The sequence below is a fragment of the Saccopteryx bilineata genome, chromosome 8 (assembly GCF_036850765.1).
Source record: "Saccopteryx bilineata isolate mSacBil1 chromosome 8, mSacBil1_pri_phased_curated, whole genome shotgun sequence".
NCBI classification, from domain to species: domain Eukaryota; kingdom Metazoa; phylum Chordata; class Mammalia; order Chiroptera; family Emballonuridae; genus Saccopteryx; species Saccopteryx bilineata.
Window position 1 is genome coordinate 58,871,049 of NC_089497.1, and position 55,320 is coordinate 58,926,368.

The 55,320-nt window shown below is 42.4% G+C and overlaps 1 protein-coding gene across 1 annotated transcript; it reads left to right on the top strand.

Annotated features, from left to right (window-relative positions):
• The first annotated feature begins 4,576 nt into the window (after window positions 1-4,576).
• LSG1 (large 60S subunit nuclear export GTPase 1) lies at window positions 4,577-44,783 on the top strand. Its single transcript, XM_066241069.1, has 14 exons — window positions 4,577-4,739; window positions 6,283-6,409; window positions 18,369-18,489; window positions 18,634-18,720; window positions 19,191-19,277; window positions 23,764-23,824; window positions 25,041-25,217; window positions 30,341-30,754; window positions 33,096-33,197; window positions 33,579-33,722; window positions 35,887-36,010; window positions 39,598-39,677; window positions 40,937-41,101; window positions 44,246-44,783. The coding sequence occupies exons 1-14, from the start codon at window positions 4,641-4,643 to the stop codon at window positions 44,423-44,425; spliced, it is 1,968 nt and encodes a 655-aa protein (XP_066097166.1). The 5' UTR covers window positions 4,577-4,640; the 3' UTR covers window positions 44,426-44,783.
• Window positions 44,784-55,320: the final 10,537 nt, after the last annotated feature.

Sequence of the window (55,320 nt, forward strand, 5' to 3'; positions counted from 1 at the left end):
ATTTTCACAACTCTCAGCCTTATGCAAACTGCTTTAATGTCTTTGTGGAAGATGGTGAGTGGGAGAAGGGAGGGGCAGGACTGCAATCTTGCCTTGGAACAGTTTTTCTGCCACTGACACATTTTTGGCCAAGGGGTGGAAGATAAAACAGAAATTCCACCCACTAGCGTTTCTCCTTCCCCGGACTGATGTACAGCCCAGAGCCACAACAGTGTGGAAAGTTACTCCAAGGTTTGTTCCCAGGTGTGGGTTGCAGGACTTGTAACTACATTTGTTTAGCCATAGTAAATCAAGTATGATGCAACATCGTAAATGAGAAACACTCTCTGTGTTGCTTTTTGGAAGCTGGATAGGAGGCTTCCAATCCTGAAATCAATGCAAACTCTTTCAGGGATCAACCGTTTACAGAATTCTGGCTTCAGCAGGGGGGTCAGCTATGTCGGGAATTGGGAGGATCTAAGCAGTCTTCCAGATACAAGCCCAGTAGATGAGCATTTTCACTGTCGTGACAAAGTGTTGAGAGGAGTTTGGCTGGGTTTTGTTGTTTCCTGAATGAAGTGTGTGGGTGGAATGACTTCTACAGCTGGAGGGCAGGGACCTACGCTGATTCATCTTTGCTACCCCCTCACTTGGGCAGCAGCCACCGCCTTGCTCCACCCGTCACCATCATCACTTCCCCCTCCTCATTCTCACTTCGTTCCTCTGAACATGGATCCCATTATCTTGTCTCATCAGCACCTTCAATTCCCTTCTTCCTTGCTCTTCTCAATGAACTAGCATCATAATCCCTCAACATGGGTCAATAATAAGTCTGGATTATCACCTGCATCATCCAGTTGTTGGGGAAAACTTAGTTGAGCTGTGAAAACTGGTACCCCACAAGCTAGTAGCAATGATCTCACAGCATTATTGCATTTGCTACTTCTGCAGGACAGGAATTGTTAGTCCCAATAACTATATAAGAAAACTGAGGCTCAGCTAGTTCTTTTTCAATTGCAGATTTGAGGAACAGTCTAGGGGAAATATTAAAATTATTGGCCCTGGCCGGTTGGCTCAGTGGTAGAGCGTCGGCCTGGCGTGCAGGAGTCCTGGGTTCGATTCCCGGCCAGGGCACACAGGAGAAGCACCCATCTGCTTCTCCACCCCTCCCCCTCTCTTTCCTCTCTATCTCTCTCTTCCTCTCCCGCAGCCGAGTCTCCACTGGGGCAAAGGTGGCTCGAGCGCTGGGGATGGCTCCATGGCCTCTGCCTCAGGCGCTAGAATGGCTCTGGTCGCGGCAGAGCAACGCCCCAGATGGGCAGAGCATTGTCCCCTGGTGGGCATGCCGGGTGGATCCTGGTCGGGAGCATGCGGGAGTCTGACTGCCTCCCCATTTCCAACTTCAGAAAGATACAAAAAAAAAATTATTTATGACTTACATATTAGTCAGTTAAGAATACAGTAGTTGCTGCTATTTTAATCTTAACAATGTCAGTGTCTTTTTGATTTCCCACAGTCTTGTTTAAATTACCACTTTATTTGATCAAGATATTTTTGGAGCCCATGAGAATGACTATAAAAACCCAAAGTGACCTGACCAGGCGGTGGCACAGTGGATAGAGCGTCGAACTGGGATGCAGAGGGCCCAGGTTCAAGACCCTGAGGTCACCAGCTTGAGCGCGGGCTCATGTGGTTTGAGTAAATCTCACCAGCTTGGACCCCAGGTCGCTGGCTTAAGCAAGGGGTTTCTTGGTCTGCTGTGGGCCCGCGGTCAAGGCATATATGAGAGGGCAATCAATGAACAACTAAGGTGTCACAATGAAAAACTGATGATCGGTGTTTCTCATCCCTTTCTGTTCCTGTCTGTCTGTCCCTATCTGTCCCTCTCTCTCTCTGTGAAAAAAAAAAAAAAAAAAAAAAAAAAAAAAAAAAAAAACCAAAAAACAAAACACCCCAAAGTGTTTGCTTTTTCTAACTCTCTCACGGTGACAATATCTGGAAAAGGAAAGGAGGGTGAAGACCCATGTTCCTGACTGAGCTCTAGAAATGAGATGGCAGGTTTCTTTATATCATGTCCTCATTATTGTCATTAGCATGTAGAAGTCATTTAACCTTTATAAATTGGTTTTATCTTTAACTGCTATGCTACAAGAGAATGCCAGGAACTGTTTGCTTATTCTCTTCTGGATCTTCTCCATATTTTACTTCTGGAGATTATGTTCAAGTTTGTTTTTTATTTGTTTGTTTGTTTGTTTGTAATATATATAAAAAGAAACTTTTTCTGAGTTGAGAAATGGAGAAACCATGTTCTGGTGCTTCCTTTGCTGATCTGTGACCACTGCCTTTCCAAAGCCTATGTATTGAATAGTACATAGTGGGCTTGGCAGGCAACCCAGAGATGGGTAAATGACATGGTCCCTGTTCTGCATGCCCTTAACTTGCTATGACTGACTTGTAGCCAGTATACGTCAGTGTCATCTGTATCAGAATGGAGTAGACTTATCTTGCTACTCAAAGTGTAGCCCATGAACCAGACCTGTAGCATTAGCATCACCTGGGAGTTTGTTTGAAGTACAGAGTTCCTGACCCCATCCCAGACCTTATTAATCCATCTGCATGTTGCAGAGATTTCCAGGAGGATTCACATGCACACTCAAGTCTGAAAAGCAGTAGGTTCTGAAATACATGTTAACAGCTCTTATTCTCCCATTTCTAGTCATGAGATTCAGCCGGTTTGCACCAGCTCAGCAGGACTGATACCTAATTTTTTTAGTTCGGCAAACCGGTTGTTAAAGTGGCACTTATAATCAGGGTTCTCTCTAAGGTGGGCACCTGCGCATCTGCCCAAGGGGGAAATCACAAATTTACATTCCTCGCTATCTTAACATTCATCTGCGCAAGAGCGTATTCTAAGCACCTGTAGTAATGTCCATATCATCCATAGGTGAAAAGAATTTGACAGAACTATGTTTGTAATATTTATTTATTCATTTCCTAAAACTCATTATACCTTTGATGAAATGCATTTTAATTCCTTTGCATTTGTTACTTCAGTAAACAAACATGTAACATAAAGAGAAAAAGTGCCAACCAGAGGGTGACAAACTGTCATTGGAAATATCTTAAATAACAGTTTTATTGTTTTATGTCAGGTGTTATTTAATATTTTTCATTAATATTTTAAAACTCATAACAATCTAGTTTTGTGTACCTCTTTTATTGTTCTTAAGTATTAAATGCATGAAATAATGAACTACCTTTTGGGAACTAGTTGTTAAATTATTTGAATCCCACCACTGCCTCTTTCCCCAGAGCATATAAGGTAGCTCAGTGGTCCCCAACCCCCAGGCTGCGGACGGGTAACTGTCCCTGGGCCATTTGGTACCGGTCCGCAGAGAAAGAATAAATAACTTACATTATTTCTGTTTTATTTATATTTAAGTCTGAACGATGTTTTATTTTTTTTTAAATGATCAGATTCCCTCCGTTACATCTAAGACTCACTCTTGACGCTTCTCTCGGTCACGTGATACATTTATCCGTCCCACCCTAAAGGCCGGTCCATGAAAATATTTTCTGACATTAAACTGGTCCGTGGCCCAAAAAAGGTTGTGGTCCACTGAGGTAGCCGATGAGACTGGGGCACCTCACGTGTCCTGACACCTCACATGTCCCACCTGACTTGAGCAAGCTGCTTCCTCGGGGTAACCTCACACTGAGGTGGTCCCCCCATTAACAAAACGTAGGTAAAATGCCCAGCACCCACACCACTCTACCAGACTTTTTATATTCACATTGCAGGACATTAACGGTAAAGTCAGGAACAAAAGCCCAGGCCACAGAGCAGAGCTACCTCACTGTTTTCCCTTTAATTTAGAAAAGTTTTAATACAACTGTCAGTGGAACTTTTAAACTTTTTTTAAAATTATAGTTGACACTTAAACAGGCGGGCGGTTAAGGGCGCCAACTTCCTGCGGAGTTGAGAAAAATCTAGTTGAAATAAAGCTTTTCAGTCAGAACCTGTTGGCCTTCCCAGCAGTTTTGCCAAGCTCTGGAAACATTAATCATCCTTCCATTCCTATTTCCAAACCAGTCAGGGTTTTATTGTCCCCAATTCACAGCTCGGGAAGACTAAAAAAAAACCGAAGAGCTATTTAGTTGTTGGGACTCAGCAGCGACGCCCTACCTCGGGACACCCGCTGAAAACAAGAGCCAAGAAGCTGCGCCACCCCGCGCCGGGTTCAGAAAAGCCCTTCCCTGCAGTCTACATCTTCTCCTGACGGAAAGAGCCACGGGGAGAGGGGCCCAGGAGTCAGTACCACGAATACACGTGGCCATGTTTTTTAGCTCTCCTACTTCCTCGCCGGACGCTAAAGACCGACGCACAGATATGGGAGGTACCATTCTTTGATTCAACCACTCTATAAAAGTTATTAGAGATAGCAATAAAAAGGTAAGTTACCAGAAAATTCTTAGCTTTATTTTCTATAATAATGTACAGTTCGAGTTATAATAAAGCAGCTTTGATTAAGTTACTTTCTTTTTTTAACACGGCCTTCACTACATGGGCTCGCTCATACGTCACTTCCTGGGATCGAGCGCTTGAATACAGGAAAACGTGCGCGTTGGGCAGGGAAAGTTCGTATCGCTGCTGTGTTGCAATGGGCCGGCGGAAAGTGTCCGGTGCTGGATCCCTCGGCCGGGCACTTATTCGCCATCAGGCTCAGCGGAGCCGTAGCCACCGTCACACCGACTCCTGGGTAAGACAGACGTTGTCATCTTAGCCTTTCTACCTGGTTAAGAGTGTGACTATTGCAAATCCTGGGGTCAAAGGCCACACGGAATTTTGAGGAGAAAGTGGCGCCCAAGCAGGGTTTTGAAGCATGAATATATAGCTTTCTGCAAGGCCGATAAACAGGTTCTCCTGCTAGGGAGGATGGATGACACAAAGCTGGAGGCTTAAAAATAGGACTGTTGTGTTGAGGTTGGTGTGAGATCTTGAAGGTCTTAATGTCAGAATAATGGTTTGGTCTTTGTAAGCCAGGAGAGCGTTTGGAAGTTATGAGCAAGAAAGACAAACGAAATAATTCTTTTTGTATTAATTTGTTCAAAAGAATTGACCCTCCAAGAGTGGCTGGTTGCTGCTAGAATTACGTATCTCTAATTCCTACTTCACCTTTGTTATTTCCTAGTAGTGTCACCCAAAGATGAACAATAAATCTCTAGAATGTGGCCGGCCTAAAATTTACCCAGGCCTAAGAACAGTCACAGTTTTAGGACCCTAGGTAAATGAATGAAGTAGTTTGACTTGAGCTTGTTATTTTGACCATTCATAGCCCTAGTTATGTGAGACTCAGTAAGTTCTCAGTGAGAATCTGCCAAAGTCAGAGATATTCCTGCTGCTAACTGTCCATGTCCCACTATCGCCATCTGATTTCCATTCATATAATAAGCAGCATTCAGGACTCATTAATATTCATCAGGTCAAAGTTACTCTGGACATAAGATTACTGATCATTTCAATTGATTTTGAAGCAACTTGTTATTAATGTAGCCTTTAGGAGGTGGTGCAAAAATTGAATAAATATCTAAAGAACTGGATTCTAATGCTTACTTTGATTTTTGCTGATTTATGGCGTTGGGCAAACCTTTTAACCTTCAGTTTTTTTCATTTATTTGTACATGTACTGAAAATGTACTTAGGATGGTGTTTATCAAACTCTGGGTTATATTTAGAAATCAGTTAAATAGATGGCAACTAGCAGTTTTTTTAAACTAACAAAAAAAAATTTAGACTATCAGGGTGTTTTACATATTGTAAGATAACTTTAAGATTCTTTCGTTAGCATTTTACTCTACTGAATAGTACACAGTTGTATCCCTGTGTGTATCACAGCATTTGGGTCACTGTATAAAACTTACTGAGAATCTCCATCAAAATGACCAACTGTGGCTGCCAGGACCAGAGAGTCTATATTCAAATTCTACCTCTTATCACTTACTTAGCTGCAACTATAGGCAGTTTACTTGTAATCTATTTAAGCCTGTTTCCTCATCAAGCGAAATAGAGATACATTAAAATTTATTTGAAAGATTTTGAAAATTAAATGAAATAATAAATGGAAAGGGCAGATCATGACATAAGAAAGTGTTTGTTTAAATGTTAGCTATTATTAGTATTGACTCTAAAGGTGCTGACCTCACACTCAATATCACAGAATAGTTAGTTCTTTGAGGAGTTCGAGTTTGTTTAGATGTTGAGCAAAAAAGAGTAGCTGTATTTTTTGCCCTGTTTATTCACAGTTGCATACAAGCGAACTCAATGATGGCTATGATTGGGGTCGTCTTAACCTTCAGTCAGTGACTGAGCAGAGCTCCCTTGATGACTTCCTTGCAACTGCAGAACTGGCAGGAACAGAGTTTGTAGCTGGTAAGTTGTTTATTGTTGAGTGCACATGACATTGGTCACATGTCCACCACATGGTCCATCTTTGCTGACTAGATACACAGAAATCTAAGAACTGTTTTGCAGACCCTGCTAAACTCATAAATGAGCTGTCTTTAACCCAAAGGCATATATCCCAGAAACATTGTCAGAGGTTCAGTGTTACTTAAACTGTGAGCTACAGAATGTGCCATGGTTTTAAAGTTCAGCTCTGAAAAACAAAACCCACAAAAACAATTTATGCAGTATCATATTAAGTACAAGAAATTCAATCTCTCTAAGGAAAAAGACCAGTCTACATTATGGTGAACAATACCAGCTTTTTCCAGAATGTTTTCTGATACCATTGTTAGAAACAAAATTCTGGGCCTGCTGCTATTATTTAGGCAATTTGAATTGTAGTTTAAAATACTTGTCAACACATTACAGTGAAGTTTTCCATTCATGCAACTTGTTTTAGTCATTTCTCTTCCTTGTTTTCTTGTATGTGTTTCTGAGCACTCAGAAAAATACCTGCACAGAAATAACATTATAAACTATTATTTCTATTACTCTTACTTTGTAAATGTTACTAAGTTGTTTAGCAAATTCACTTACTTGTTCAAAATGCTCTTGTTGAGCCTCAGCTACTCTTAGGTATTGAACTGGCTATTGAGAGTACAATGTTGAATAACACATATTTTGGTTCTGCAAAAGTTTGTTTTAGGTGCTATGAAAGAAGTCTGTAACTGAGAACAGGGTCATAAAGGATGGAGTTAGTTATTTTTTATTTATTTTTTTTAGATTTTATTTACTGATTTTTAGAGGGGGGTGAGAAGAAAAAGACAAAGGGGGGAGAAGCAGGAAACATCAACTTGTATTAGTTACTTCCTATATGTACCTTGACCAGGCAAGCCTAGGATTTTAAACCGGCAACCTCGGCATTCAGGTCGACACTTTCTACTGCACCACCACAGGTCAGGCAGTGTTCATTTCTATTGGAAAGAGGACGAGGACTGATCAGGGAAAGTTTTACCCTGGGGCTGACTCTCAAAAGATAAGTAGATGTTAGAAGGACAGGTGAGATGACACAGGATGTTATACTCACAGGCAGGCATAGGACTCAAGCTAAGATGTGAGCAGCAGCGTCCATTGTTCAGAAAAGGGTTAGAAGTTTGGCCTTACTGATCCTTAAAGTGCAGAGACAGGGTTGGACAAGCAAACACTGGGAGGTGGGCAAGGGCCAGGTCCAGGCGAGAATAAGAGCTTTAAAGGAGTCTTTGAGGGGTATTAACAAGTATTAAACATAATTTAATATATATATTAAAATATTACTGTAAATTTTAGGAAGATCAGTTAGGAGATTTGTTTTAGTCCAAGAGAAGCAGGTCAGAAATGAAATAGTAATGGTAGGATGGTGAGGAAAAGAGCAGAAACAATATTATTAGGGAGCTAGAATAAACCAAACATTGGTGAGGGTGGAGTAAGTGAAGAAGGACAAGGAGTGGTAGAGCCACAATTGGGGGTGAGAGAAAGGAAGAGTAGAAATAAGAAAATAGAGTTGATGAGTACATCATATTCTTTTGAGGTACAGTAGTACCTTGACACAAGCGCTTGAAATCACGAGCAATTTGAGAGACGAGCAGTCACTCGCGGGATTTTTTGCGTTAAGTCACAAGTGGATATTTGAATCACAGCCTCCGCCACCCTCCACTAGATAGCCTGCTGAACATTCGGTTTCACAGGTTACACAAGGCTGTGTCATTCAGCTCACATGTTTATCTGGCCGTGCGAGCATCTGTATTGAATTGCTATTGCTTTGTTCTTTGTTTTCATCTCTATTAACAGTTTTTTGGCAAATATCTTAACTTTTAACCATGGGTCCTAAGAAAATGAGTGCCAAGGGCAATGCTGAGAAGAAGAGAAGGATGATGTTTGTGGAATTAAAGCAAGAAATCATCGAAAAACATGAGCGAGGTGTGCGTGTTGCTGACTTGGCGAAGGAATATGATCGCAGTACATCGACAATATGTACAATTTTGAAGCAGAAGGAGTCGTTAAAGGCTATAACGCCAGCCAGGGGTATTAAGATTATTTCAAAGCTCCGGACCTCTGTCCATGAAGAGATGGAGAGGTTATTGCTCGTCTGGTTGATGGAGAAGCAGCTCACAGGAGATACCGTGACTGAGAGCATTATCTGTGAGAAGGCCCGAGAGATTTACGGTGATTTGGTGAAGCAGACACTGGAAACATCGGTGGACAAGGCATCACAAGAGTCATTCAAAGCCAGTCGGGGATGGTTTGATAACTTCAAGAAAAGATCAGGCATTCGCTCCCTCATCGGGCATGGTGAGGCAGCAGGCGCAGGTGAGAAGTCAGCAAAGGCTTTCACTGAAACCGAGAGGGACTTTGAAGGATTCGAACCTGAAGTGTCAGTGGTGGAGGAGATTGTGTCCCTCAGAAAGTCCATGGGCCTAGAGGTAAATGAAGATGTTGACGACCTTGTCGAGAAGCACAGCAAGGATCTGACAATGGAGGAATTGAAAGAGTTACAGCAGCAGCAGCAACGTGTGGAGGTTTTACAGGAAATTAGCAGGGAGGAGCCCAAGGTAGAAGAAGTAATCAGTACAAGTGAGATTAAGGAAATGTTGGGGAATTGGGAAAAAATTAAACAGTTTATTGAGAAGACACACCCAGAAAAAGTTGTAACAGGTCATGCCTTGGAGCTGTGTAACAACACTTGCTTTACACATTATCGAAACGTTCTGAAAGGGAGGAAGAAACAAACTTCCATGGAAAGATTTTTGATGAAACGGCCTTTAAGTGAATGCGAGGAAAGTGTGGCAACAAAGCCAAAAGTCAGTGAAGAAAATGGTTATGATTAAGCAAAGTAAAAAAAATAGCAGTTAAGTTTATTGATAAAGTTACATATCATACGTAGTGTGTAAATTAAATTTTGCAATAAATGTAGTGTTAAGTGTATAGTGAGTAAATTGATAAAATGTACATACATTATCATACATAGTGTGTAAGGTCAATTTTGCAATTAAATGTAGTGTTAAGTGTGTAGAGAGTAAGTTATGTTAAGCTATAGCCCAGGAAATGCAAACCTCTGCCAGTCTCCTCCCTCTGCCAGCATCTTTGCCTGACCTTGATGGTTAATAACATTTCATAATCCAGTTTATTTCTTTACATTCTCTTATTACATATGTATATATGTATTTGTTATTTATAAAGTACATTTTCTTATTTAAAAGAATATAAAAGAAAAAATCCGTGTGGTTTTAGGGGGCCAGAACGGATTAATTAAATTCCCACTAATTTAAATGGGGAAATTTGATTTGACACACGAGCAAACTGAGTCAAGAGCTTGGCCATGAAACGCATTAAACTCTTGTGTCAAGGTACTGCTGTATTTGACTATGGCAGGGCAAAAGTGTGTATATGTGTGTGTGTTAGAGAGAGAGAGAGATCAAGGTTAATATTAGCATGTACATAGGTTATGGTGAGAGCCATTACAGAGAGAGAGGTTGAAAATACATTTCATTTGGCAGTAACTATTAAATTTTTAAAATGCATATCCTGTGCCCAGCATTTCCATTTTTTAGTAGCTATGCTAGAGAAATGGTTCTCAAATTTTAGTGAACATCTGAATGACCTGGAAAACTTGTTATACAGATTGCTGTGCTACTTTTCTGGAGATTCAGTAAGTGTGGGGTGAGCCTTTGAGAATTTGCATTTCTAACAAATTCCCAGGTGATGCTATGTTTTAATAAAGACTACTTGTAAACAACCTAAATGTTCAATAGGTGGGAAAACGGCTAAATAAAATATGGTATAGGGATGCTATGTAATACATAATATACTCTTTGGAAGTTAAAAAGAATGCAGTAAATTTCTGCATACTAATGGGAAGGGTCTCCAAGACCAGTTGTCAGATGAAAAGACCATGCTGCAGGATAGTGCATCTAGTATGGAACCATTTGCATTATAAAAAGAAAATCTGATACTTTAGTCAGGGTGGCTGAGTTAGTAAACATAGTACTCACCTCATCACACAACCACATCAAAATACAGCTGAACTGCAGAACAGCCATTATTCAGACGAGATCGGGCGCGTTCAGGGTAGTATGGCCGTAGACAACAGCCATTATTCAGAACCATCTGATATTGAGCTAACTGGAAGTCCTGCAGCTAGGGAATTACAGAGGTCATCCTGAGACTAGTAGGAGGGGCATAATCATGGAATGATCTGGTGCCATACTCCTGTGTAGCACATAAAAATTGGGAGTAATATCTCGGCTGTAAAGGTACCCCCTTAGGAGCACGGGTTCAGGTGCCTGGAAGGGAAGTCCCCATAACTTCTGGCTGAAAAAACCAGTGGGATTTGAAGCTGAGGGAGAAGGAGGCTGCTGGAATCACAGGCAGTTCCTCTTAAAGGACCCACACACACAGATTAACTCCAACTCTGTCTCTGAGCATCAGTGTTGAGGCAGCAGCTTCAAAAGCACTGGAGCATATGAGAAAGAACTGAATTGTCCAGCACCAGGACCAGAGCTGGGAATGGCAGCTTCTTCCCAGACAGAAGTGCTGGCAGAGACCATTTTTCCTTTAATGAGCTCTCCCACCACACAGCCCATATCAGAGACTTAACCTGGCTAACACTGTTTTCCCCACCCTGGTGATTCCCTGAGGCCTCGCCCTATACAACTTTTGGGCCCCCCAAGTTGTTTCAGTGACTTTTCCATATGAGTGGCCTATTTTGGCTCATGCTTCAAATATTTCTAAAATCTCACAAGCAGCATCTGGCCTCAGTGAGCCCCTTTTGCTAAGTGGCCCAAGGCCCAGCACTAGTGGCATCCAGCTGTGGTTCACAGCTTGGCCTCACCTTTGCCTCACCTGGGCACCTCTAGGCACAGCACCCATTTGCAGATCACTTTGTAGCTATTGCCGGCTGGCCCCATGCAAAACACAAGCAGTGGTTGATGTTGGCCTGCACCTGCCAGGGGGCCCCAGAGCCAGTCTCTCCAGTTGACAGCTTCAGACCATGTTGAAACACCATGACCCAACCACCTACATAAGCAACACATTCAAGAGGCAGACTCAGAGGGCACCTGAGCTCCACTGAAGGAAATCCTGCTCTGTGGGGTGGGTTCCTGTACAGCTGATCCTCCATGGGTGGTAAAGGTTGGTGGTCAGTGGTCATAGCCAGTCTTTTCTCTGATGGCCTGAGAGGGTAAGTCCCTCCCACTGATATGCCAACAGCAATCAAGGCTCAACTATAACAGGAGGCTGTATGTAGTCCTCATGGGCAAGGGGTGTTAATGCATCTCTGAGTTCCCAGCCTGGGTGATTGGAGAGGTTGTGCCACTAGACCCTACAGATCACATATTGTATTAGACTGCCAAGCTTGGGACACCTAGCAGTCTGCCTAATAGACAGAAATAAATGGAGGGAGGCTGCCAAAATGAGGAGACAACCCTGGCGGGATAGTTCAGTTGGTTGGCACATTATCCGCACACATCACGGTTGCAGTTTTGTTCTTTGCTCAGGGCACATACAGGAATCTACTGATGAGTGCGTTTTCTCTCTCTGTGTCTCTCCTTTCTGTTTCTAAAATCAATAAATTAAAAAAAAATTTTTTTAACCCACAAAATGAGACAAACATGTCTCAAATGAAAGAACAGTATAAAGTTCCATAAAGAGAAGAACAGAATGGAGACAAGTAATCTACTAGATGGCACAGTTCAAAACACTGGCTATAAGGATGCTCAATAAATTTAGAACCTTAACAGCATAAAAAAAGAACCCGTCAGAAAGTAAGGACACACTAACAATGAAAACTAGCATATAGTGCAGGGGTCGGGAACCTTTTTGGCTGAGAGAGCCATGAACGCCACATATTTTAAAATGTAATTCCGTGAGAGCCATACAATGACCCGTGTACATTACGCATTATCCAATAAAAATTCGATGTCCCAGAGGACAGCTGTGATTGGCTCCAGCCACCCGCAACCATGAACATGGGCAGTAGGAAATGAATGGATTGTAATACATGAGAATGTTTTGTATTTTTAACATTTTTTTTTATTAAATATTTGTCTGCAAGCCAGATGCAGCCATCAAAAGAGCCACATCTGGCTTACAAGCCGTAGGTTCCCGACCCCTGATATAGGGAATCGACAGTATAGTGATAAAGCCGAGAATCAAATCAGCAATTTGGAATAGAAAGGAAGCATAACACAGCCAATCAGAACAGCAAAAAGAAAAATCTAAAAAAAAAAAAGATTTTAAAGAGCCTCTAGAACAACTTCAAGCATACCAACATTTGCATCATGAGGGTGCCACTAGAATAAAAAGAAAACAAGAAATTGAAAATCTATTTGAAAAATGAATGATAGAAAACTTCCCTATTCTGGTGAAGGAAATAGACATACAAGTCTAGGAAGCACAGAGAATCCCAAACAAGATGAATCCAAAGAGGCCCACACAAGACACAGCATAATTAAAATGCCAAAGGTTAGAGACAAAGAATCTTAAAAGCAGCAAGAGAAAAGCAATTAGCTGCCTGCAAAGGAGCTCCCATAAGACTGTCAGCTGGTTTTTCAACAGAAACTACAGCCCAGAAGGGAGTTGCTAGATAAATTCAAAGTGATGAAAATCAAGGTCCTACAACTAAGATTACCCTACCCAGCAAAGATATCTATCAACTATTGAATCTAAAAAAAAGAAAAAAAAGTGGAAAGAGACTCATACCTACAGAGAATATTTTGACAATTGTCAGATGAGAGAGGGGTTGAAGGGATGAGTGAAAAAATGAAGGGATTAAGAAGTACATATTGGTTGTTACAAAATAGTAATACTTCGCTGTCAAGTATAGCATAAGGAATATAGTCAGTAATATTCTGGTAACAGCTGGTGTCAGATGGGTGCGGAATATATCGGGATTATCACTTGGTAAGTTCTGTAATGCCAAATCACTGGGGTGTACGCCTGAAACTTACACAGTAATGTATGTCAGCTGTAATTTAAAGTAAAGAAGATAAATAAATGTCTAGTCACTATGCTGCAAACCTGAAACTAGTATATTGTGTGTCAACTGTAATTGAAAAATTGAAAAGAAAAAAGAAAAAAATAATCTGACCTGGGACTAGACTTAGCGGGACGACCACATAAATGCCTAGTCGTGGTATAGTTCACCTGAAACTAACATAATACTGCATCTCACCTGGGATGGAAAAATAAAGCTATTTTTTAAAGCCTGACCAATTCATGTGCGTATGTGTATATTAAAGGAAAGAACAGTGGTGGAGCGTCGGCCTGGCGTGCGGGGGACCCGGGTTTGATTCCCGGCCGGGGCACACAGGAGAGGCACCCATCTGCTTCTCCACCCCTCCCCCTCTCCTTCCTCTCTGTCTCTCTCTTCCCCTCCCGCAGCCAAGGCTCCATTGGAGCAAAGATGGACAGGGCGCTGGGGATGGCTCCTTGGCCTCTGCCCCAGGTGCTAGAGTGGCTCTGGTCGTGACAGAGCAACGCCCTGGAGGGGCAGAGCATCGCCCCCTGGTGGGCAGAGCGTCGCCCCCCTGGTGGGCGTGCCGGGTGGACCCCGGTCGGGCGCATGTGGGAGTCTGTCTGACTGTCTTATCCCCGTTTCCAGCTTCAGAAAAATACAAAAAATAAAAATAAATAAATAAAGGAAAGAAAACTTGGAAAGCTACATATTTCATCAGTAACCTGAAGAGAGGGAACGGGTCGCAGGGGTGAGGAGGAGGCTGGAGGTTGATCAGAAAGGTAGTGTGCCTTTATGGCTAAATTTTTTACAAATAGAGTTTATGTATTGTGTAAATGTATAAGTAAAAGTTAATGTTAAAACAGAAAATAGAGATTAATGAGGAGATAGTGCAAAGATTGAATGTGGAAGGAGATGGGAATAGGATGCAATCAAAAACAAAGTTGGAGGGCTTAGCTTTATACAAAAGGAGCGCGGCTTCCTCTGAAACAGGAAGGAGGAAGCTGAAGGTAGGTGTGTGTACGTTGAAAACTGTGTAGATAAGTTGAGAGGGTGCATTTCTATTAGTCTGAATTTTTCTGTTATTAAAGTAGAAGGCCATCTTCTGAAAGGAAGTGGGCAAAGGAGGAGTAGGGAATTGAAGGAGAGTATTTGTAGTTTAGGGAATGGGAGAACAAGTAAACCAGGAACATAGGTTTTCTTCCTTCTATGGGAAGTCTAAGGACTTAGCTGATGTTGAGCCCATTCACTGTAGGACACTGATACTGTGATATAATAAGAAATGTATGAAATGGATATTTGGTCTTCCTGGGCTCCTGACGTGAAAATTTCTAAGACTTTTGGAATCTCTGGAGCAGGGATCCCCAGATTTTTTACACAGGGGGCCAGTTCACTGTCCCTCAGACCGTTGGAGGGCCAGACTATAAAAAAAACTATGAACAAATCCCTATGCACACTGCACATATCTTACTTTAAAGTAAAAAACAATGGGAACAAGTACAATATTTAAAATAACAAGTAAATTTAAATCAACAAACTGACCAGTATTTCAATGGGAACTATGGGCCTGCTTTTGGCTTATGAGATGGTCAATGTCTGATTTCATATTTGTCACTGCTAGCCATAACAAGTGATATGATGCGCTTCCGGAGCCGTGATGCGTGTGTCCCGCATCACTGGAAGTAGTACTGAACGTGAGCGACGCCACGCTTTGCGGCGCCGCCACATACAGTGCTCCGCTCACTGACCACCAGTGAAAGAGGTGCCCCTTCCAGAAGTGTGGCAGGGGCCGCATGCGGGCTGTAGTTTGGGGACCCCTGCTCTGGAGTGATCAGAATGTCTTTTTGTATGCTGTGGTAATAGGTGGTTGGGGAGCCCCAGAAACTTCACAATGAGAGCTGATCTTCACACAGAACTGAGCATAATTAGAAAGTTGAAACTTTCATTGCCTCTGGGGAGGGGAGAGAGGTTGGAGAGTTCATCACTAATGGCCAATGATTTAATTAATTGTGCCTACACAATGAGACCTTCATAAACCTTTTGAAAATCCATTAAAATTTCTTGTTAAAATTATTTTGTATTTTTCTTTTCCTTAATAATGTAGAAGTGATAAAATTTTTTCACAATTCTTTATGGCTTGCAGACAGCATTTGTCTGCTGGACACATAGGGACAGTGATGATTCACCTGAAGACTCCAAGCTTCAGCAGTCTGTGAGTCCCTAGGATTGCATGCAGAATTGTACACTTGTGTACATCTGTGCATTTTTTGATGTGGTGAGTTTTTAAATAAGTTCTTATCTGAGTTCCTGACCTAACAGAGGAGTGCAAAATAATAAATGCTAAATGTTCACTGGGCACTCTACTTTTTAAGAGATGGCAGAGCCCTGGCCAGATACCTTTGTTGGTTAAAGCATTGCCCTGATACACAAGGGTTGAGGGTTCGATCCCCAGTCAGGGTACATACAGGAACAGATCGATATTTCTGTCTCTGTCTCCCTTCCTCTCTAAAATCAATAAATTTAAAAAAAAAAAATTGGCCCTGGCTGGTTAGTGTCATCCAAAATGCCAAGGTTGCAGATTTGATCCCCAATCAAGGCACATACAAGAATCAACCAATGAATGCATAAATAAGTAGAATGACAAATGGATGCTTCTGTGTGTGTGTCTGTGTCTGCCTCTCTCTTTCTCCCCCTTCCCTCTCCCTTCCTCTTTCTAAAATCAATCCTTTTTTTTCTTTAAAAAAAAAAAGGGATTCACCCTGGCTAGTTGTCTCAGTGGTAGAGCATCAACCCAGCATGTGGAAGTCCCGGGTTTGATTCCCAATCAGGACATACAGGAGAAGCGACCATCTGCTTCTCCCCACCCCCACCCTCGTTCTCTATCTCTCTCTCTCTTCTGCAGTCATGGCTTGATTGATTCATGCATCAGCCCCAGATGGGGGTTGTCAGGTGGATCCTGGTCAAGGCACATGCAGGAGTCTATCTCCCCTCATTTCACTTAAAAAAAAAAAATGATTCATTTGAAAGATGGCACAGGTAGTTTTCTTATTTTCAGCAAATATGAAAAGGTTTGGTATCATGGTTATATATATTTGGTTGTCATCCCTAGTTCCTGATATAAAAAGCTTCTTAAAAAAAACTCATAACTTCTTGAGGGATAGGGGCTAGAGAAGAGTTTGTGGCTAATGAAGTGACTAGTAGACCTCTAGGTAACTTCTGCATGGGGGGCTGGTTGCCACAGGAACTAACCCAGTGGTTAGTGTTGGAATTTTCAAGATGCCCTTCTATAACCTCTGGAGGTGCTGACAATTGAGTTAATCACCAGTGGCCAATAATCATATCTGTGTGATGAAACCTCAATAAAACCCATTCGTAGATTTTGCAGCTGAAGTAAAGTTGTAGGACAGAGAGCCCTTATGCCTATGGAATTGGACAGACTAGAATGAATATAGGACATCCAGGTAGTGTTTAGAAAGAGAGAATTGATTCTTAGTCAGGAAAACCCCACATATTTGGTGTCAGAAGTGTTTACTACCAAGTAAACACAGGTCAGAGACACATGGCTGCATTATTGTATGACTACCTGCAGCAGCTCTCATAGCGTCACTACTGAAAGGAGGAGGAGAAAGGACAGTTGGCTTTACCTAAGGTTGGAGATTTGGGAGTGGGTACAGTGGAGGAATGAATTTTGATGTCCAGTCAGACTAGTTGAATATGTGTACCACATGGTTTTAGCCACATAGAGAAAGAAATGGTGCTACGAGTGGGGTGATGGCCTGGGGAGAGAGGAGAGAATCAAGGAGCAAGAGGTATTTACAGAGGTTGAACATTGGGTGAGACATCAGTACTGGAAAGAGGAAATGTGAAAGAATTATCAAATATGTAGCTTGAGGGGCGTGTGTTTTGACTGTTGGTTGAGGATGACACAGGAGAGAATGGTGGTTGAGTTGACTGTACTCTAGGTTACTAGACTGTGCTGCAGACCAAGGTTTTACATGGTATTGGTGGTCTGAAGAGGGCAACAGACTACAGTCTTTGTTTTTAAAAAGTCAGTAGGAAAGTTGCTGATGATATCCCATTACCTTTGAATAGGACCATCCCTTGGCATTTGGTAAACTTAGCTGGCTTTACAGGTTCTTGTCTCAGTGAAGTCAGCTGCCTGAGGATCTCAGTGGCGCTGTGTGGTGAAGTAGAGGCCTGGAGCAACTTGAGCACCTGTGTGGGGATAGAACCCTAGAACAGAGGTCTCTGTAGTTCATCCATGGACTTCACAAGTTTTTATTCCATTGAATTCATGTATGGCCTCAATTGTGGGTGTTCACTATAAATATCTTACATAAAGTAAAGCACTGTAGTAGTTTGTCATTTTTTTTTTTTTTAGAAAATTTTTTTAAATTTATTCATTTTAGAGAGGAGAGGAAGAGACAGAGAGAGAGAGGAAAGACAGAGAGAGAGAAGGGGGGAGGAGCTGGAAGCATCAACTCCCATATGTGCCTTGACCAGGCAAGCCCAGGGTTTCGAACCGGCGACCTCAGCATTTCCAGGTCGATATCCACTGCGCCACCACAGGTCAGGCCTGTAGTTTGTCATTTCTAACTAGAGTGAGACTGCTGAATCTTGGCCTCCTCACCATTCCCATTGGCTTAGTTATTCTCCCTGTGTCAAATGAAGAGATTGGTTGTAGTGAATCTTCACAATTTCTCCCCACTCTTATTGCATTTAGCAGAGTCATAGAAAATTAATTAGTACTTGAACAAATGTTTGAACTTTTGAAACATTAATAAAGGTCTTTTTTTTTTTTTGTAGATAATTTTATTTGGAAATTATAATTTATTCAAAGCTAGATGAATCTAAATCAAAAAAGTTTAAATTCTGTTTTAGGTGCTCATAAAAAGTAGTGGCCTACATTCACTGTATATTGCCTCTTCAGTAACAACTTTTTTATTCTGTCAACAGAGAAGCTTAATATTAAGTTTGTGCCTCCTGAGGCTAAAACCGGACTGCTGTCTTTTGAGGAGAGCCAGAGAATTAAAAAGCTCCATGAAGAAAACAGACAGTTCTTGTGTATACCAAGGAGGTGAGTTGAACAAGAATGTAGGACATCACGATGTGCTTTTCACTTGTTTTCTGCCTTCTTTCTGAGCTGCCATTACTAAATCCAAATCCCCTGTTTTATTTTGGTAATTCATGTGGAATTTCTTTTTCTCTGTGATTGTTTCAGACCAAAGTGGGACAAAAAAACTAGCCCTGAAGAACTGAAACAGGCAGAGAAAGATAACTTTCTAGAATGGAGACGCCACCTTGTCCGGTGAGTGTTAGACTCTGAAGATTTGCCTTGAAATTCCAAGTCAGGCGTGTTGGTGTTCTTGCATTGCTGTTTGCATCCTGAAAATTTGATTCTTTTAAAAGATAAATGGTAGATTTTTTTTTAAGTGCAAATTGGTGTGTGTGCAGACAGGATTGCTGGCCACACGAGAATGCTTGCATGAAGATGGTGGATTGGTTACTCTGCCCCATTCTGGCCTTTCTCCCTTTGATACCCTTCTGCTGCCATTAGTCACCCTGGAGAAATGTCACTTTGTGTAATAGATAAACTTCCAGAGGTTAAATAGATTAAGTATAAAACTTGAATTTGATTTTTTTTTGAGTCAGCAGAAAGTATAAAAGTAATTTGACAGGCAATAGTTATGTACTTATTTTTTAGTGGTGAATTTGAGTATTACTCAAAACCGTCTATTATAATCTGGCAAAGGTATAAACTTATCATTTTAAAGCCAGGCTAGAAGAGGAACAAAAGCTGATATTGACTCCATTTGAAAGAAATTTGGACTTTTGGCGTCAACTCTGGAGGGTGATTGAAAGAAGGTAAATTTCCATTTTGGCGGGGTGGATGTAATGACATCGTTACTGTGGTGTTACGTTAGATTTGAGTGTTCATGGATGTGTATAGGCCTAGGGAGGGGGAAGAGGCGCAGAATTAAGCTGTTCCCAGGGCTGTTGAGAGTTATTACAAAAACTGAAAGTATGGTGCTATGTTTTTTTAATATAGATTTTTTGTTATTAGATGGACATGTTGATAAGCTTGTGAATGGTGAACATTTTTTATGAGTTCTGAAGCAACTGTAGTTATTTTAGCAAAGGTATATTAATTTTCTACTGGTAATGTGGGGAATACGGGTGTGAAAAGTGATAGGTGTGTCTGCCTGCAAAGAGCGAATATATTGGGGGGAGCAAAGCACCAGGTGCAGGGCGCACAGGTGAATGAAATGCAGCCCTTGCACTCACAGGACACGACGCGGGTAGATACGAAGCAGAGTTGCCCGTAGGAAGGCATGGGCCGGGCCTAGCAGAGGAAGGAGCAGTTGATGAGGACTGGGGGACATGAAGCCTGGTTTGTTTTCATTGGGATTTGAAAAGAATGATTTTGATAAATTAAAGAATGGGAAATTTTCAGACTTATTCATGTCCTCATAGTTAGAAATTGATGACTCAACTTTCTCCAGTCTCACCTCTTTGGTATATAGTTCAGTGATTTTCAACAGGTGTGCCATAAGAATTTTTAAAACAAGCAGTACTTCACTATTTAGTCAGGGGCACTGACCTCTTACCCTTAGATTGTCAGATAAAAAAATGAGAACAGCCAACACAACAATAGCCATCCAGTGTGAATGAATCAGAATTATACCTTTTTTTGTCAGATTGGTAAAAGTGTATTTTTTGGTGTGCTACAGAATTTTAGTAATTAGTTTATGTGTTCATTAGATGAAAGGGGTTGAAAATCACTGGTATAGTTAAAAGGTTTTTCTTTTCTTCAGCATGTCTGAATTATTTACAAAGACTTCGTAAATGAACCTTATATTTGAAATGATGTTTTTTAACAAGAAACTTTCAGGTTGTATTTTTTTTTAACCCATAAAATATACCCAGTAAGCACATTAGGTAACAGAAAGCTTTACTGGTTCTTGGAAAAGAGTATTATTAGCACATTTACCATTGTTACCAGAAAATTAAAAAAAAAAACAGGACTTGGGTTAAATTTGTAAAATGGGTGGAGTGTAATTGCCCACTTGGAAGAGGCGAGTGAACTGAGAACTCCCTCTTCAGATTGATTTCACACCTCACCCTTGCCTTGAGAGCCAGATCTGATGCTTCTAATCCTGACCTTTCTCAGGGTGCCGGGCGTGAACGGGCTTGCTTCTTCCTGATTTGACATTTCCCAGTTGCTCTTATTTCTTTCTCTTTGCCCTAATGAGTTCCAGCCTTTACTGTCACTGTTGTAGGTTTTGAGAGGGAACAGAAGGAACCATATGTGGTCTTCTGTGTTTATCAGGACACCCTTTACATGCATTTTATGCCCCTGTAAAAGCCACTGGTTTCTGTAGCATGAGCCTGTGCCTGTTGAAACTTATAACTTCAATTGGATTACAGTATTACTTGCTTTTTTGTTTTATGTGATATTTCTCATTTTATAAGGGAGAACATATTTCTGCCTCAGTGAATATAGTGTATTTTAACATGGAAGTGGGATCTGAGTTACATAAAAATATTACCAATAAAGTGACTAGTGCCACATCTTTTAATAGGAAATATGTATTGGTGTGTTCTGTACAACAGATGTCTCCTGTTTGGTAACAAGCAGCTAAGCCATCTGCCTCTTTAACTTCAAAAGTAGTGATCAGAAAAGATTAGACTTGTCATTGAGATGCAGGAAACTGTCGTGGCACGGAGGGCAGAACACTGGACTCCATCAGCACAGGGCGCTTCCATTGTATTGCATACACCCTTCCTGGTACACAGCTGACACTTGCTCTGCATCCTAATTCAGCACACGAAGCAAGGAGTCTTAAAGTTGTCTTCTTTTCTTACTGGTGTTTCTAAGCTGATTATTCTTTCTGAGTGTTTGGTAGGTAGACATAACGTTTGTGGACCTTGCAGTTTTAGTTCATTAGGCTTTGTCCTTTTTTTTTTCTTTTTTTTTGTAGAGAGAGAGAGGGATAGATAGGGACAGACAGACAAGAACAGAGAGAGATGAGAATCATTGATCATTAGTTTTTCGTTGTGACACCTTAGTTGTTCATTGATTACTTTCTCATATGTGCCTTGACTGTGGGGCTACAGCAGATTGAGTAACCCCATGCTCAAGGCAGCGACCTTGGGTCTAAGCTGGTGAGCTTTGCTCAAACCAGATGAGCCCGCGCTCAAGCTGGCGACTTCGAGGTCTCTAACCTGGGTCCTCCGCAGCCCAGTCCAACGCTCTATCCACTGTGCCACCGCCTGGTCAGGCAGGCTTTGTTCATTTTCTGTAGTCATTCTTCCATTTACTCTTAAATCCTCGTAGTTTTAAAAGTGGTAGATATTATCTTAAAGAAGAAAATAATTTGGACCTGCTTAATATGAGAATTTAAAAACAATGGATCATAAATAGGCAAGTCTGTGAGTTCCTCTGAATCACATGATTATGCTGGAAATTTAATTATTCTGGTTTTTTTTTTTTTTTCAGGGACAGAGAGAGGGATAGATAGGGACAAACAGGAACGGAGTGAGATGAGAAGCATTAGTCATCAGTTTTTCGTTGCGACACTTTTAGTTCATTGATTGCTTTCTCATATGTGCCTTGACCCGTGGGCCTTCAGCAGACCGAGTAACCCCTTGCTCGAGCCAGAAACCTTGGGTCCAAGCTGGCGAGCTTTTTTTTTTTTTTTTAACTCAAAGCCAGATGAGCCTGCGCTCAAACTGGCAACCTTGGGGTCTCGAACCTGAGTCCTCCATGTCCCAGTCTGATGCTCTATCCACTGCGCTACCGCCTGGTCAGGCTGGAAATTTAATTATTCTGAAGGAAATGCATTTGACTGTCAAAAGCCCTGTCCTGAATGGTAACTGGGATTGCGTACATTGCTGGTGTTCTGCATAGTTGCATAAGAGTTACCTAAGAAAAGGCTAACCAGATAAGCTTTGGGGACACTGCTGCAGGGTGATAGTAGTCGTCTGCAGCTCATTTCTCTCCAGTGGCAGTCACAGCTGGCCATTAAAAAAGCATATTTCCTGCCCTGGCCGGTTTGCTCAGTGGTAGAGCGTCGGCCTGGCGTGCAGGAGTCCCGGGTTCGATTCCCGGCCAGGGCACACAGGAGAAGCGCCCATCTGCTTCTCCACCCCTCCCGCTCTCCTTCCTCTCTGTCTCTCTCTTCCCCTCCCGCAGCCAAGGCTCCATTGGAGCAAGGTTGGCCCGGGCGCTAGAATGGTTCTGGTTGCAACAGAGTGACGCCCCAGATGGGCAGAGCATTGCCCCCTGGTGGGTGTGCCGGGTGGATCCCGGTCGGGTGCATGCGGGAGTCTGTCTGACTGCCTCCCTGTTTCCAGCTTCAGAAAAATACAAAAAAAAAAAAAAAAGCATATCTCCTGTACACAGAAGCTGAAGGGGGGTCCTCCCAGAGAAGTGAAATCTTTCCTCTTGCAGTGCTGGACTGCTGTAGTTCTCACCACATTTTTGAGGGATTTGAGGGGCTTGCTATCAGCTGAAGAAAGTTTTCTTACTGTTGCATCTTCTTATATGTGATTGAAGAAGTTGAACTCATCATTCCTGCTTCAGGATGGCAACTGAAGTTGATAGTTTTGCTGTTTTGGATTCTTACCATCTAAACACATTCCTGAAATAGATGGATGATTATTTGCTAGATGTATGCCCTGTCTCATCAGCCCTGAGTTTAAATAAGATATAGGCTTGATAGTGACATCTGTCAGCAGGTGAGGTCCTAACACAATGTAGATTAGGTACTGAATATACAGTCACCCTCACTTTATCTCTAGGAGAGGTCAAGAGAAGATACAGTTGAAATTGTAGCAATGAGCCCTGACCTGGATAGCTCAGTTGGTAAGAACATCGTTCCAGAGAGTGGAGGTTGCTGGTTCAGTTCCCTGGTCAGGGCACATACAGGACCAGTACAGTGCTCCTGTTTCTCTCTCTCTCTCTCTCTCTGCCTCTCTTAAATAAATAAATAAATATGATAGTGATGTGAATATTTGAAAAAAAAATTTTGTAGCAATGAAACCTCATCAGAGTCCCTCTGGGACAACTGTATAAGAGAAGGAGAATCTGATTATGAGTGTGGCCCCCAGTCCAGACTGCTTGTCTGAGTTGCCATTCTGGCTCCATCACTTAGTAGCTGGTGACCTTGTACAGATTACTTAATTGTTCTAAGCTTTAGTTTCCTCATAAATAAATTAGGAATAATTATACCTTAAAAAATTAAATAAGTCAAACGCTTACTATATGGGAGTGTTTGCTACTGTTATTGTATGGCCAGTATTTCCTTTCACTTCAAGATGATTGGAGTATCTCGTGTTTGTTTTGCAGCGATATTGTGGTCCAGATAGTCGATGCTCGAAACCCACTCCTGTTTAGGTGTGAGGATTTGGTAAGTATGATGAGATTCAAACGTAATGTCCTTGGAGGAACAGTGGGAAGCCAGCATCACTGATAGCAGTAACTCGAGGCGAGCTTTCTGTCCTCTCCCCTAGCTTTGTTTAAATAGGCCTCCCTCTCCTCCTAAGGCCAGGAGCTTGCATAATGCAACTGTTTAGACAGATGTTTTCTCAAACAATTGTTTCCATCTGCAGGAAGGCACAGACATTTACATGAACTTTCTAACTTTTAGTTTAGAAGGTCTTTGTTAATAGACAGACATTTACCAGTGTTTCCTGTTTTTTGAGACACCAGTCAAAATTATATCTTACTTACTTTAACATATTCCTGGTTACTTTATTTTTCACCCATTCATTACGTTTTCTCACACCTTAGTCATTACTCGCTGTGGTGATTTACAAATAAACTTAGTTCGTAAATCACCACAGGGGGTAATAAGGGGGTGAGCATCATATGAAATAATGTAATATAGGCTTTGAATACATAAGATACTGTACACACATGACGTGTTCCCACTAAGGGCCAAATAGTAATAGTACAGGTTATTTTTTAATCCACTGATGAATAACAAGAATCTTAAAGGTGAAATGCTTATGAAGTCAGCTTTTATACACTGCTCACAAAAATTAGGGGATATTTTATAGCTTCATATTCATTTTGAAATATCCCCTAATTTTTGTGAGCAGTATACTTCAGTTGTATTTCCTAATGAAGAGCCAGACTCGGGAATTTATTTGTTACTGAGTCTTGGTTTTCTTTTAGACTTCAAAAATAATTTTTACATTAAATATTGTTGGCTGTCATCTCTTGGTTGAAAAATAGTTCCTGCAGGCTGACAAATCTAGTTACACAGTTCTTTAACTTTGTTTAAAAGAAACAATTTAGTTTTATTAAAGAGTAATTACATTATTTAGAGGAAGAAGGATCTGTTATGCTTCCACAGGGCAGGTTCACATTTCTTTTTACCCTCTGATTTCTTATGCTAAGATCATTTCTGTGTGTGATCTGACCCCTTTACTGACCTTTTACTGAGAGGATCAGTAGAATTACCATGATTTAAAACATTTAAATTAGGAATGATTTAAAACTGGGGGCAGTAAAAAACGTTTTCTCATAACTGGGGGGGCAGGGGGTGTGGGTCTTCAGTATTAATGAGCCTAATTTTCACTGTTTGGAGAGGCCATCCTAAATATCTCTGTCCTGCCTAGGAGCGCTATGTGAAAGAAATAGATGATGATAAGGAGAATGTTATTCTGTTAAACAAGGCAGACTTGTTGACTTCTGAGCAGCGGAGTGCCTGGGCCACACACTTTGAAAAAGAAAATGTGAAGGTTATTTTCTGGTCAGCTTTGGCTGAAGCCATCCCAGTGACTGGTGACTTGAAGGTGAGCTGGGTGACTTTCATGTGGGGTGTCAGGGAAGAGGGTCTCAGTTTCTGGTTAGCGTGCTTTGCTTATTCTTATTGGAAATTTATGGAAATTTAGGGGTTTTGTTTGTTCCCTCAGTGCTATGTTAATAGGAGGAAGGATCTATAGAAGAGTGAGTCACAAGGTGGCTTTTCTCTGCTGTCACCACGGCTCTACGTTATACACTGATATTCGCTATATCTTTTTTTTTCCATTCTATATTTCATTTTTTTAAAATAAATTTTTATTAATGTTAATGGGATGACATTAATAAATCAGGGTACATATATTCAAAGAAAACATGTCCAGGTTATCTTGTCACTAAATTATGCTGCATACCCCTTGCCCAGAGCCAGACCCCTCCGTCACCCTCTATCTAGTTTTCTCTGTGCCCCCCCCTCCCCCTAGCTCTCTCCCTCCTTCCCTCCTGCGTCCTTAATTCACATTTTACAGAAACAGTTTGGGGTTTATTTTCTATTAAAAATAATCACTAACTGAAAATAGATTAGTAATAAAATCTTATAACTGGAAGAGACTTAAATACTGTCTCTTCTCCTATCCTTGTCTCCTTTTCTCTGGTTCCTGTTTATCAGCCGTCTCCTGGTCTGCTGACTGCTGAGTGTGTGGAGCGAGGTGCACTGAGTACAGCACCCACCCTTGGCTGAGCTCACAGTCAGCTCGAACTCGGAAGGAATTGTTTCTCCCACCTCCCTAGCAAATAGTCATCTACTCTCTGACTGCTTTAATGACAGAGACCAGGCTGCTCATTCTTTTTAACTCTGAATTTTGAAAGTTCTTCAGTTAAGTGAAGCTAAGTCCTTCCTTAACCTTTGAGTAAGGACTCGCCCTTTGTTGCCTTTGTTCTCTTTTCTGCCGAGTAGAGACTTTCTGCTTTCCTGTGCTGCGTGGACGTCGCCCCTGGGCACTCATCGTCCACTATTCCAGGTGTGCTTTGCTCAGGGCATTACAGAGGGACTGTTGTTTCTTGTGATCAGTATACTCCCAACAATTCAAGAGTTTTTGTTAATTCATCCCTTTCAAAGGAGCTTATATTATGCTCTTGGCTGATTAAAGCTGTGAGTAACCAACTCCCTCAAATATTTATAAGAAAAGACTTACTCCAACCTCATCCTATCTTCACATGTGAAAAGCATTTTTCATTTTGTTTTTGCCTTAACTTAGGATTCCTTTTCAATATTAGTGATTTGGGGCCAGTGTAGAGTTCATTTTGGTTGTGCTGTTTGCTGCTTCCTTCTAGCTTGGAATCATCTGCACATCTCATGTGTTTGTCCTGCTATACTTTCCAGAAACTGCAAACATGATTGAACAAATTAGAATCAAGGAGAGAGCTCTGTAATCTTTTGTGGACTTTAATAAGCACTGAGTACTAAACATTTTAATGTGATGAATACAGATGTATTTGCAAGGATGTAACAATAACAATTATAATGTTATTGTGGTTAATAAAAATAATCCACAGAAAATTTATTCTCTGCCAGGTACCACTATTTTTAATACTGTAAATTTAATCTTCTCAACAAAAAATATACGTGCTCATTATCCTCAGGCAGTCTGACTTCATAGTTTATCTTCTTAACCATCATTTCTGTTGTTTTAAAGTCAATGACTTCCTGAAGTTTTTGAATAAATACAGTGTGTCCGTAAAGTCATGGTGCACTTTTGACCGGTCATAGGAAAGCAACAAAAGACAATAGAAATGTGAAATCTGCACCAAATAAAAGGAAAACTCTCCCAGTTTCATACCTATTCAGTGCAGTTCGATGTGGGCTCACGCACAGATTTTTTAGGGCTCCTTAGGTAGCTATCCCGTATATCCTCTACAGCAAGGGTCCCCAAACTTTTACACAGGGGGCCAGTTCACTGTCCCTCAGACCGTTGGAGGGCCAGACTATAAAAAAAACTATGAACAAATCCCTATGCACACTGCACATATCTTATTTTAAAGTAAAAAACAAAATGGGAACAAGTACAATATTTAAAATAAAGAACAAGTAAATTTAAATCAACAAACTGACCAGTATTTCAATGGGAACTATGGGCCTGCTTTTGGCTAATGAGATGGTCAATGTGCTCCTCTCACTGACCACCAATGAAAGAGATGCCCCTTCCCGAAGTGCAGAGGGGGCCGGATAAATGGCCTCAGGGGCCGCAGTTTGGGGACCCCTACTGTACAGACTCGTCACTGACTGATGACCTACCAGAACGAGGTTTCTCCACCAAACTGCGGGTTTCCTTCAACTGCTTATCCCACCGAGTAATGTTATTCCTATGTGGTGGCGCTTTGTTATAAACGCACCGATATTCACGTTGCACTTTGGTCACGGATTCGAATTTAGCGAGCCAGAGAACACACTGAACTTTCCTCTGTACCGTCCACATCTCGACCGGCATGGCCGTGGGCTGCTCCGCTGTATACACGGTGTTACGTCATCATCTGCGCATGTGCACATGCTGCCACATCATCCTACAGAAACTGGGAGGGTTTTCCTTTTATTTGGTGCAGATTTCACATTTCTATTGTCTTTTGTTGCTTTCCTGTGACTGGTCAAACACCATGACTTTATGGACACACTGTATTTATCTCTGTGTTGCCTAGCCCAGATACACCAGCCACTAACCCTGTCAAAAATGGAAAAAGGATTAGTTTCTACAACTGTGATGTTCCGTGAACTGTCAGCTAGGTACTAGATTTCAAAGGAAATGGAATTTGTTGGCATGGTCTGTTTTCAGGGAACCCCTGTGGCCTCCTGTTGTTGAGTGTCTGTCCTTCGGGGGCTCACTGGCTAACTGTGCAGGCTTTTTCATAGCAGAGTCTGGGTTAACAGTGTATGGTTTATGGAAGATACTCTTTTTTCCTTTTTAAAAGTTAGGCCCCATTTACTACTCCCAGGTCTTCTGAAATCTGTTTTTAATGATTTCCCAAGACAAAATATCAGCTACTGCTGTGACATCATATTTGTAATCACATATGTTATTTGACTGTTAAACATTGAATTTATTAAAAAATATTTTAATATTCACTGTTTTTTCATCTATTTGAAATTTGGTTCTTTCTCTACAGTTGTTTAACCCCTTTTTCTTTTTTCTTTTTTTTTTTTTTTTTTTTTTTGTATTTTTCTGAAGCTGGAAACGGGGAGAGACAGTCAGACTCCCACATGCGCCCGACCGGGATCCACCCGGCACGCCCACCAGGGGCGATGCTCTGCCCACCAGGGGGCGACGCTCTGCCCCTCCGGGGCGTCGCTCTGCCGCGACAAGAGCCACTCTAGCGCCTGGGGCAGAGGCCAAGGAGCCATCCCCAGCGCCCGGGCCATCTTTGCTCCAATGGAGCCTTGGCTGTGGGAGGGGAAGAGAGAGACAGAGAGGAAGGGGGGGGGTGGAGAAGCAAATGGGCACTTCTCCTATGTGCCCTGGCCGGGAATCGAACCCGGGTCCCCCGCACGCCAGGCCGACGCTCTACCGCTGAGCCAACCGGCCAGGGCCTAACCCCTTCTTATTTAAAAAAAAAAAAATATTCTGAGTTGAGTTACCTCAGTTTTCTCTTGGTCATCTTAAATTGTACTGTATTCCCCAAAAGATTGACTTTTCCCTTTTTATTTTTCGGTAACTACCACAAAGTCCTTTTGTTGTTATACTTTTCCTGAACCTAAACTGCTTCTAGTTTTACTTTTTCTAATACATATTCACATTCAGCTCACATTCTTGTTTTCTGCCCTTTCCGTATCATTAAGAAGAGCACACAATGGCTTCTTTATATTCACTGCTCGTTCCTCATAGGCATCGCGTCCAAGTCCATGCTGCTCTTTGAGTTGCCAGGTGTGTTCATAAGATTATACCTAGTTTCCCTCACATTTTGTTGGCATTGCTTTCCTAAAATTTAGAGCACCCATTTAACCGAGTTCATCACTTGTTCCCCTTCTATGATGGCTACTCATTCTAATGGCTTTAAATTATTTGGAAGTAATACAAGGTTTATTTACATCACTTCTAAATCCAAACTAATTCACTCTTGTTGGTACAAATTAGTAACACTGTAAACTGCCTTATTTCTGCTTTGTTATCAGTAGGAATTGAGAAGAATTTATACACTGATGAGTAGAATGTGATTTTTATCTTTCTCTCCCCAAAGGAAATCTTTAATTGGTGAATAAAATAATATTCACATACTCAATTAAATTTTGCTGCTTCTGCATTTTACACATAGGGAGCTATCTTCATGGTGCTTTGATATATTAAAGGCAATTACAAAAGAATAGCAATCTCCTCAAACATGCAAAACCTGTCTTTAAAACTGCAAATGTAAGTCTGACTAGGTGGTGGCACAGTGGATAGAGTGTTGACCTGGGACACTGAAAACCCAGATTTGAAACCCTGAGGTCACCAGCTTAAGTGCAGGCTCACTGGCTTGAGCACGGGGGATCATAGGTAGGACCCCATGGTCACTGGCTTGAGCAAGGTGTCATTGACTTGGCTGGAGCCCCCTGCCCTCCCCGTCAAGGCACATATGAAAAGCAATCAATGAACAACTAAAGTACTGCAACTAAGAGTTGATGCTTCTCATCTGTCTCCCTTCCTGTCTGTATCTCTCACATTAAAAAAAAGGGAAAGAAAAAGAAAATTGCAAATGTAAAATGAAGCTCAAATTTCAAATTAAATTCTTCTTGCTTTGTGCAGAGAAGAAAATATTTTACCAGTAATGAGAATTGCTTTGTTTTATTCCACGCCCATTGCAGAATAATGTATGGCCAAAGACTCAGCTCGACACAGCTTTGCTAAACCCTCACTTCTTTAAAGATTTATTTGTTACAGAAGTAATGCATATTATTGTACAAAGTGCAGATAGTACAGAAAGGTATAAAGTGAAGGCCTCCCGCTCCTTCCTCCCCCAAGGGCGTACTGTTGGTGTGGTTGTGCCGTTGCAGTGAAAGGTTTGTTATCTCTTCCCTGTCACCTTTTCTGATCTCCTTCCTAACTGTTCTTGTCCTCTGTTCACCTTAGATAACCAACTCAGGTATGTTCACTGGAGTGGGGAAGTGCCGTTGTTACACACCTCCTAACAGCTCTGTTTTCTATTTCATCAGGAACAGGCAAATGGAGATGTTGAAGAAGAAGCTGACAGAACTGACTTTGAAAACTCCAGTTGTGATGAGGCTGAAATTCCACAAGGTGAGACTCAACGTCTCCTAGACGGAGATTCTCTCTCACTTAGAGAAGTTGTCAGTAGTGATGAAGACAACAGTGAGTATGAGGACTGTCGGGAGGAGGAGGAGGAGGAAGAGTGGCAGACATGTTCGGAAGAGGACAGCAGCCCTAATGAAGAGGCCTGTGGCCAGGACCGGAAGGAGAGCGGTATTGTGGATTCGGAGGCTCGGGGCCCGCGGAGGAGGCAGACCCACAATTTTAGCCACCTGGTATCAAAGGAGGAGTTGCTGGAACTCTTTAAGCAGCTTCACACTGGGAAGAAGGTGAAAGATCAGCACCTTACTGTTGGGCTGGTAAGATGAAGTACATCGTAAATTTGGTTCCATGTGAGGGTCTTGATTCTCTGGCCTTTGGTAGCTGCACTGGAACCCAGAGGCCGTCAGGGTTCTGATGCCATCAGGAACGTGAATCCCCTCTTATTCCCACCACCATGGGGAGCGGGTAGTGTGACAGGCAGAGCTCAGCTCAGAATACTAAACTTTCTCAAGGCTTAATTTGATTACAGCTCTGTTCACAGTAGTCTTCTCCAGTCTGTCCAGTGCAGCCCTGCCTGTCGTGTGACTTACTAGGAGATACTAGAGAGAGAGCTTTGAAGGCTGCCTTCAGACTTCTGAAGTTCTTACCCTTAGGTAAGGCAGGCTTTGTAGGCAAAGTAGGTTTCTGGCACCCTGTGATCCTTGCCAGCTTCCACTGTAAAGGTCCTAAAAGTATATTAGGGAGGATGCCAACACCTTGGGATCAGGGTAAACAGGGTAAGTGCTTTGGTTACATAAACATTATCAATAAGAGAAAGGACATCACACCTCCAGCCACACGGACCCTGATTCCGGAGTGGCTGTGGAAGCGCCCAGACCCCATGGGAACACAGCGTGGTTCCAGAGGCCACATCTTAGCTAAGGAAATGTAAAATGTTAGAGAAGGGTTTTTAAAAGATCTGTTCAGGAAGACAAAGCAGAGGAGGAAAGTAAATCATGACAGTGCTCCAGCTTTTAAGTTATATGCCAAGTATAGCTACTCCTAATTGTTTTTGACCCCCTTCTGCCTATCCAAAATTATCCTGAAGTCTTCTTGGGAATTGTCTTTTAGTTCAGTGGTTAGGGCAATGTCTCAGACCAGGCAGACCGAGCCAGCGTTCCCAGTGCTGTAGTGAGATTCAGCTTCTGCGAATGTTGGGAGAGCTGCTCATTTCTCTCACACTTAAGACTTGATTTTTTTGTACTACTGCTAAAAACTTATTTCCCTGTGAACCAGAAAGCCCAGCTTCCCTACAAGTTACTTTTACTTCTTTTTCATATTTAAGGAAATATGAAGTGGCCTCCCTCCCATTTTCCATTTCTTACTGTAGAAATCCTGCAGTAGGTTAATGTACTCATTCTGCAAATATTTATTGATCACCAGCTACACCAGGTGTCCTGCTGGGCCCGAGCCAGGTATAGACGGACTAGACAAGGCAGACCCAGTCCGCCCTCGTAGTTCGTGTAATTCCAACAGATGAGAGTCAGACATGGGGAAGTTTACCCTGTAGGAGTAGATCGTAAGGGAACCTGATGGGGTGATGACAGCTACAGAAGTCCCATCCCAACAAATGGCATGGAACAGTATCATGTAATCAAGATAGAGACATAAAACATGAGAACATTGAAGTTAGTAAGCAGTTACCCAAAACCTTTTAAGAGATTGTCTCTGAAAATATGATATAGGATTTTGACAGGTGGCTTTGAAAGGGCGTTCCAGACAGATAAAGGGTAAGTAAGCCCGAGGAGTGGGAAAGCGTGTTCATGGCATGGTGTGTTACTTAGTGTGGCTAACGTTTGAAGAATGGTGAGAGTTAAGACTGCAGTGATGGAAGTGTGTTCGTTTTAAGTCTTGTAATAGAGGAGGAAAGTTTGGGATTTTGTAGTCTTCCAGTCGTGTTGTTGAAGGATTCTTGGATCCATGTAAGAGTAAATTGGATTTGGAGGCCTTGGGGAAAGCTTGGGAAGTAGCATAGAACGGCAGCATGATTTGAGCAAAAAGTTTGCTTCTCTTCTTGAAACTACCTTTTGTTCCTGTTTGTGATCCTGCTTGGTCTGAAGTAACACGACATTTCAGATTTATTGGTAGTTGTGGAGAGGTAGAGGTGAAAGAATAGATATTGTTTCACCCAGACCCAAGAGTAATTGAAGAGTTTTAGTAGCTTGATAACCCGCATAAAGTCATTGTGCCATTTAAAATTTTTGGCCAGCAAGATAGAAACTTGGTAAGTTATTAAAAGTAATTGTATGTTGTAATGGTGAGCAAGATCTGTGATGCTCAGGTCCCCCAGTGTGGAAGGTCCAATGGGAAAGTGAAATGCCCGTAGACGGGGAGGAGGGGGGCAGTCTGGGAACACGGCGGTGAGTGTTACTGTGGCATCTGCTCTTACAGCAAACCCTATAAAAATAAAATGTATTTTTTTAGCTTAACTATTTATCAGTGGAAATGAATTGAGTAAATAAACCCATACCACATGGGGGAAATACACGAAACAACAGATATTTCAAATAATCTGAAGTAAGCAGGCGTTTGTGCTAGTGTTCTCACTATTTATAGAATAACTTTGGGTTTTGATAGATGTACTGTTTGATTATTCAGTAACTTCTGAGTCTCTTGTAGGTGGGCTACCCAAATGTTGGTAAGAGTTCAACCATCAACACTATCATGGGCAATAAGAAAGTATCCGTGTCTGCCACACCTGGTCACACCAAGCATTTCCAGGTATTTATTTCTGCAACATTGGTCTAGGCCAGAGATCGGCAAACCTCAGCTCGCGAGCCACATGCGGCTCTTTGGCCCCTTGAGTGTGGCTCTTCCACAAAATACCATGTGCAGGAGCGCAGGGACGCGTGGAAGTGTTGGTCAGTCCTAATTAAGTTAATAACAATGTACCTACCTGTGTAGTTTACGTTTAAAAAATTTGGTTCTCAAAAGAAATTTCAGTTGTTGTACTGTTGATATTTGGCTCTGTTGACTAATGAGTTTGCCGACCACTGCTCTATGCATTTCCTTCTCGGCCGTTCCTCCCTTCAGGTGTTTTCTGAAGTTCTGTGCCATGTAACGTGCTGCTCTTCTTTCCCCTGCCCTGGACTCGTCTTTCAGACCCTCTTTGTGGAACCTCGCCTTTGCTTATGTGACTGCCCAGGCCTGGTGATGCCGTCCTTTGTCTCCACCAAGGCTGAGATGATATGCAATGGAATCCTCCCAATTGACCAGATGAGAGATCACCTTCCACCTGTATCACTGATATCCTTTCTGTTTTGCAAAGACCCTGACGGTTATGTGTGAGTTAGGGCTTCAGGTTTATTTTGGACATTGTCTTGCATTTGATGTATTCAGGACTGATACCTGAGAATGGAAATATCTAAAATACTTACTAGTGCTCTGCCCAAGTTTATACAGTGAAATAGTATCAGGACTTCAGAAGTCGACCCTCACATCCTAGTTGCAGCAGGGTAGCCTTGTATAAATGGAGGACCCCAGGCTGGGATCTCAACCTTCTATTGCAAACCTTTTTGCATCCTGACAGAGCCATTTGACTATTTGAGTGACCTTGGAAAATTAGCTTAGTAAGAGGTACTTCAGTCAATTATGAGAATTTAGTCATTATAACTAACATTGAGTGTTTACTGTGTGCTTTGCTAAACACCAAATAATACTCGTTTAATTCTCAAATCAGCCATTGACTGCTATTGAGGAAATGAACTGCTATTGAGGAAATTGAGGCAATAGAAATTAAATAACTTGCCTGAGATCTCACAGTTATTAAGTACAGATTAGGAACTTGGCTGCCTCAGCAGCATAATGAATTAACTTACGTGAAGCAGTTAGGCTAGTGTCTGGTCTGAAAAATGTACTCAAAGATAGACCTTTTAAGAGCTGCAGGGTCTATGATTTAACCCTACTTACAAGCTAACTAGTTCGTCTTACTGTTTTGTGGGTGCTGGTAAAAGACAAGAGGTTCCGTGAAATTTGGCACTAATCTGTTAGTTTATACATTTGGCAAAAATCCCAGGCCCTGCATGATTTTTGACAAGATTTTTAATGACTACTCACTCTTAATTAAGACCACAGCTTTTTGTTTTCTATAGGAAATAATGAGTAAGAGGTCATTTACTATGGTAAATAATATACGGCATACCGCCAAAAGGAAATACTGTTAAAAAAAATGCATCAAGTATAGGGTAGGGAATATAATAATCAATAATACTGTAATATGTATGGCAGGGGTCCCCAAACTTTTTACACGGGGGACCAGTTCACTGTCCCTCAGACCATTAGAGGGCCGCCACATACAGTGCTCCTCTCACTGACCACCAATGAGAGAGGTGCCCCTTCTGGAAGTGTGGGGGGGCAGATAAATGGCCTCAGGGGGCCGCAGTTTGGGGAAGCCTGATGTATGGTGCCAGGTGGGTACTGAAAATATTAGAACACTTTGTTAAAGTATATTTAATGGTTATGCTGTACACCTGAAACAAATACAAAATAATATTGAAAGTTAAACTAATTGAAAAATAAAGAGAGCCTGACCAGGTGGTACAGTGGATAGAGTGTCAGTCTGGGACACTGAGGACCCAGGTTCAAAACCACAAGGTCACTGGCTGGAGCTCAGGTTCAGCAGCTTGAGCACAGCGTTGCCCGTTTGGGCTTGGGATCATCGACATGACCCCATGGTATTTGGCTTGAGCCCAAAGGTCACTGGCTTGAGAAAGGGGTCACTAGCTCACTGGTCCCCCCAGTCAAGAAAGCAATCAATGAACAATTAAAAGTGCCACAACTACAAGTTGATGCTTCTGTCTCTCTGTCTCTCTCTCTCACTCTTACTAAAAAAGAGAGAGACTACATTAAATCTACGTCTAGTAACCTGGATGAATCTCAGAACATTTATTGCAAGCCAGATTGGGTTGGGTTCTGTGGAGGATGTGGGCAAAATCATAGGGAGCCTGCCCTTCCAGGATTCAGTCTGTCGGGGTGATGCAGCCCCTACATGAATAACTGGTACAAGATAGAATGTCCTAAGTGGATTAAGAAGAATCTATAGGTAATCAGACACAGTAGGCAAAAGTAACCTCTCCTTACATAGTCAAAGGATCAGAAACAAAGGCTGTACTTTATGCCTGAATTCGAATAATCTCAGAAATTGACAGTTTATAGGAATAAAAATGTGTCATCTTTAAGGTATAATTCAGAGATGATATTTTAATACTTACTAAAAGGATTCATTTGGGAGAGATTATTGGTGCATAAGGTTTTGTTTAAAAGAGAATAGTCTTTAATAACTGTACATCTCTTTTGGAGAGATGCAATTGTTTTTGCCCTAGAAGGGCTGAAGTACTGTGTTCTTACAGCACAAGTCACAGGCTGTGGGGCAGGGGTCAGTTCACGGGGATGGTTTCCTTGACAAGCCTACGTTTGCCAGAATATTCCAAGACATGTTTTAGAAGCCACCTATGGCATTAATATCATAAAGCCCAGAGAGGATGAAGACCCCCATCGACCTCCAACATCAGAAGAACTGCTGACAGCTTATGGATGTGAGTTGTGGTTCATTTTAAAACATGACCAAAAAAGAACCATCTAGTTAATGGGAGAAATAGTCCTCTGCAAAGATACAGATTCAGAATTTTTCCTTAGCATTTGTCGTGTCGTCTTCCAGGGTTGATATTTTTGTCTTCTCTGTTGGCCTTGCCTGTAGAGGGGCCTCCAAGTGCTTGGTTGGGTGGTGGCTTCAGGGTCCCCCGTAGAGAAGGGGAGCTGAGCACTACCTCGTGGTATTTCACTTTGCTGTGTTAGGCGCTAAAAGAAGTTGGAGAAGGAGATGCTTTGTATCCCTTGTCTCTTCCCCAGGTTTGCCCTTTCCTAACCTTCATCACAGAAATCAACCTCCCGGGAGACACATCTTTCATGCTCCCTGGTCTTAGGCCCTTTCCCTTGATGTGGGCCGTGGTCAGAGCTGCCGCAGGGAACGCAGGGCCTGTCGACAGTTACAACAGCTTTCTAAAGGAAAAGCCCACAGGGCATTCACCAGTTTGGTGGTACCCAGGTATAGACACGAGTTCTGATCTGAGCCTATGCTGGCTTTTTCTGGACTCTTCTCCCAAACAGAGAATTAAAGGAATTTTGGGGGAAAAATGAATGTGCTTACCAGAGCAGGATAGTTATGAGGGGAGCGGCAGGAGGGAAAGCTTTCAGGGTGCAACAGAACAGAGCTTGGTTAGTATGACACAGAACATCTCCCATTGGTCCCTTGTGAGCCTTGTTCAACATTAAATGAGTCCACCACTCTCCACCTCCACATTTTACCCCAGTTCCACATGGGAGTTATCTTAGCCCAGTGGTAGTCAACCTGGTCCCTACCGCCCACTAGTGGGCGTTCCAGCTTTCATGGTGGGCGGTAGCAGAGCAACCAAAGTATAAATAAAAAGATAGATTTAACTATATAGTAAGTTGTTTTAGAAAGATTTATTCTGCCAAACTTAGCAAAAATCCGACATAAAGTACTTGGTAAGTAATTATTATTATATGCTTTAACTTGCTGTAACTCTGCTTCATAAATTTTATAAAGTAAAGTTATTTCCAATCACCATTACTGTGGTGGGCGGTTAGAAAATTTTACTACTAACAGATACAAAAGTGGGCAGTAGGTATAAAAAGGTTGACTCCCCCTGTCTTAACCTATCATTTCTTCAGTTGATTCTGATTTATTTACCTTAAATATAGACTTTAAAGGTGGAACATGTGTCTGCTAAAGAAATAGCAATGTTGGAAACATTTTTGTATATGTGTGACCTGCCTTTGAAGGAATTGTCACCAGCTGGGAAGAGTTCAGTTTATCTTAGTGTTGACTGGTGGAGAACGGTGATTGGTTAGGAACAATGAATGCTTAAGTCAAACTTTGAACTTACCTTAATTGAGAGACTTTTTTTTTTTAAACTATATTTTATTTTTTATGTTTTTATTTATCTAGACAATTAATTTTAATGGGGTAACATTGATCAGTTAGAGTACATAAATTCAGAGAAAACATCTCCAGATCATTTTGACATTTGATTATGTTGTATACCCATCACCCAAAGTCAAATTGTCCTCTGTCACCTTTTATTTGGTTTTCTTTTTTTTTTTAATTATTTTTATTTATTTTATATTATTTTTTTACAGAGACAGAAAGAGTCAGAGTGAGGGATAGACAGGGACAGACAGACAGGAACGGAGAGATGAGAAGCATCAATCATTAGTTTTTCGTTGCGCATTGTGACACCTTAATTGTTCATTGATTGCTTTCTCAAATGTGCCTCGACTGCGGGCCTTCAGCAGACCCAGTAACCCCTTGCTTGAGCCAGTGACCTTGGGTCCAAGCTGGTGAATTTTTGCTCAAACCAGATGAGCCCACGCTCAAGCTGGCGACCTCGGGGTCTCTAACCTGGGTCTTCCGCATCACAGTCTGACACTCTATCCACTGCGCCACTGCCTGGTCAGGCTTATTTGGTTTTCTTTATGCCCCTCCCCTTCCTTTTCCCTCCCCCTGGTAGCCACCAAACCCTTGTCCATGTCCATGAGAGATTTTTTTTTTTGTTTTTATTCAGTGAGAGGAGGGGAGGCAGAGACACAGACTCCATTATGCCCCGACCAGGATCCACCCAGCATGCCCACTTAGGGGACGATGCTCTGCCCATCTGGGGCGTCGCTCTGTTGCAACCAGAGCCATTCTAGTGCCTGAGGCAGAGGCCATAGAGCCATCCTCAGCGCCCTGGCCAACTTTGCTCCCATGGAGCCTTGGCTGCGGGAGGGGAAGAGAGAGACAAAGAGGAAGGAGAGGGGGAGAGGTGGAGAAGCAGATGGGCACTTCTGTGTGCCCTGGCCGGGAATCGAACCCGGGACTCCTACACACCAGGCCGACACTCTACCACTGAGCCAACCGGCCAGGGCCAAGAGTGAGTCTTAGACAGATGTAACAGAGGGAATCTGGTCATTTTTAAAAAATAAAACATCGTTCAGATTTAAATATAAATAAAATGGAAATAATGTAAGTTATTTATTCTTTCTCTGCAGACCGGTACCAAATGGCCCATGGACCGGTCCGCGGCCTGGGGGTTGGGGACCACTGCACTAGGGGACGATGCTCTGCTCATCTGGGGCATTGCTTCTTGCTTGCAACCAAGCCATTTTTTAGTGCTTGAGGCAGAGGCCATGGAGCCATCCTTAGCACCTGGGCCTAACTCATCCAAGAAAACGCTTGAGCCATTGCTGCTAGAGGGGAAGAGAGAGAGGGAGGGAGGGATAAAAAGGGGGGGGGGAGAAGCAGATGGTTGCTTCTCCTGTGTGCCCTGGCAGAGAGTCAAACCCAGGACTTTCCACACACCAGGCTGATGCTCGACTGCTGAGCCAACTGGCCAGGGTATCTTTTCTTGATTGGATTTGGTGTTTTCCTTGGGGAAGGCCTTTCATATCTCAAAAGGATAAACCTTTTCCTGTAATAGCTTTAAAAAAAACTACTTTAGACTTTTAATCTGCCTGTATGTACTTGTGTGTGGGGTATGAACTGTTAGAACAGAATTCTTAGAACAGAATTCTAACTGTTCTAAGCTGAAAGAGCCAACTCAGCTAGTATGCGAGGGAGCCGAGTTTTGAACCCAAACTGTCTGCCCAAGCCTGTATTTTTATCTACTGTGCTCTGATGCTCCCTTCTAATCGAGCTAGTATCCAAGGAATCTTTGTTGTAAATGTGAGAACCTGGAGACAGTGTGGGGATATATATAAGGAAACTTGTTCTATTGCTTTTGGTTTTGTTAATATTGACAACATAGCATTCTACACGTAGCCTGCTTGAATAAACGTTTAAATTAAGAAATGGAAGAAATAAGTGGCATAGAAAGAAGTTGCATGTGTCACAATATGGTGCTAGGGTATCAGATAAAACAACATGTTCTGTTCCCCTGGGTTAGTAAATGTTTTTATAATGCTAACCAACAGTTTTTCTACAATGATAATTGAGTTTTTAAAGTGGAGAGTAAGGATGCATAGTTCTAGTACGGAAAAGGACTAAGTTTCTGTCACCTCAGTTGTCTTTGTTGTGATGTCTGTCTTCTAACTTAGGTTTTGCAAAATTCATTTCCCCTCACAGATATGCGAGGCTTCATGACTGCACATGGGCAGCCAGACCAGCCCCGTTCTGCACGCTACATCCTGAAAGACTATGTCAGCGTGAGTGAGCCCTGCTTCTTGTTGTCTGGAATAAGCAGATTTTCTAAGTTATAGAGGAGATATTTTCTCATTGAGATTGTTTTATAACAATTCATATTCTTGATCCAAGAGAGCTCGTGTAAATCAGTGAAGTGACTGACAATGTAATATGAAAGAGATGAAGATCTCTGAATGCCTGTTGCCAGTAAAAGTGATAAATTTATCCTCTGGTTTTTCTAAATCCTGTAGCACAGTCTTCTGTGTAATATATTTATAACTGTTAGTATGCCTTTCTTCCTAAACTTATTTAGTAACAGTAATAATAGTAGCTAACATTTATTCAAAGCTAATCCTGCTAGGAATAGTTCCAAATGTTTTACATATATTATCTTATTAAAAATACATAACAAGTCTGTGAGATTATTATTCTCATATTATAAATGAGGACATGCTGAGTGTTGGAAGAGAAACTATTGTAGTAGGACCTATCTCATGAGATTATTATGGGAATAAAAGAACCGTGTACACGTGTGGAAACACACACACCATGAAGCTCAGCGCCTAGCACATAATCAGCCCCAATAATTGATCTCTATGGAGCATATTTCTTTCCACAAATAAGCATTACAGGGCCCCAGTAATAACAGGGTTGAGGACTTGGCTCTATATCTTCCTTAGTACCATCAGTGGGGCCCTTGGAGCATAGAAATAAAAGCGGGCAGCTGTATTCTCGTGCCTTCAATTCAGCTAGATTGGAAAGTAGTTAATAGAATATTTATATGGATAAATTATTCATTAACATTTCATAAAACCGTGGAGGCAGGGGAGCTGCATTAAAAACAGTTCGCTTTTAGAGCGGTGGAGAGAGGGAAAGCTGCCCCGGAGAGCAGCTGCAGCTAGCCCGGTGTCCCCGTCAGCAGTCACACTGTCCGGCTGTGCCCAGGTTTCCACTTTGGAAAACCTTCAGCCTTAAGTGTAGTCGTACAAGTGTACAGAACAGTAGTAGAAATGCAAATGAGGTACTGAGCAGAAAGAAGAGAGGTTTTATTCTTGTCTGGGGGCTCTGGCAGCAGGTAGGCCTCTTGACCACCACGGATCATCAGTTTCTTTGGACTCCGCAGTTGTACTGACCCAAGACTCAACTCAGCTAGCTAAATCAAAAGCAGAAAGCTCCACCAGAGTGTGCTGGTGGGAGATGCCTTGTCTGAGGACTTCTTGCTCCTGGGACAACACAGGTGGCACTTAATGAGGCGCTGTTACTGTTCATGTTGTCTTGACAGGGTAAACTTCGGTACTGCCATCCTCCTCCGGGGAGAGAGCCCGTGACCTTTCAGTATCAGCACCAGCGACTACTGGAGAATGGTGGTGAAACAAAAACACAGCCAGGTGCAAACAGAAAAGCAAAACAGATTGAAAATGTTGTTGACAAAACCTTTTTCCATCAAGTAAGTTCTAAAATTTTTTCTAATTTCTCCAACAAATTTCGTATAACAGCTTTGTTAGCATACAATTTACAGATAAAATTTACTCTTTTAAAATCTACAATTCAGATTTTACAGTATTGTGAAACCATACCACTTCTAATTTTTAGAACAGTTGATCAGTCCGAAAAGAAACCCACACCAGCCTGATCAGGCGGTGGCGCAGTGGATAGAGCATCGGACTGCGATATGGAGGACCCAGGTTTGAGACCCCAAGGTCACCAGCTTGAGTGCGGGCTCTTCTGGTTTGAGCAAAAGCTCACCAGCTTGAGCCCAAGGTCGCTGGCTCAACAGGGGGTCACTCAGTCTGCTGTACCACCCCCCCCCTCCGGTCAAGGCACATATGAGAAAGCAGTCAATGAACAACTAAGGAACCGCATGAAGAATTGATGTTTCTCATCTCTCTCCCTTCCTGTCTGTCTGTCCCTCTCTCTGACTCTATCTCTGCCACACACAAAAAAAAAAGAAAAAGAAAAGAAACCCACACCAGTAGCAGCCACTCTTCGTGCTCCTTCCCACCAGGCATGCCAGCCACTAACGTGCTTTCTCTATAGATTCACCTGTCTGGACAGTTTGTGTGAGTGGAATCACACTCTGTGTCTTCTGTGACTGGTATCTCTAACTTGGCACAGTGACTTCGAGATTCATCATGTATCAGTACTTTATTCCTTTTTATTGCCAATTTATCCATTTATCAGTTGATGGACATTGGGATTGTTTCTACTATTTGTCTATTATGAATAATGCTACTGTGAATATTCATGGGCAAGTATTTTGTGTGGGCATATATTTTCTTTTCTCTTGGGTATATTTTTAGGAGTAACCTTCCTGGGTCATAGGGTAACTCCACATTTAACTCTCCAAAGTTGCTGCCCCATTTTCCATTTCCACCCGCATGTATGAGGGTTCCTGTTTCTCTACATCCTTGCCAGTATTTATTTCCTGTCCTTTTTATTTTGGCCATCCTAGCATGTGTGTAGTCATGATTTTGATTTCACTTCCCTAATGACTAAGGATGTTGAACATCTTTTCATGTGCTCATTGGCACGTGTGTGTATCTCTTATCTCTGAAGATTGTCTATTGTTGAGTTGTAAAGAATTCTTGATGTATTCTGGATGTGAACCTTTATTATATTTATGATTTGCAAATTTTTCTCCCACTTAGTGGATTGTCTTTTCTCTGAACCAACACATTTAAAAATTTTTTAATTTAAAAAAAATCTCTTTTTTACAGAGAGAGGGACAGACAGGCAGGAAGGGAGAGAGATGAGAAGCATCAATACTTCGTTGTGGCTCTTTAGTTGTTCATTGATTGCTTTCTCATATGTGCCTTGACCAGGGGCTTCAGCCAAGCCAGTGATCCTTGCTCAAGCCAGAGAGACCTTTGGGCTCAAACCAGCGACTATAGGGTCATGGCTCTGATTTTGTACTCAAGATGGTGAGCCTGCGCTCAAGCTGGCAACCTTGGGATTTTGAACCTGGGTCCTCTGTGCCCCAGGCCAACGCTCTAACCACTGCGCCACCGCCTGGCCAGGCTGTAGATAGTATTTTAAAGAACAAATTTATGTGCAGAATAATCATATAATCACACCTAATATATATCTTTAAATGCTTTTGTAACTACTATACCCCAAAAAGTGGGGTTGGGGATCATGTATATGCAGAGAACGGTTTTTTCTGTGTTCATCTGGTGCTTTATTTGTGTGCCTCACACAGTGGTCCTGGTGAGGCGTGCCAAGCAGGTGTTACCCCCTTTACTATTGAAGACATTGAGGCTCAAGGAAGCTAAGTGACTAACTGAGGTCACTTGTCGTAAATGGCAAAGCTAGGCTAGAACTTAAGTTGTTGTGACTCCTAGTTTGAGTTATTTCCAAAGAAATATAAGAAAACTGAAAAATTACAGTTGATTATATATAGTATAGTTAAGCATCTAAGCTTTATTTTCTAGAGTAATACTTTACTATTTTAAGATCATGAGATACTGCTTTATACTTGCAAATTATTGGATTAAATTTTTTCTACTAAGTAAACTTAAATTTTGATTTGTTTTATTTAAATAAAAATCACAAGTTTACAAAGACTCTTGAGTATTTGCTATGTGCCAGCTACTATACCAGGACCAGAGGTGTCAAATTGAGTGAGACACGATTATTACTGTCAGGAGAATCACGTTCTAGCAAAGGGACCAGCAAGCGAGTAATCACATGACATGCTAGGTCTTGGACAGAGGTGTAAGTCAGGACTCTGAGCCTAGGCTGGAGAGCAGTGATCTTGGAGCTGAGATCACAGTGGGTGAGTGAGAGCTATAGAGAGGAAGTGTTATTTAAGCTGGACTTCGAGAGACAAATAAAAATGTGCCAGTTGGAAGGGAGAGGTCAGGACCAGATTTTCAGGTAGAAGGAGTAGCATGAATGAAGGCATAAAGATGTGGGAGTGTGGGGTTTATCATTAAAGAGCCAATGTCGTAGGTGGCCTTGTGTGCCACATGAGAGAATCTGAACTTCACCCCCAGGTCACAAGGGGCCGTCGGATTTGTGAGGACAGGAATAGAGAGATCATGATTAGGGAACTCTCGGAGAAATGTGGCCGCTGGATTAGAAGAGTCTTGCAGTGGTCCAGTGAAAGGTAGTGAACACCTGGGTCACAGCGTGCGTGATGGATGGAGAGGAGGAGATAAATGAACAAAACTCTAGAGACTGGGACCTGCAGAACTCATTGGCCAGCTGACTGTATGATGGATGAGGAGGACAGGAGTGTGCTGTCTTGGCAGCTGGGTGGACTCTATACTCTCACTGAAGTAAAGAGTAGGCAGTTTCTAAGTAAATTTAGATTGAGGCTGATCAAATTTTAGTATCAAGATAGAGATTTCCAGGAAGTAGTAGTAGTGTGAGTGCAGTTATAGATAATATTTGAAGCTATGGAACTAAGCAATGTTGAGGAAAAAGGAACTGAGGAGAGAATGCTGAAAACGTACCATTTAAGTACTGGAGAGAAAAGACTGGTAAAAGAGGTGGAAGTCCACTATCTTGGAGTTCTCCATATATAATACTGTGCACATGCTCCAAAGGAGACTGTGCTATCTCAAATAATATTTCTCTTACTTGCTAGGAAAACGTGAGAGCTTTGACCAAGGGAGTCCAGGCTGTGATGGGCTATAAGCCTGGGAGCGGCCTGGTGACTGCAGCTGCTATGAGCTCTGAGAATGAGGCTGGGAAGCCCTGGAAGAAACATGGCAACAAAAATAAGAAAGAGAAAACTCGGAGACTCTACAAGCACCTGGATACGTGAGCACAAGGACATGGCAGCCACATGTGCATCTGGAAGGAGCAGCAGCCGCTCCCAGCTGCCGGCTCCGGCCCGAGGGGCCCCTGGAAGCACCAGCTCCGATGGGTGTGGTCGTTTTGGGGCCCCAGAAGCCTCCTGCTATAGAAGGCTGAATTTAAGATGAGGGAATGAATAATGTATATCTGTTTGTATAAAAATATGCACAAATGTATGCTAATTTGTAAATTGGGATTTTTTTTTTTTGAAAAGGTATTAAAATTAAATTGCCACTAACATGTTTCATCGATTTATGTAGATACGCTGCCATTTGGACAGTCCACATTCTTGATAAACAATCTTAATTTGATGAAACCTGACTGGGATTTTATTTTTTTTTTTTATAATAAATTTTTATTAATGGTAATGGGATGACATTAATAAATCAGGGTACATATATTCAAAGAAAACGTCTAGGTTATTTTGTCATTAAATTATGTTGCAAACCCCTCGCCCAAAGTCAGATTGTCCTCCGCCACCCTCTATCTAGTTCTCTGTGCCCCTCCCCCTCCCCCTAACTCTCTCCCTCCCTCCCTCCCATGTCCTCCCTCCCCCCACCCTTGATAACCACCACACTCTTGTCCATGTCTCTTAGTCTCATTTTTATGTTCCACCAATGTATGGAATCATGTAGTTCTTGTTTTTTTCTGATTTACTTATTTCACTCCTTATAATGTTATCAAGATCCCACCATTTTGCTGTAAATGATCTGATGTCATCATTTCTTATGGCTGAGTAGTATTCCATAGTGTATATGTGCCACATCTTCTTTATCCAGTCTTCTATTGAAGGGCTTTTTGGTTGTTTCCATGTCTTGGCCACTGTGAACAGTGCTGCAATGAACATGGGGCTACATGTGTCTTTACGTATCAATGTTTCTGAGGTTTTGGGGTATATACCCAGTAGAGGGATTGCTGGGTCATAAGGTAGTTCTATTTTCAGTTTTTTGAGGAACCACCATACTTTCCTCCATAATGGTTGTACTACTTTACAGTCCCACCAACAGTGAATGAGGGTTCCCTTTTCTCCACAGCCTCTCCAACATTTGCTATTACCCGTCTTGTTGATAATAGCTAATCTAACAGGAGTGAGGTGGTATCTCATTGTAGTTTTGATTTGCATTTCTCTAATAACTAATGAAGCTGAGCATCTTTTCATATATCTGTTGGCCATTTGTATCTCTTCCTGGGAGAAGTGTCTGTTCATGTCCTCTTCCCATTTTTTAATTGGATTGTTTGTTTGTTGTTGAGTTTTATGAGTTCTTTGTAAATTTTGGATATTAGGCCCTTATCAGAGCTGTTGTTTGAAAATATCATTTCCCATTTAGTTGGCTGTCTGTTTATTTTTATATCAGTTTCTCTTGCTGAGCAAAAACTTTTTATTCTGATGTAGTCCCATTCATTTATCTTTGCCTTCACTTCTCTTGCCATTGGAGTCAAGTTCATAAAATGTTCTTTAAAACCCAGGTCCATGATTTTAGTACCTATGTCTTCTTCTATGTACTTTATTGTTTCAGGTCTTATATTTAGATCTTTGATCCATTTTGAATTAATTTTAGTACACGGGGACAGGCTGTAGTCGAGTTTCATTCTTTTGCATGTGGCTTTCCAGTTTTCCCAACACCATTTGTTGAAGAGGCTTTCTTTTCTCCATTGTGTGCTGACTGGGATTTTAGATGGATTCTTTTGAGCACATTATTTAGATTAATGATTCTCAACCTCACACATATCCAGCACACCCCTGATATGGCAGAAGGCATATCAGCTCTTGGAATGGGGTGCTGACATGCAGTTTTCAAAGGCCCCTAAGAGCATGACCTTGTACTGAAAACCACCATCACATGAGCCACTACTACTGAGAAAAGCATGTGTTTTTCTATACCCACAGGGAGTGAGAAAACAGGCAGTCAGCTAGTTTTTATTGTAGGCATAGGGGTCCCTGATGTTCTTACTACCTATGATCATTAAGAATAAGACAAGGGCCTTTGACCTTCTGTGGTCCAGTCGTTCTAATGCATTTATAATGCACTGTGGCTCTTTCAGCCTCGGACTTTTGTCTCCTTTTTTCTCCGAGTCTCGTTCCCTTTACTCAGATCATTACCTTGTTTACAGTCATAGATGTTTTTGGAAAGCTAATGGAAGTTATGAACACTTTCTATAGAAAAATGCATATTCCTATTTATACAATTTTGTGAAATATATCAGAGGATTTACAGACTTCCCTCCCCAAAAATTCACCCATGAGTTCACAGTTAAAAATCCTTGTCTTCATGCAGCCCCATGTTCATTGCAGCATTGTTCACAGTGGCCAGGACATGGAAACAACCAAAAAGCCCGTCAATAGATGACTGGATAAAGATGATGTGGCACATATACACTATGGAATACTACTCAGCCATAAGAAATGATGACATCGGATCATTTACAGCAAAATGGTAGGATCTTGATAACATTATACAAAGTGAAATAAGTAAATCAGAAAAAAACAGGAACTGCATTATTCCATACGTAGGTGGGACATAAAAGTGAAACTAAGAGACATTGATAAGAGTGTGGTGGTTATGGGGGGAGGGGGGGAAAGGGAGAGGGAAAGGGGGAGGGGGAGGGGCACAAAGAAAACTAGATAGAAGGTGACAGAGGACGATCTGACTTCGGGTGATGGGTATGCAACATAATTGAAAGACAAGATAACCTGGACTTGTTGATCTTTGAATATATGTATCCTGATTTATTGATGTTGCCCATTAAAAAAATAAAATTATAATAAAAAAAAATCCTTGTCTTGGTGAGTGGTGGAGGTAGGCGGAGGCGGGCAAAGCAGGGGTGAGAGGGGGTGGAGAGAGACTGCTGTGGGCGCTGGGTGCCCGGTGCACTGTGCAAAAGGCAGGGGATGTTTTGTTGGACACTTGAAACCTGTATTGCTCTATGAACCAATGTCACCCCAGTGAATTTAGTAAAGTATATTTGAAAATGTGTTATATCTGGGAAATGGAAAAATTACTTTTTTTTTTTTTTTTAAAGATTTTACTGATTTTACAGGGTGAGCAGTGAGAAGTATTGATTCAGTTGCTTCACTTTAGTTCATTAGTTGCTTGTTGTATGTGCCTTTACTGGCCAAGCCCAAGGTTTCAACCCTGTGACCTCTGCATTCCAGGCTGATGCTTTATCCACTGCGCCACCACAAGTCAGACTGATTGATTGATTTTCCTTTTTTTTTTTTTGTATTTTTCTGAAGTGAGAAGCGGGGAGGCAGAGAGACAGACTCCCGCATGCTCCCAACCGGGATCTACCCAGCATGCCCACCAAGGGGCGATGCTCTGCCCATCTGGGGCGTTGCTCCATTGCAACCAGAGCCATTCTAGCACCTGAGGCAGAGGCCATGGAGCCATCCTCAGTGCCCGGGCCAACTTTGCTCCAATGGAGCCTTGGCTGTGGGAGGGAGGGGAGGGGAGAGAGAGAGAGAGAGAGGGAAAGGAGAGGGGGGAAGGGTGAAGAAGCAGGTGGTCACCTCTCCTATGTGCCCTGGCCAGGAGTTGAACCCGCAATCTTGTTATATGTGGACAATGCTCCAACCAACTGAGCTGGCTGCCCAGGGCTGTTGTTTTCATTTAAAAAAAAAAAAAAAAAAAAAAAGCTATTTGCCACATCCAAGATTACTAAGATTTACCCCTATATTTTTTTTCTAAGAGTTGTAGTTTTATATTTAGGTCTCTGGTCCATTTTGAGTTAATCTTTGCATATTGTGTAAGGTAGGGAATGGACCAACTTCATTCTTTTTCCTGTAGATACAGTATCCAGGAGTCCAACACTTTGTTGAAAAGACTAGGCTTTCCCCATTAAATTGCTTTGGCACCCTTGTCAAAAATCTAACGTACCAAATGGCCCCAGATATATGGAAAAGATTTATATGGGCGGATGGGGATCCTCAAACCCCTCAGCGAGATCTTCTGAGAATGGCTTTTAAGATACCTAGAGGCAGAAAAAGCCCAATAGAGATCAGAGTAACTACCAGCTTTTAGGATACACCCTTAAAGGCTCCAACGCCCTAAAGGGGTCTCATAGGATGCCATCTGGGTCCTGCTTCAATAGTGGAAAGGAAGGTCATTGAGCTAAAGCCTGCCAGGCTTACACGCCTCTGCTTTGAGGAAACAGGGACACTGGAAGGTGGGCTTCCCCCTCGCTCCTCTAAGGGAGGGTTCAGTCTCTTCCAGCCCTGCTCCAGCCACCTATGACCTAACCTGGCACAGAAAGCTGGGGTTTGCCACTGAAGGCTGAAGGTGCCCAGGGCCGTCGGTCCCATCTACAACACTAGACGAGCCTAGGGTATTTCTTCCGAGAAGCAGGTAAACTGATCTCATTTGCACAAGGGCCACTTAACTATGTTTTGCCTGAGTAGTCAGGTTTTTTATTCTTCCCTCAAAGATCTCTGTTGTGGGTGTTGATAGTCCTATTTTCTGCTGCTTTGCTTAATATATGGTGTTTCCTTTATCCTTCCTACCTCAATGCCCCACTCATATTTCAGGCTGGGACCTACTCCTAATTTAGAGCTCTCTTTCCTCCTTTTGCCAACCTGTATTATGAATTTACCTTTGCCACCCAGCTTAGTGTAGCCCAAGGTTCTCTTTACCAGGCCACAGTCACAGAGCTCCAGGGAAAAGCAACCTGGTCTCAACTCTCCAGGCAGAGGAGAACAGAAGCTCCATATCCACGCATGCTGCAGATGGCTTTTCCAGTCTACCTGAATCATTGCCAGCTAGAAGCAGCGGTCATTGGGACTTGGACATGAGCTGCAAAGTATAGAATGGTGACAACAATTCCAGTGCCATGTGGACTTTTCCTGTGGGGAACTTTCCTGGACTCCTGCTCCCTGTGACAGCTCCTAACAGACTGAACTGTGGTTGGGTTGCAATTTTCAGGGATTTGGCATGGTGATGGGGCCAACTTGGACTTGGTGAACATGTTAAGGACACTACTCTTTTATGGATTCTTGCTGTATTGGCCAAGAGTTTGCTTAAAGGCTTTTAATCACTGTAAAAAAAAAATAGAAGACTGGATGAAGAAGATGGGGCACATATACACCATGGTATACTATTCAGCTAGGAGAAATGATGACATCGGATCACTTGCAGCGGAATGGTGGAGTCTTGGTAGCATTGTGTGGGGTGAAATAAGCGAATCAGAAAAAAACAGGAACTGCAGGATTCCATACATTGGTGGGACACAAAAGCAAAACTAAGAGGCATGGACAGGAGTGTGGTGGTTACGGGGGGTGGGGGGAGGGAAGGAGGGGGAGGGAGAGGGGAGGGGGAGGGGTACAGAGAGAACTGGATGGAGGGTGGTGGAGGATGAGCTCTCTTCGGGTGATGGGTATGCAACAGAACTAAATGACAAGATAACCTGGAAATGTTTTCTTTGAATGTATGTACCCTGATTTATTGATGTCACCCCATTAAAATAAAAATTTATTTATTAAAAAAAAATCTAACATAAGTGTGGGGGCCTATTTCTGGATATCTACCTTTGATATTTAACGTTCATGAATGTGAAACAATTGAGAATGTCTTTTTAGCAATCATTACTGGTAAGAGATGTCTGTATAGATACCTCACCCAACCCCATATCCCTTAGCCTACTTCCAGTTCTCCTGCAGCCCCTGTGGACAGTTCCTGTGCAACTGACGGCTTTCCAACACAGGTCCTCTTTCTGCGTGCCTGCACCTCAGCCTGCACATAGGCTGTCCATAGGGCTGGGGGTTTAACGCCCCCGGAGCAGCCCTGAACCGTGTGGAACGGGGGTGGTTAGGAAGTGCCCCAGCTTCCCCATCACTCTGCATACAGTCGGCAGGTTCCTCAGTAGATCCTAAGTGGAATTTGAGCCTCCCCTGCCCTCAACTAAAACCATCTCATTAACTCACCCTTCACTGCTTTTTCTCCCTCCACCATCTCTAATAAACTAAGTGAACCAAAGTCCTTTGCGTAGAGTCTGAGGAATCCAAACTAGGACACTCCAAAAGGAAACATTTATATTTTCACCTTTGCTTCTGCCCAGAATATATCTTGTTATGGCATTTTTTTTAACTTCCCACCCTTGTTGCAGAGCTTAGTGCTTTAGATTTAGGAATTGCAGTCATCACTTTATTGTTTTGACATTTTCCTCCAGCATTTATTACAAGGAATATACCACCCATTTAAAGTATAACCTGCTATGTACATCTGTCATCTGTTTACATTTCAGGAAATTAGAAGGAAGTTGAGGTTTCTGTTAAGAAGCCAATAGCACCAGGTTTTCTTGGGGGGGTAAAATGGGAAATCTGGCAGCAAGCCAGAAATCTGCCACCTGTCTTCATAGCCCCTCCCCCCTTTAGTCTTTGTCACGTGAGGAAACTCATTCAAAAGTTCCACCCTTAGCCTGACCAGGCAGTGGACAGGTGGATAGAGCATTGGACTGGGAAGGCAGAAAACCCAGGTTCGAAACCCTGAGGTCGCCGGCTTGAGCACGGGCTCACCAGCTTGAGCACAGGGTCACTGGCTTGAGCATGAGATCATAGACATGACCCCATGGTTGCTGGCTTGAGCCCAAAATCCCCCCCGGTCAAGGCACATATGAGAAAGCAATCAATGAACAACTAAGGTGCCACAACGAAGAATTGAAGCTTCTCATCTTTCTCCCTTCCTGTCTGTGCCTTACTCTGTCTGTCTCTCTGTCACACACACACAAAAAGTTCCACCCTTAATAATCCCCATTGTTCACTGTCTTATGTTCAATTAGTGAGTTCCAGTCTCATCTTTTCAGTGGTTTTGAGATTTTTTCAAGATAAAAAAATGAGTGTGAGAATCATAAGAGAGTTAATACCACCAGGGCTCAGTCATTCAGGAGAACAGACAATTACACTGGGAGACTAGAATCAAATAGTTACCACACTTAATAGAAACGTAGCTTCATCCTGACTCTGCCTTTGCTGATTTATGGGAAGTGGGGTTATCCGGCTCCCATACTGGCACACTAGGGACTTGGTAGGATGCTGGTTCTTTCAGAACTGTAAGTTGCAACGAGAACTTACATTTCTTTTCAATAATTGTTCCAAGAACTGCATTCTGAGAAATTCGTTCTTTAAAAGGTGAGTTGCCTTGCTATTAGACAGAATTCATTGAGATTTACCTCTTTAAAAATGTAGGGCTTTCTTTAATGTAACATCTGCTAGTTCTGTTATCACATGCCTACATTCTGAGCATCGTGAAGTGACTTTCAGCAATCAGATGTTATTAATAAGGAACATAAGGGGAAAAGGTAAAACAAGCAAAGCAGCACTTGACAAGATCACGCAGTGTGTTGACAGTTTTAAATAGAATCCAGGACCCCCAGACCCCTACCACCTGCTTCAATCACGACTCTCCGGCATGTCCACAGTAGGACTGGTTGAGATCTGGAAATGCTGTTATTTTTAAATGAAAATTCTTAGAATTGATTTCTCTACATGTATGACAGGTAAATCAAACTGATGTGAGATTTGAGTAGCCACAAGAACTTCCTCTAAATAATTCATTTTACAAGAACATTAGCAGGAGGCCATGTCTTCAGAAGAGAAAGCTGTTGAGCTGCTGGCCTCTGTCCACCCAAGTGGCTGGGACTCATGACCACGGCTGGCGGCCTGCCCTGGCTGGACCACGCAGGCTGGACCGCCCAGGTTGCTGCAGCCCGCCCTTCTCCAGGACAATGCCTGTGGGTGCAGTGCCTCGGCCAACAGGAAATGCCTATTTGGAGGGAGGACATTTGTTATGATCCACTGTTGGGTTTTGTTTTGTTTTTTATGATCCACTGGTTTTTCTTTTCGGCAAATTCAGGACCTTGACCAAAAAACCCCACAGATTCTGGGTAGGGCAGCTGCCAGGCCTGGGGGGAGGAGGGGGCCTGCTAAAGGAATGGGATTCGCTTCCTGAGGACTGACTCTGTGAAGAGCCCTGAGGAAGGTGTTCGGGAATTAGGAGAGGTCCTAATGGCAGGGAGGGCTTGGTTAGAACATATAATCCTAGGACCGCGAGAAGAGATGGGCGCGCCCAGCCCTACGCTCCCGGGCGCTGGAGGCCGGTGTTCCCTGCAGGTGGAGTCCTGGCGTCCTCATGCCCCGGCTGCAGACTGCCTCTCTCACCTCGTCTCCTACCCCTTTCCCGCCTCCAGGAGGGCCTTAGCAGGACTGGTGCCATGGCCTCATCACCAAAACAAGCTTCTTCTCCAAAGCCCACCTCGTGCATTTCTCTAAAGCCTTCGCCAGCACACCCACACACACAATGTCAGGTGTCACCGAAGTATTGTAAACATGCTCCTACTATGGTACATAACAGAATTGTATGGACTGTTTCAAAACCAACTTTTCATTCAGTAAAGATTATCTTTTTATGTGCCAGGCACTGAGCTACAAGCTAGGGATACAAGTATGAACTTAACAACTCTGGCTGCAAGATGCTCACAGCCTGGTAGAAAGACAACGTTCATCATGCTTGGAGAGGTGTCCTCATATAAGGGAGTGGCCCACAGGACCAGGACACCCAATCAGCCTGTGGAGGGAAGCTGCTGGCGGAGCAGCTTTGGGAAGAAAAAACTACAAGTTCGGTTTTATATGTGTTCAATGCAAGAGGAAATGCCGAGGAGGCAGCTGCCCGCGTGAGTGTGAGGTGACCTGGAGATACTCACTTGGAGGCACAGGGGTAGAGAGAGTATTTAAAGCCAGAGTCCACATGCATCTGGCATGTGGTAGAGGAGAGAACAGAACTAAGAACCGAGCTCTGCGTCTCTCACCATTAGCTGACCTTCCTCTTTACATTTTTTTTAAATCATTTTTTTAGTGGATCTAAGGCTCTTCTTAGGAATGACAATAAAAAGAATAATTTCCCCTGCTGACACGTGCTCTATCTGCAGGGTTTCTAATAATCACAGTAACTCTAAGGTAGGTACCATCATCCTTACTTGATACGTAAGAATACCTATGTGCAGAGAGGATCATACTGTGCCCAAGTCACCGCTGCCAGGAGGCAGAGTGGGAATTCGAGACGATGGCGATTTCAGACTGTCGTGTTTATTGTGCACAGACTATGAGCAACTTGGTTTATATATATATATTTTTTTATTCATTGATTCCAGCAAGAGAGTGAGAGAGAGAGATGGAAACAGGAACACTGAGTTGTTCCTATATGTACCCTGACTGGGAATCGAACTAGCAACCTCTAAGCATTGGGACAATGCTCTAACCAACTGAGCTATCTGGCCAGGGCTATATTTTTCCTTTTGATTTAACTCTTTAATCTTATCTTAATTGGTATTTATTTTATATTACTTAATCATCTTATTTTAATTTTTGCTTTTGTTTAATAACATACTTTACCTTTAATTTTTTTTAGTTTTTAAAGACTTTATTCATTTTAGAGAGAAGAGAGAGAGAGAGAGAGAGAGAGAGAAGGGAGGAGCAGGAAGCATCAACTCCCATATGTGCCTTGACCAGGCAAGCCCAGGGTTTTGAACCGGCGACCTCAGCATTCCAGGTCGATGCTTTATCCACTGTGCCACCACAGGTCAGGCCATAACTTTACCTTTATATGGTCAATTGTTTATGTCTCTCTCCTCTACTGAACTGTAAATTGCACAAAGGTCTGTTTCTCTCAACAACGTGTCCCCAGTTCACAGCACAATACCTGACATATAGTGTTTCATTTCTCCAGTAAGTGGTCATAACTTTTAAAAATGAGTGAACCAGTAAAATAGTGTAGCCACTTTAGAAAACAGGCAAGCCCTCAAAACCTTAGACAGACTTATCATGGACCCTAGCAATTCCATTCCTAGATATATGCCCAAGAGAACTGAAAACCTCTGTTCATACAAAAACTTGTACACAAATGTTCATAGCAGCATTATTCATGATAGCCAAACAGTGAAAAAGACCTGAATGTCCATCAACTGATAAATGGTCTGTACAATGGATTATTATTCAGCAATGAAAAGGAATGAAGTGCTGATACATGCCGCAACATAGATGAAACTGTAACAGTGATGCTGAGTGAAAGAAGTCAGTCACAAAGAGGTTACCGATCGGATAATTCCACTTATAAGGAAAGTCCAGCATAGGTAAATCTAGAGATGAAGGGAGATCTGTGATCGCGGGGGGCTGGGAATGTTGAGGGGAATAGACAGAAACTCCTCTCGGGTCTGAGTGTTTTGGCAGGTGAGGAAAATGTTCCCAAATTAGATAATGGCAGTGACTGCACAACTCCACTGCACTGTATCCTTTAAAATGGTGAATTTTAAGGTATATGAATAAGCCCTTAATAAAGCTATTTTTAAAAAATTATAATAGTTTGTTTAAAAAAACAACATCAGCCTGACCTGTGGTGGCGCAGTGGATAGTGTCGACCCAGAATGCTGAGGTCGCTGGTTTGAAACCCTGTACTTGTCTGGTCAAGGCATATATGGGAGTTGATGCTTCCTGTTCCTCCCCACTTCTCTCTCTCTCTCTCTCTCTCTCTCTCTCTCTCTTTCTCTAAAAGTGAATAAATAAAATCTAAAAATAAAAGTAAAAAAAATAAATAAAAAATAAAAGTAAAACAGCCCTGTGTAACTCAATTATGTGGCCAGATGGGAAAGGACAGATTGCAACGACCACCGGGCTCCTTGGCTGCCGGCGGAGCCGTCTAGGATGACACGCAGAGCCTGACTTGGGCGACTGAGTGGGGCGGAGAGCGCAGTTCCAGCTTCAGAAAAGAAGGAGAAAAGATGGAGGGGGATTTGTTCACCAGCGCGTTGGTCTCCTCCCTCCCGACCTCCCACCACTTTGTATTGTACCCTTTTAACCATCAGAACCAGCTCCCAGTCACCTCG

What these genes read in the sequence shown, in the direction of transcription:
- LSG1 (XM_066241069.1), top strand. Translation starts at nt 4,641, where the DNA reads ATGGGCCGGCGGAAAGTGTCCGGTGCTGGATCCCTCGGCCGGGCACTT. An exon ending in TGGAGACGCCACCTTGTCCG is followed by an intron (nt 18,721 to 19,190) that starts GTGAGTGTTAGA and finishes TTTTAAAGCCAG; the next exon opens with GCTAGAAGAGGAACAAAAGC. An exon ending in ACAAAACCTTTTTCCATCAA is followed by an intron (nt 41,102 to 44,245) that starts GTAAGTTCTAAA and finishes CTTACTTGCTAG; the next exon opens with GAAAACGTGAGAGCTTTGAC.